Source organism: Phoenix dactylifera, chromosome 1 (genome assembly GCF_051530095.1).
Source record: "Phoenix dactylifera cultivar Ajwa chromosome 1, Ajwa_hap1_PhDact_Kaust_v1.1, whole genome shotgun sequence".
NCBI classification, from domain to species: domain Eukaryota; kingdom Viridiplantae; phylum Streptophyta; class Magnoliopsida; order Arecales; family Arecaceae; genus Phoenix; species Phoenix dactylifera.
Genome location: NC_143190.1, coordinates 8,399,668 through 8,471,756, shown reverse-complemented (window position 1 = coordinate 8,471,756; position 72,089 = coordinate 8,399,668). Strand labels below are relative to the sequence as shown.

Genomic DNA, 72,089 nt, shown 5'->3' with positions numbered 1-72,089 from the left:
AGGCCTATTGGCCGTTGAGGCCTCTAACTCTTCGGGGGCTATAAAAGCTTCGAACGTCCTTCCTCAGCGATAGGGTTTTCTGAACCCACGTTGATGCCGCCGAAGAGGGGCGTCGCAGTTCATCCCCGAAGCCAGGTAAGCCCCTGACCACCTTGTTTTCTTTCCTGCATTTCCTCCTCCCGATCCACATGGGAGGATAGATCAATTACAAAAAAAAAAAAGAAAGAAAAGAAAAGAAAAGAAGAAGAAGAAGAAGAAGAAGAGGAAGGGAACGGGAAGGGCTTTACCTGTGGTCTTCGACGGCGGATCCATCGCGGGAAGCGGTCGCAGGCTCAGCCACAGCCGTCCTGCGGGCGCTGCTGGCCGGTCGCGGGCGTCGTCGGCCTCGGCCGATCACCTCCCAAGCGATCCGGCATGGAGGTCTTCCCCTTTTGCTTCGCGGGAAAAGAGGGGAGATCTAATGAATCGTGAAAGGAAAAGAAGAGAAGAAGAAAAAGGGAAGAAGGAGAAGGCCAACCGTCGCGGCTTTTCTTCTTCTCCCGTGCGCATCTCCTCCGCGGGAAGAAGGAGAGGGCCGATCGCCATGGACGCCGCCGGCCATGGTTCAGCTCCTGCAGACCTCGCCCTCCTCCCTTCGTGGGAGAAGAATGGAGAAGAGAGGAAGGAGGAGTCGGGAGAAGAGAAGAGGAGGAGAAGAAAAAGAAAGAAGAAAGCAAGGGAGAAGCTTCGGGAAGAAACAGGAAGAGAAGAAAAGAAAAGGAAAGAAAAAGAAAAAGAAGGAAAAAGAAAAGAAAAAGAAAAGAAAAGAAAAGAAAATAGAAAAAAAAAGAGAAAGGAAAGAAAAAAAAGAAAAGAAAAGAAAAGAAAAGAAATAAAATAATAATAAATAAATATAATAAAATAAAATAAAATAAATAGTAAAGTTGAGAATAGCAAATAATTGATTTTATATGATATTAATAGGTACAGTGGAGTTGCCCAACTGTACTTAGGGATTCGTGAGCGAATCAATGTAAGTAACCTTGGCACTGATCTTAAAGTTTTTAAATTACTGTTTATTTACAATTATAAAAATGTATTGGTTATGATATATTTTTCTCAAAATTAGGATCAAGTATATGATTGCATGTAATTCATGAATTTGATTAAAGAGCATCCTTCATGAATATTTGATGGTGTATGAGTTATGAAATTATGATTATGTTAGACTGTATGAAAAATGATATTTGAGGCATGTTTATGTATTTTAAATTATATAATGTCATTTATCATTTTCAAACTTATTTATGAAGATTATGATTTATGAAAGAAAAAGAATATGATTTATGAACTCTCAGATAGCTATGTCACCTCTAGAAATAGAGGCCAGTCGATACCCTGGAGCTAGCATCCAAAGAATAACAGGCCATCTGCCAATGGGTTAAAGTTGGTAACGAATAACAGAATTAGTCGACTAAGATTAACAGGCCCTGTCACGGGATTATAGTGACCATAGCAGCACATCCGTCTGAGAGTATGTTTTATAAAGTATGGATAAATGGCAATATTTCTATATGACTTGCATTATCATGATTATGAACTTTTATGGATGGAACATGCATTGCTTTATGACCTGATTTGTGTATATCATCTATAAAATGTTTTATTTTACTACAACTGTTGGTTTTTTAATCACTGCATTGGCATAATTGTACTTGATCCAATAAGATAGTACCTGGTTACTTACTGAGCTGTGTAGCTCATATCTTTTCATCTATTTTTTTTCCTACAGATGAATAAGACTACTAGGAGCAGGGAGCTTGGTGTTATTCAGGGTTGGGGTAACTGAAAATGTTATATAATAATCAAATTTTAGAAGCTCTGTACTGTTCCAACTTCATGAATAATGTTATAACATTAGTAGATGAAACTATTTATTTTTGGTTATGAAATTTTAAGTGGCTTCGTGTTATTGTGTGTATAAGATTGCAATAGCACGGCCGTGTCATGATCCGGATTTGGGGCGTGACATTTAGTGGTATCAGAGCTTAGGTTTAAGATCATTGGGATTATGACAATTAAACTATCAGAAGCTAGGTTTAAGATCACTTAGGATTGCGATATGAATGATACAAGAACTTAAGGTTTAAGACTACTAAGGACTGTGGCACAAGTGGCTTTAAGTTGGAAGTTTAAGATCATTGAGGATTGTAACAAAATTGGAATCGGAACAAAGGTTTAAGAGCAATAGGGAATGTGACAGGAATATATGAGAGCTTAAAGTTTAAGATCACTAGTGATTGTGATAGAAATATAGCAATTTTTTAAATTATGATTAAATTAGATTTTGACTAATATTAAGTGGAGTACTAGCCATGGAATATTAAAGTACATTGTGATTGTTTGTGTATTTATATATAAGTGATTTTGGAAGATCAACTTGATATCGGGTACTGTGGATAATACTTCTAGTTTGTAGTTAATTATTTTGATGGCAAGATAGGGTTCATTCATAAGTTGTTTAAGGCTTGGACAAGAAAAGATTTTATATTCTTCGAGAATGAAATATGTATGACAATTATGCATGAAACTGTTATATAGAAAGAAAATATATTTGAGGATGAGACTTAAGAGTTTTTCCTTTGTTTACTTGGAATATGAAATATTAGATGTTTTCAAATTACAATGCGAATTGGTATTTTGATTGAAAGTCATTTAGTAAATTTTGAGAATAATTATCAATCTTGAAAAATATTTGAGGCTCAAATGTTCGACTATGGATAAAGTGTACTAGTTTATGATCCTGCAATAAATCAATTAAATGAATATTAGTTAATGTTTTGACAAAAAAAAATATATAAGTCAAGGCTATGAGTTGATTTTGGATTTTGTATCACCATTGATGAAATACTAATGTGATTTCGTGGGAGGCCTAAATAAGTTTAACCAAAAAAAAAAAGATTCGGGATGGTTGAATGTGCTTATGAGTAAGTTAATTTGAAATCTTTTAATTCATCGGAGTATAGAATTAATATTCTAAAAAAAAAAAGAAATCAATATCAAATTGTAGAATGGAATTATCAAGGAAATTTAGAGTTGGCTTAGCTCGAATTGGATTTAGAATATGATTACATGATAATTCAATGATGCAAATATGGCAATTATCTCGAGGATTAACCTTGATCTAGTATGCATCGGAAGCAACGATATAAAAAAAAATGCTTGGATATTAAAAAAAAATGATGATGATATGGGCTCAATTGGAAATGTAAGTGGAATCGGCAATAGAGTTTGATATGGGAACATGTTCAATAGCACATGATGTTTCATAAGTTGTATTTAGTGATCCCTGTTTCTAAGATTTGAAATAAATTGTTTCATCTCTAATAGATGGGCAATTATTAAATGCCTTTGTTTACCACTGAGAAGCAAGTTTAAATTGTTTCATGAGGAAGGTGAAAGTTATGCATAATAATTCCACATATCATCGTCTAGTGGAAGGAGCACAAGAGAAGAAGATTTTTTTTTTAAATAGAGATCTTACGATAAAAGTATGCATTTTTTTTTTTTTTTTTATGGATATGTGAAATCCAGAATCACCTAGCAATGCTAAAATAGGGTAGATTATTGTTCATGCAATTTAAGGATACCTAATATAACATATTAGGATATTGAGAAACAATTTCAGAAAGTTTACACCTTCCGAGCTTAAAATTTTCCAAGATGACTTGAAAGTTCATCTCTTACTAGGAAAGAAGGCTCATTTTCTACGGACGAAGTTGCTGAAGATGGAAAATTTGTTTAAAGCATTTGTCACTTATTTAAGGGAAAAAAAAAATTCTAGCTAAGTAAATTCGATCAAGATGGAGGAAAGATTTGAAGTGCAAATACACATGTGGTGGAAATATTTATGATGATTTTGTTAACAAACCACATAAATTATAGTTTGATGGGCTAAGCAATTTTTCTATGGAGTTACAGAGAGTGAAGAAGAGAATTGTGGTATTTTCATTACTAGCTTATATGAATTAAAGGAGAAAAGTCACAACTTTAGAACTGCCTGTGTAGCCCTCAACTCAATAAATATCCATCAACTGCTTCTCCAAACTGTATGAATGAACTTAGTAAGTATCAAAAAAAAAAAAAGGTGCTAGGATGCTCAATCCCTTAGCAGCTAAAAAAAAAAAAAAGGTTTCTGCTATTAACAAGGAAGGAATCAAAGAAGAGAAACAAGTTCATCAAAATGATATGCAAAAAGCAGAGAAATGAGGTATTTAATAGTTCTATTTGTAGACAAGTAGTATTTTGATCAAAAGTTATTAGTGAATCTAAAGGATTTTGATGTTTTGAATCAGAGTGCGCAGCGAAAACATAGTGATCTGAATTATTTATCTAAGTTGGTCAGAAGTATTATTTCTTTGATTCAGAAAGTTTTAATAATAAAAGATTTGATTTGTTTTCTTGTGTAGTAGAACTTTTCTTGATAAATGAAAGAAAAATGTTCTGATTTTTGGATGTCGTTGTGCTATCTTAGATTCTCCATTTTTATGTCGTGTTAAGAAATTCTTAGCATCTTCTGACTAGAATTAATGGATCATCAATTTTGATCTTGGATTTGGAATATATTGGTATAGACCTCCTCCCTCCTAAATCTAAAGCTTGAATTTCTTCAATTAAGATCAACCCTCTATCTGATTGAAAGAAATTGCAGTTGTCAATCAACTTTGATGAATATCTATCAATGGTGGATTAGAGTTGTTTATGATCTAATCTTGTGATAGATCGGTTAATTGAGAGAAGTTGATATTTTGACAAAGAAACTTAATGTTCTTATTCAGAATTAAAACGTTTTTTTTTTTTTTTGTTTATAAGAGAAAAGTTTGATTTAAATCGCTTACCAAAGGAATCAAATGTGGAAGTATCGGACCTTATTCTTTCGATAAAATCTAATGATGAAGTTGTATTGATAAGTAGAATTATTGGAAGATTTGAGTTAGTTTTCTAGTGGAGAAGAATGTTGTTGATTCTATGGATAATTTGGAGGTAGCTATATAATTTTCACCAATGGGTTCTGTTATAGTTGACTATTCTTGGGAGAATCTTGGGAATCTTAAATTTAGTGTTAACGGACTGACAGTTCCTTGGTTGGGCTTAGATCTGGAATGCTTTAATATTCATTCCCTACTCCTAGTTATGACATTGTCAATCTATCTAAATGAAAGGGTTTGAGGTTTTTCTAGGATAAAGGTTGATCATTAATTCATGGGTAAAGTTAAGAGAAGAAAAAGGATTATAGATTATGAAAAGTATTTGATGCTAATGCTTTAACCTATTTGCATTAAGCGATTATGATTTCTGTTTGGAATTAATCATGAACAATTAATTTCTTGGGCAAAGAATTATGGTATTTGAAATCCAAGGCTGAAAGATTAGTTTTCTTTTGGAAGAGATCAAAACAACTCCTATGTGTTACAGGTAGAAAGGGTCTAGTTTTGAGATGCCATGATTTTGCCAAAAATTTTGTGAGTAAGCACTCTCTGAGCGAGACTACTTTGGAGCTCGAGAATGATATTATGGTTACATACCTTCAAAGTTTGAAGGTTCAAGTAAGTTAATTTCGAGGACGAAATTTTTTTTAAGGGGGGAAGAATGTGAGAGCCCAGTTCATTAACCGGCCCGCATACAGCTAAACCAGTGGGCCAGGCCTATTGGCCGTTGCGGCCTCTAACTCTTCGGGGGCTATAAAAGCTTCGAACGTCCTTCCTCAGCGATAGAGTTTTCTGAACCCACGTTGATGCCGCCGGAGAGGGGCGTCGCAGTTCATCCCCGAAGCCAGGTAAGCCCCTGACCACCTTGTTTTCTTTCCTGCATTTCCTCCTCCCGATCCACATGGGAGGATAGATCAATTACAAAAAAAAAAAGAAAGAAAAGAAAAGAAAAGAAGAAGAAGAAGAAGAAGAAGAAGAGGAAGGGAAGGGGAAGGGCTTTACCTGTGGTCTTCGACGGCGGATCCATCGTGGGAAGCGGTCGCAGGCTCAGCCACAGCCGTCCTGTGGGCGCTGCTGGCCGGTCGCGGGCGTCGTCGGCCTCGGCCGATCACCTCCCAAGCGATCCGGCATGGAGGTCTTCCCCTTTTGCTTCGCGGGAAAAGAGGGGAGATCTAATGAATCGTGAAAGGAAAAGAAGAGAAGAAGAAAAAGGGAAGAAGGAGAAGGCCAACCGTCGCGGCTTTTCTTCTTCTCCCGTGCGCATCTCCTCCGCGGGAAGAAGGAGAGGGCCGATCGCCATGGACGCCGCCGGCCATGGTTCAGCTCCTGCAGACCTCGCCCTCCTCCCTTCATGGGAGAAGAATGGAGAAGAGAGGAAGGAGGAGTCGGGAGAAGAGAAGAGGAGGAGAAGAAAAAGAAAGAAGAAAGCAAGGGAGAAGCTTCGGGAAGAAACAGGAAGAGAAGAAAAGAAAAGGAAAGAAAAAGAAAAAGAAGGAAAAAGAAAAGAAAAAGAAAAGAAAAGAAAAGAAAATAGAAAAAAAAAGAGAAAGGAAAGAAAAAGAAAAGAAAAGAAAAGAAAAGAAATAAAATAATAATAAATAAATATAATAAAATAAAATAAAATAAATAGTAAAGTTGAGAATAGCAAATAATTGATTTTATATGATATTAATAGGTACAGTGGAGTTGCCCAACTGTACTTAGGGATTCGTGAGCGAATCAATGTAAGTAACCTTGGCACTGATCTTAAAGTTTTTAAATTACTGTTTATTTACAATTATAAAAATGTATTGGTTATGATATATTTTTCTTAAAATTAGGATCAAGTATATGATTGCATGTAATTCATGAATTTGATTAAAGAGCATCCTTCATGAATATTTGATGGTGTATGAGTTATGAAATTATGATTATGTTAGACTGTATGAAAAATGATATTTGAGGCATGTTTATGCATTTTAAATTATATAATGCCATTTATCATTTTCAAACTTATTTATGAAGATTATGATTTATGAAAGAAAAAGAATATGATTTATGAACTCTCAGATAGCTATGTCACCTCTAGAAATAGAGGCCAGTCGACACCCTGGAGCTAGCATCCAAAGAATAATAGGCCCTCTGCCAACGGGTTAAAGTTGGTAACGAATAACAGAATTAGTCGACTAAGATTAACAGGCCCTGTCACGGGATTATAGTGACCATAGCAGCACATCCATCTGAGAGTATGTTTTATAAAGTATGGATAAATGGCAATATTTCTATATGACTTGCATTATCATGATTATGAACTTTTATGGATGGAACATGCATTGCTTTATGACCTGATTTGTGTATATCATCTATAAAATGTTTTATTTTACTACAACTGTTGGTTTTTTTAATCACTGCATTGGCATAATTGTACTTGATCCAATAAGATAGTACCTGGTTACTTACTGAGCTGTGTAGCTCATATCTTTTCATCTATTTTTTTTCCTACAGATGAATAAGACTACTAGGAGCAGGGAGCTTGGTGTTATTCAGGGTTGGGGTAACTGAAAATGTTATATAATAATCAAATTTTAGAAGCTCTGTACTGTTCCAACTTCATGAATAATGTTATAACATTAGTAGATGAAACTATTTATTTTTGGTTATGAAATTTTAAGTGGCTTCGTGTTATTGTGTGTATAAGATTGCAATAGCACGGCCGTGTCATGATCCGGATTTGGGGCGTGACACTAATGCAGTGTTAGAGTGGCTCAATTTGAGTTGCCAACTTTAAAAGGCTTCTTTAGTTTGCTCGATGGGTCTGAACTCGTTAAGTCCTTTTTTTTAAGTGGGTTACCCACTTAAAATATAAGCATGCAAGATATTCTTTTTAAGGGAAAAAAATGTAAGAAATCTATACATACATACATATGTACACACACACACACACACACACACATATATATATATATATATATATATATATATATATATATATATATATATATATATATATATATATATATATATATTATCTTTTGAGCAAAATAAACCATTTATCAAACGCATTTAGGTTGCTTTTGTTTGAGAGGATCAGTTGGGGAACATCCCCTAAATGGGGTTGTTTCATCAAATACGCAAGATGGGTCATGGAAAGGTCTTGGTCCAAAAAGAGGTTACCAATCATGCCATTTTCCTCCTAAATGGGTACCAATCAAACTTAAATGGGTACCCTCTTTCCCATCCTACAGGGTGTCATGCCATTTTCCTTGCTAAATGGGTACCAATCAAACTTAAAAATATTTTTTGAAAAAAATTAAAAATAAGAATACAAGGTTGCCTGCTTTATCATTGTTCTATAATTTTCTCTGGTATTCTACAACTTAGATTTTTTCGGATAAGAGTATATGTTAGATTCTTTTTTAAGATAATAAAATTTAACTTCTTTTGTATTTTCCTTCTTGGCAATTCAATTCCTTATACAGGGACTTTCTTGATTTTAGATCACATTAAAATGATTTAATTAAAAACAAAATTTGCAAAAGAATCACTCAAATAATTTCTCATTTGCCTAATTCGAAATGTTATTTGTTCGTTACGCCTCTAATATATTAGTAGCTAAAAATTTAGATCTAATGATCATTAAAGAAAGTATTTAAATGTGAAAGCAAACTAATTTTTTGGCACAAATTATTCATTCATCTATCTCAGTATCAGAAAAATTGAAGTTCTAAGTTGCCATAGACAAAAACCGGTGTTGAGAGTATTGAGGGGAGAAGTTGAGAGATTAGTCCGCCATATCACTGCAATGTCTGCAGGTACATATGGACACAACTGATTGGTTGAGCTTCTGACTAACAGTTTCCATGTACCGCATCAATCCCTCGGTGACATTTCAATCCATTTTTGGGTTGTATCTTTCATGCAAAAGAATGATTGATCATCTTTCATCTGCTTGCATAGATCTCGAAGTAGCCATTGTGCGATGCAATAATTGATGTCACAAAAGAAGGTGAATCATTTTTTTCTGCATGAACCCCATACCCTTTCAATCCTCGAGTGCCATATTGATATGATAAACTAAGCGGAGATCCGGGGGGTGATCCATTACATGCTCTTGAAGCAACGTCTTGTGTCGAGATAGAGTTTGGACCAAAAACTCAAAGCCCGATCTGGTCCCAAATTTTTTGTGCCTCAAATATTGTCACGGTTGCCCAGTTGGGCCATGCCATTCTTTTAGGGCTGAAAACATGAGGCCAAGCTTCATTCTTTGGCAATAATGCTACTTGGGCCGGCATGGGTCATTGACACCCCCAATTTGAGCCTGTTTGTGCACACACTGCCGGTCATGGATTCATGTCCTCGTTACATCTCTCTCCCAAGTCCCATGGTATCGTTGAAGCAGGGCCACAAAAAAAGAAGATTCTTTTATAAACGTTACGCAATATTCACAAGTTTCTAAGAAAATACCTTGGTAATTATATTCAAGCTTTCCTATAACTCTACACCTAATCATCTTGGGTAAAATGAATAGAATGGCTTTAATTAGGGTCTGATTCTTCTAGTACATCTACGATCCAAAGCAACGAATGGTGATCATATTAATGCCTTCATGGTGAATGAACTCTCGATTTGCCAAGGCAAATAATGTAGATTTTTTACATATACTCCCACTTATAATTCATGATCACTGTTCTTAATTTACATTTTTTATTTGTTATAATTTTATTTCCAAAATATATTCTCTTGTACAATTGGATGTTGGAGGTCTCTTTCCTGCTTCTCGATATGGGCCAGGTCCATCAGTAGGCCTCAGGTCATGGGTTGTGTTGACACGCAATGATCTAACGTTGAACCTTTGCCGAATTTTTTGTGATCATGTCTTTATATTTTCTTCATCCTTAGCAAAGCATTCAATCAGCCTGATCCTATGCTATAAGCCAAATCACATACACCTCTATGTTTTCCATTTTTTTTATGTTCTTCTTATTTCTCCTCATCTTAAAAACTCCGAATATCTCCTATAATATTTTAATTAACCAAATACTGATATTGCTTTCTGCAAGGACCAACACGGGTTTGTATTTGGTCTCATATTGACCATGTTATTGGGAGATCTTGGGCACATGTATAAGATCAAAAAATCCAAATAAAATGTTAAAATCTATTTTTTTGGATGAAGTCCTAGGTGGTTATAAATAATATCAGAATGGACATAGTCCATAACCGTATAGACTAGAGAGCTCTACAGCATGGTCTATTAAGATTAATCACAGGGCTATTATGGTGTTTGTACTTGGATTTGATTAGATTTAGATCTTTAGCCTGGTGAGGATGCTAGAGTTTCAATGAAAAGAGTGTATGAGGATTTGTGCATATGTCTATTTAATCCCACATATGCTAGGAAGATCTTGGATATTTATATAGAATCAAAGAATTCAAGTATTACACCTTTATTGATAAGAATCGAGAAACTTGATAACCAGATAGCTATATATCACCAATCACTAGTGTTTTCTTAATTTACACCTTATGACATAATATCTGGAGAAATTCATCCTCTTCTCGACAAAAAAATATTTTCTTAATTTATGTATGTGACTAATACTCAATATACACTGTGATGCGACTTATGGAGATTTTTTTTTCTTTTTTTCTCAAAAATAATTAGCTCACGACATTCATCTTGTTCAAGCATTGAAGCATATTCGCTTGTATAAGCATCTTGCTTAGGTATCCAAACCTCTCCTTGAGGAAGCCATGTCCAGCATAATTAATTATTTTGTGTGTGTAGATATATGGTAAAGATTCTTTGCTAAAGGCCAAAAAAAAAAAAAAAGATCTAGAATAAGCTTGAAAGGGAGAGCCTTTATTATCACAATCCCGAAAAAAAAAGAAAATGCAGGCAATGGAAGTTTTGTGTGCCCATAGCTATGTACTGTATAAACCCAATTATTCACTTACAGGATACCTTCTTATCCCTTGCAAGTTGTCTCTCATGGATGGCTCCCTTGAGTTCATGATGAGATCAGGTGATCACCAAGCCCCTGGACCACATCGAGATCATGTGGTCCTAACGATTCTTCCATATTATATTATACCAATGATATATATGTGGACCACAAGCTATGATGTAAGTAGCCTCCTTGTCATCATGCACTTAGCACAGAAGCTTGCCAAAAGTACTACACAAAATAAAGATAACATCAAGGGGTGCTTAAAAGAAGGCTCATTTTTAAGTGGATGGCAGAGGGCAGTCTCCCATATTTCTAATTGAAGGGTACATTGACAGCCCAACCAAGGCAAGATGGTATGGCCTTTTGGCGAGCACTGAGCTCTGCGGCTATCTTTGGGTATCACAGGGCCTTCTCTTGTTCGCAAATGCCTCTTTCTCTACAGGGGTGGTGAGAGGCAAGTGTTCGACAGGACTCATCAAGTAGCAAGGTAGGGTGTCTCCCACCTACACAAAAATCAGAGTAATGAGTTGTTTTGGCTTGTAAAAGAATAGGTGGTCCTAACAAGATATCTTTTGTGATAAAATGGATAGCTCAGAGTGGTGGATGTGAGGGACATGATGATATAGTTGTCAACTTGTCATGGATCATGGCTTAGGACAGTCCTGTGGAAGGTAGGAGGGAAGTAGCCAAACAGCTTCATGTGGGACCAATAAAATCTCCAACATGGCCTACTCTTGATAGTCTAGGATCGTTTTCCTCCATATTTTGCTATCAAATTCAATCTTGTATTCCGAAGGTGAATGAGATAAAACTGGACCTTAATATTTATACAAGGGATTTTGTGGATTGCATGGTTTACATGCTATGTAACTGTTCTTACAACTGGAATTCCAGGATGCCACCTTCTACGGTCGAACTTGAACTTCTTTCTAGTAGGCGAATAGAGGGATACGGAGTGGGCTAACTGACCGGTCCACATCGAAGACAAAGGTCAAGGATTGTCCATATAAGCATATGTTTATGGTGCGGACACCAGTGCCAGGTCAGCCAGCGCTCGAGTCTACGATCGCCACAGGGTCCAGCTAGTTCAGAGGGTCCAGCCATCTTGACTTTACTTTGGATTGATTTTATGTTATTTCATTTTGTTTTATTTTAGGGGCTTGTTTGCATATTGTCATTTAAGAATTTTTATGAGATTGTTTTATTTGTTTGTAGGAGTCTTTTTGTTATTTTGTGACCCTATATATATGGATCCATACATTTGTTTAGGGTTATTGAATAGTTGAATGAAATTATGATTCCCTTTCTTCTTAGCTCTAAGCGGGGTTAGGTGCGAAGCCTAATTCTTCTTCCTCCTCTCCTCCCCTCCTCTTCTTCCTCCTTCTCCTTCTCTTCTCTGCGTTGTCCTGCATCAGTTTAGTCCCATATCGGCTATATACTGGATATATCTTGGATGCTTATTATACAAGTCAAAAAATACAAATAATATATTTTAGTTATCTTTTTTGGATAAGGTCTTGGATCGTTACGAACGGTCTAATTAGAGCGGACCTAGTTGAACTAAGAGACATCATAGTACGAGCCCATTTGGTGGACCACAGGTGGATTTCTGAATTAATGGAGGGAGTATGGAACGACTTAAGATGTGTATGATTTAGTCCTACATTAGCAATATACTGAGTAGATCTTGGGTGCATGTCATGTGCAGGTATGCGCCATCTGCCACTTCATTTGTCATACACCATAAATGCTTGATATACCATCTATAAACTGTTACAATTAGCATTATGATTTGGCGTATTTGAAACAAAGTCTATCTAGCCATACGACATGTAGAACAGTAACCTTCCAATGAATTTGGACTTCGAGAACGTCAATGCAAAAGCTAAAAGCGTTAAAAGACTCGGAATGGGGAGTGGACCCAAAGAAGACAAATGAGTTGATTGCATAGATTCCCAAAAAAAAAGTATAGGGTTCGTGTTGTAAGACCCTTCCAAAGTAAAGCTAGCGCAGGAGGACAACCCCTTCGGGGGTTGCTTGGAGAGACATCACGGTGGGCGTGACCCACCCTGGTCTCCTCCTAAGAGGGAGAGGGACGTAAGAAGGGAGACCCACCTCTTGGCCTTGCATTGAATCGTTGTCATTCCTTTCTTGCCTTACACGCTTTACTCTCTCTCCCTTTTCTTTTCATGAACTTTCTCTCCATTTCTTTAAGCCACAAGCCGAGTCCGCCTTAGCTCTTCAGATCCTTCTTATCTTAGGGAGAAAGTACCGAGCATGCGTGCAGCCCACGAGAAAACAGGTGCTCAATTAGTATCAACTTTGTTAGCTTCCAGCCAACCATCCTTAGCTCGGCCAGTTGCATCTCCCATGTTTCAGACATTGAAGGTGGCATCCTTTCCAAATTTTAATTCCAAAAAAGAAAAAAAAAATCTTTCGATTTGCCTGTCATTTCATGAACAGGATTTGTTGATGAAAATTTTATGTACTTAACTCTTATAATCATCTGCTGTTATGTCTATCTTTCTTAAAGACATTATCTAGACGTATACTAGGATCGAAAAGAAGACTTTATGCTATAAAGTTCATCAAAACTGTTGAAATGACTGAATTAGATTGGTGCTGATCGATGATTGGAGTTAAGAGAGCCAATAGCGCTATCTAAATACGAAAAATGGTGGCTGTTCATGTCGTGAAAGCATACGAGTGCTCCACCAAGTGCTCTTCTGGTAACTAGTTCATGCTTTGCTCAAGGGAGGCTTAAAAAGTCCAGCTCCAGCGGACGTAGTTGAATCCTCCAGTAAATTATATGATGGGCCAATGATCTTGTCAAAGTTAATATAGTTTTGTTATTTTCAGAAAAATGAAGTATTAATTCTTTCAAAAAAAAAAGAATAATGAATTATAAAACAGTAGGATATTTTTAACAGCTAATCTACAATTTTCACTCTAGAACCAACAAGATCTAGATGATTTAAATAGCAATTGGTTTTCTCAATTAAGTTTTTACTTTGTAGATCAATGATCAATGGAGTTGGATTTCATTGAGTGTCAATGTTTTGCGCAAAGGTATCAAAAGTTTATCATATTCATATTCCACTAACAGTTCTATTTAGTATGCATTGAGAGAGAAGGGGTGGGGGGTGGGGAAGAGGTGCTATTAATCATCAAAAGATGTTGCTATTTCTATACATCACTTAATCACAATAAGAGAAGGCAGACATTCACAACAGAGATCGATTACGGGTATTAAAAACTTTTTTTTGTGAAATTAGACGAATATGCACTTCTTTTCATTCCCTTTTTACATCATCTAACCCCATATGCTAATCCCTAAACAAAGCTAGGTAAGAGCGAAGAGAGAAAGGAAAGAATTACACAACAACATACAGTAAATCTTAATTAATTATCAATCCCAAGCCCTAGTTTAAAAAAGAAAAGGGTGTGGGCACCCTAAACAAAGCTAGGTAATTAGAGCGAAGAGAGAAAGGAGAGAATTACACAACATACAGTAAATCTTAATTGATTATCAGTCCCAAGCCCTAGTTTGAAAAAGAAAAGGGTGTGGGCGGTGCCTTTCTCTGTCAAGAGTCCCCCCTTAGCACGCTGCTGAATGGGTGAAGGAATTCATGAATAAGTGAGGCTTCGGCGCTGTCACAAAAGGGCCAGCTTTCGAGCCCTCGCTGGCTGCAGTTATCTTCTTGCATGATGGGCACATCGTGAGGGCCGCGGCCGGGAACTGCATGTACAGCGGAGATGCAGACTTCAGGGCTCTTAGCTCATGCAACTCCTTCTTCAGCCTCCGGTTCTCATCACTCAGCGTCTCACAGCACCTCTTCAGGACCTCGCAATCGAATTCGGTCTGCTTGAGCTTAGTCCTGCATCAGAGCGAGAATGAAGAGGATTGTAATTATATTAGTTATATTAGTGTCTTGCACTAGGAATGAAAAATAAAACGATATCATAAGACAACATATGGTGTAACTTGGATAATTAATTGCATGGTATAATGAAATTGAGACACCGACCTTGCTCTCCTATTTTGAAACCACACCTCCACTTGCCGGGGCCGCAGATTCAATTGCTTGGCCAAGGCTTGCTTTTGTTTCTGATAACAGAACGAGAAAGGACAAGAAAAAGAATAGATTGGAAAGTTAATTCAAAATAACATAGCGCACGCTGGCCAAACATCAAAATCTCAGGGGAGGATATGCTTTTTCTTTCCCCTTCTTGCTTAAGAAATGAGGATGAAGCTAATTAAAACAGTCACTAACCGGATTAAGGGTACTTTGCTCCTTAAACCTGTCCTCCAAGAGGGCAGACTGATCCTTGGTAAGCCTAAGCTTCTTCCTAGCGGAGCCTTCTTCTTCTTCATCACTTACCCGAAATGAAACCTTCTCGGCTTCCTCGCTCCTGATGCTGTTCTCCTTCTTTGTGCTTGAAGGATGGCCGTCGGAGAAGGACGAGACCGTGCTATGTGGAGATGATTGCCGGGCTACTCTCGCTTCCACCTTCGCTTTCTTCACGTCATCTGGGAGGCCAAGGGTGAGCGAGGGCTCGAGAGAAACCATATTTGATGGCGACAGTTCCAATTTTACGACTGCCTCTCGATGGCCATGGCGATCGCTCGACAGGCCGCTAGCATTATAGTTCAACCCGAGAGCTAGGCCTGTGTCGCATGCATCTTCTTGACCCATGTCCATGCTTCCTTAGATTCCACCACACGAAGCTCCCTTCTGTTCTAACTGTTAGAGAGAAAGATAGATGGGGAGGGAGGGAGGGGGAGAGAGAGAGAGATAGCTGCTTATGATTGTTGGCTAAGGAAAGAATGAGTAGGGGAGAATGAATAAGAGGGAGTTATTGAGAATTGGGAGGTGTGACGCATACACTTACATAGGTCGACAAATGGGAATGCAACGCCTGAGACAAGAAAAAGAAAAAACGGGGCAGTTAAGTCTCCAAAAGCGAGGCGGTCTAAAAACAGAAACATGAGGGTAGAGATGACTACGTGAATTCACATATAAATTCATATATCCACCTCCTCTTTTTTATCAACTTTTTCTTGCTATCCTCCATTGTCTCTTTCTTTCTATTGGTATTTTGTTCTCATATTCTGCTAGAATATCTTATAAAGCGATATTCTAGCAGGTGTATACTATATTAATAATTAGCAGACAACTAGTGCAAGTTCCTCCTTGAAAATCTGGTTATGAGGCAATCTAGTTTCTTCAGCACTCCAATAAGGGTGGTCAAGGTTGCTATGGAACTTATCGGTTATCAATGCTTGATCATCATCTGAACATTGATCCACTGGACGATGTTTGTCGTGTAACGAACGAGTCCAACCACCACAATCCAATTAATACAGATTAGAGCAAGTCATGAGACCAATCTTTTCATCTGGACCACCAGTTTTTTGGTGACGGTTGGCATATAGCACCATTTAAGATCTTGTGACATTGGTGCCTAATGATGCTGGTCGCTTTCTGAGATCTACAAAGAGAATAATCAATTACACCATATCATGGACTTCTTAGGATTTTTTTTTTTTTTTGATGTCTTAATTATCGCAAAGCCATCATCGGGCAGCATCGATCATGATAAGATGCTAGATGCAATGATTGGAGCACCATGTGTCATGGGTCCAACCCAATGCATGTGGACTATGGATTCAAGTCTCCTTGCTTCATTGCGAAGATGGTGATTGAAAGGACAATCACACAACTAGGAAATTAAGGCTTAATGCACCTTGGCCTGCATGTTTTGTTTGGAATTGAAAATAGGGAGCAGGAGTGGGCTCAGGCTAAGATCTGGAACATAAATGGGGGGCTCCGGAATTGTGAAAAGATTCACATAAACCTGTTTGCTTCTCATAAATGGAAATTTGGTGCGATATACATATTATGTGTTCACGAGAGTGGATGAAGCTGTGCATTCTGACTTCTGCTCCATTTTGGTCTCTAATAACCACTCCCTATAATAAAGTTAATTAACTTGTTATAGTATTGCATTAATTTGGCAATTGCATTCAGCCTTGGCATGTCATTTTATGATCATCAGTGTTTAGGCTTTTTTCTTCTTTCTTTTCTTTTTTTTTTATTTGTCGAGGATTCAAAAGCATGGCAAGAATTCTCTGTTTTTGTAACAACCTGCATCACTTATGATATTTTTTTTATTAACGTGATCCTATATCAACTTATATTATTTTTTTTTGTTGACATAATTTTATTAGAGTGATTTTAGAAATCACATAACAACTTGTATCACCTATAATATTTTTTTTTGTTAGTATGATTATATATCAACTTATATTATTTTTTTATATGAAGTCCGTACATGAATATATATATATATATATATATATATATATATATATATATATATATATATATATATATATATATATAACTTTTAAGATGTACCGAATGTGATGTAACAGAGAAATAAAATTATTTTTTTCTTTTTTTCTCTTATTTTTTACTTCTTCTTCAAAGTTCAAATCCAAAATCTCTTCTACGACGCTTGCACCAACGTAATCCTCAGTTCCTTAATTAGGGTTTGCATGCTGGAACACGTCATGGAACCTTTGCAACTAGCTAAAGTGCCCTTCAAGTCACAAATCTTAAAATAACCATTTCTTGGCATGTCATTGTTACCATATCTTTGATTAGGTCTCTACGTGGAGATATGCTTTCACTTCCACAAACTACAGCAGATGGACACCCAATGACATGCATGATTAGAGAACAACTGCTTAACCTACAAGACATAGCAACAAAGACTTCTCTTAGTCCAATTATTCAAATGATATTTTACTAATTAATTGCCAGTGGAAGCTCATCTACCGTCACCACTTCATTTAGAACAACTTACAAGTGGATATAGCTAGACGGCCAACATGACACGCGTCAATCGCTGCTTGTGACACATGAGCTTGTGACGTGAGGCGGCGCCAAGGGGGTCTGTCGGCAGGTGGCGCCCACCAATGATTTGCTTAGTATGGGCGTTCAATCCCGTAACCTTTTTTTTTCTCTTGTTTTTCTTTGAGAGGATAGTTCTTAAGTTTCCTTATTATTTTAATAGTTGAATAGTTCCTTTAAAATTTAATATTATATACAAGATCCAAATTGCTAACATTCCACCATATCATATTCCATCACAATTAGTCTTAATTAATACAATTTTCCATAACTTTTGAAAATAAATTTTGGAGTGATCGATACATAAATGGTTAATCTTGGGATTGCAATGTGACTACAGTAATAATTTGATAACTATATATAGACTAGCTTATAGCCTAGATTAATTACTCGTAAACAACTAATATCATGTGCATAGATTCTCCTCCCATATAAAGGTACAGTTAATGCAAATACTGGTTTATAGCCTATTAATCTCTATAGTAGGGCTCTTGAGATTCTAAGGTGATACAATATGGTTTTACGCAAAAATGATCATATATCATGCATGATTTTGAAGTACAAGTGTACCGCATGACCTTTCTTCTTCTAATGGGTAGCAGCTTTGTTTCCATTAGGTAATGATTGACTTAAAATATGCCTGCCAATCTTACTAGAAGTTTTTAAATCACCATCAAAACTTGCTTGAACATTAAGGGATGGCCATCCTATTTTCATGCTCTTTGGACCTCTTGGAGAAGGAAAAAGATTAATTCTTTAATGAGGAAAACTTGGGATCAGTTGTTGATATCATTCTTGTGGCATATTTGGAAAAAAAATGAACAAGAGAGTTTCACATTCTAGACAATACATATTTTTGGAGATGTCTCAAAAAATTCTGCATTCCTACTAGTTGTAAGGGCACCTATGCTCGAAAAGGGATATTGAAAGTCACCGTAAAATCTCGAGCTGCTTTTCCTCCTTGATTTCTTTCTTCATTGGTTATGTGCTATTCGATCTCTTTATAAGTAGAGATATATTTTCTTCTTCTTATTTCTTTTTTCTCCTTTACTTTGTGCATAATTTTTTGCTAATCTAATAGACTGGGTGGAAGTGTTTTACTTCCTCCTTTTCTCCTTAAAAAAAGGCTTAAGATATGCATGTGCGGATAAGTGCGGTCTCTCGGGGGTCGAGGGACACATCCGCTTTTGGTTTTATATATATTTGGAGTAAAGCCTATCTTATACCATGTGAGAACTCGTACATGCATATGTTTAGTCACACTGGTTAGATCTTGAATGGTTATACAGGATCAAAAAATGTAAATAATATTTTTCGACTAGTTTTTATGAACGAGATCTTAAGTTGTTACATATTGCCTACCATTACATAAGCTATTTTGTTTGTTTTTTTTTTCTTTAGTCTCTCATGCTAATTAACCATTCATGTCTGAGGAAGCCTCTTTGTCACCAGACCACTATTGCTATCTTTCTTAGCCGTGTCATAAGAAACTGATTTATAAATCAATCTTAAGTTGATAAAGTAGCACTAGGAATGGATGGAGGCATTTATATATATACTTGGTTGCATCATTAAGCCACCGGCTTTTTCCAAAAGTAGGAGCAGAAAGGGCCCCACTCTATTATGGGCAACCCCTCAAGGATTGGGTCAGTTTTGGATGAGGCATCAAGCTAACCCTAGGCACCAGTGCATCAACATGTCAGCGCCACTGCTGTACGTTGACTAGGTTGACCGATTCTCTGGTCATATTTGTTTAGCTTAAAAGTTCAAATAGAATATGGACTTTGGCCTTTCATTTGGGATCTTAATCAAATTTTATTGAGACGGATGCATCTCTACCACACACATCGTTACTATTCATTAGCAGCAATCGTATTCTCTCGTTTGACCATTTGTATTTTTTAATATTAAAATATTGATGGCTACAATTATCAATCAAATATATTAAAATATAAGTTTTCTCAAGCCATTCAAATTTGTTAATTATCACAAGCTTCAGCACATATATTTTGTATTATTTTTCTTCCCAGCCATCACCTGCGTCACCTTTGAATGTTATCTTCAAATGTGGGCCTATCAATTTAAAACCTTTGTCCCGATTGAAACCCCTCCAAGTTATTTAACCTTTTTTCATTCTTTATACCTTGCCGATATAATCTTGCACTTCACCTCTTGTTATCCATCACTTAATTATTATTATTTTTAACTTATCCATTTATGCCGTTTCTTTGATGCTTTATTTATCTGAATACCTTTGTCATCTTATTGTTGGTCCTTGAAATAATTAAGTGTCTACATAATTTTGATTTTTAAACCTTACCATGAATATTAGGAATTACGTGTGTTTGGTTTTAGAGTCGAAAAACAACTAGTACTGTGAACAAAATGAGAAAATACTCTTCCTTCTACTTTTTGGCACATCTTTACTGATTTACTCAATGTCAAAGATGCAAAGCCAATGGCGACGTCAAATAGAGAGACCAAGCAACCGAAGTTCCTTCATGCTTGTCTCCATGTCTACTATTTTATTTCAGTACTTTCTAATCAATATCCAATCTGCTCTCCTTTTAAAGTTTTAAAGAATGACGAGAAAATGTCAATTCCTACCACTGAGTACAAATCTTCCCTCGGGTAGGTAACATTCACGTCAACTTTTCCAACTTCTCTCCTCCCCCAAACATCTAGATGCGAATAGGGTTCACATTCCATTCCTACTCCACGTGCGATCCGCATCACTTCCCATTCACCAAATCCTCCATATCTTTTGATGGGTCCATTTGTCTGCCTCATGTTCCCTTTTGCTTAACACCACCCAAGTTAGAAGTCTAAAACCATGCATGATCCATAACTTCTTATCCTAAGAAACTAGATGCTCTCCATAGGTTGGCAAAGTGGGTCTAGTATATTAATCATGGATTTAGAAGAATAAGTATGGGAATAGGTTTTCTTTATTCTATCTTAGCCGCCATTCGATGGTGCGCCTATGCCATTGAGAGGATCATCCATACCATCCATCCAAGCAGCCCGTCAGATCGGTTTGGCGACTTAGGTGCAGAACAACTTTATTAGAGTGGGGCGGTTATGCGATTAAATGCCGACCTTCACTACTATTGAAATATTCTCCTTGGCCACCATGATCTAGCACATTTAACCTACAATTCAAAAGCAACCACGGATTCATAATAATGATTCCAAGAAGGAATAATTGTTGATTACTTCTTCATACATTTGTAGCCGACAATATGGCTGCGTGATGACGATCAGACAAGAATTAGAAATGATCGAGGATCGCATCTTTCTTCGCATTCTTGCTTTACGTGATGTCATGGATTTGAATCAATTATCTGAGGAAACCACCAACCAAAGGATGGTGGGTGGGTGTGGCCCTATCAGTGGAGCTGGAAAGGCAAAAGAGGGAGGTGGACGTGAGGTGGCTTAGCAGGAGGATCCAAAACCTTGTAAAGCAACAACAGTTCCATGAGCTGGAAGTCTCCAAAACTTTTCCCACTTTTTTCCAGGTTAAGGAACCTTCTCTTTTCCTTTCCAATAGCCCTCACCATGTGGGATCGAAATTGATGTGACGTGGTGCAACTTATAGAGTAAGGTAATCTTGTATTAACCACACTCTAAAGTATTACAGGAACAGGTATATATAGACCCGATCAGGTACAGGAGGTTGTTATAACAATACAACCGTGATAACAAGAATAACCAAGTTGTTAGAACAGACTGAGGGAAGAACTCAAGACAGGCCATTGGATGAAGAGATAAGCAACGCCGATCTTGGATCTTAAATCCTGAAATCGTCTCTGAGCAAGAGCCTTTGTAAGAAGATCAGCTAGTTGATGCTGTGTAGAAATATGGGAAACTGTCAACAGTCCTCGGGAGACATAATCACAAACGAAGTGCAAATCAATGGCTATATGCTTCATTCTGGAGTGCAGAATCGGATGAAGACTTAGATGAGTTGCACCAATGTTATCACAGAAGAGATCTGGCGGCTTAGAAAGTCTGACACCAAGCTCCCAAAGCAAGGATACTAACCAAGCAAGCTCAGAGGTAGCCGAAGCTTGAACACGATACTCTGCTTCTGTGGAAGATCTGGCAACTGCCCTCTGTTTACGGATACTCCATGAGACTGGCGAGAGACCAAGGAAAATAACATAGGCCGAAGTGGAGGTCCGGTCATCAACATTGCCTGCCCAATCTGCATCAGAGTAACCTTGAAGATGAATGAACGAGGAGGTGGAAGATCGTAAAAATATTCCATAGAATATAGTTTGTTTAAGGTAACGAAGCAAGCGCTTTAATGCAATCCAATGAGTTTCAGTGGGACGATGCATAAACTGAGCCAGTTTAGTCACTGAAAAACTAATGTCAGGACGGGTGAGAGCAAGATATTGAAGAGTGCCAACAACACTCCTGTAAGCAGTACTGTCCGTTGAAGGAGAACCACATCAAGCTGCAGCGAAGGCTTTGTTGCCAAGGGAGTGTGTACTGACTTTGAACCGTCCATGTGAGCACGCTCAAGAAGATCCCGAATATATTTATGCTAGGTGAGAAACAACCCCTGTGGTGTAGGAATAACCTCAACACTAAGGAAGAAATGTAAGGGACCAAGATCTTTCAGGGAAAACTGCTTGCCAAGATGATCAATCACCTGAGAGACAAACACCGGCTGATTCCCTGTAAGAATGAGATCATCTACATAGACCAAAAAATAACAGAGTACACCAGCATTGTTGTAGATGAAAAGTGAGGAATCAGACTCGGAATTGAGAAAACCCAAACCCAAGATAAAACGTTTTTAATTCCTGATACCAAGCACGCGGTGCCTGCTTCAAACCATAAATGGACTTCTTTAGACGGCAGACATGATGAGGAAACTGCTGATCAACAAACCCAGCAGGCTGAGCCATGTACACTTCATCTACCAGAGTGCCATGCAAGAAGGCGTTGTTAACATCAAGTTGCCGTAGGGACCAACCAAGTTGAACAGCCAAGGAAAGAACAGTCCGAACAGTCACTGGTTTGATAACTAGACTGAAGGTCTCATAGTCAAGACCAGAGCGTTGAAGAAAGCCTTTGGCAACGAGGCGTGCTTTGAATTTCTCAACAGTACCATTAGGCAACCTCTTGATCTGAAACACCCACCGAGATCCCAGCAGGTTCTGCAAGGGAGAAGAGGGTACTAGCTCCCAAGTACCATGACGAAGAAGAGCATTGAACTCAAGAGACATGGCCTCCCTCCATTTCGGATCTTTCAAGGCTTGAGAAACACACGTAGGTTCCATGATGAAAGGAATAGGATGTTTAGTGACAGAGAAAACCTTCTTTGGTTTGAAAATATTATTCATAGATCTAGTGACAATAGTACGCCGAGGAGGCGAGGAATGCTGAGGTGCAGAAGAGGAATCAGGACAAGGAACAAATGGTTGAGAAGGGCTGGAGATTGAAGGCACACAGGATGTAGAAACAGAGTCGGAAGAAGACTATCTAACTGGAGGAACATCTGGGATAGACCCATCCGAAATAGCTTGCGAAGATGAGAAGGAAACAGAACCCGAGCCACTAGAAGAAAAATTTAAAGGAACAGCTGCAAACGGCATAGACTCTTCGGCAAAGACAACATGCCGAGATAGATAGAGTCTTTTGTGAGTAAAATCCCAGCATTTATAAGCACTTTGATTAGTGGAATAACCAAGAAGAATACACGGACAAGATTTGGGCTGTAATTTGTGAGAGTTATATGGCTTGAGCCATGGAAAACACAGACAGCCAAAAGTTTTGAGATAAAGATAGTTAGGAGGACGACCAAACAAGACATGAAAGGGGCTCTTGAACTGTAAAAGAGAAGTAGGCATACGATTGATAAGAAAAACAGCTGTTTGAAAAGCATATGACCAAAATTGGAGTGGCAAGGATGCTTGATGAAGAAGAGTCAACCCAGTTTCAACAATATTTCGATGCCTACGTTCAGTGGTACCATTTTGTTGTAGTGTATGAGGAGCAGTAGTAAACCAACCAATGCCATGAGAAGCAAGGTAAGATTTGAGTTTGACAAACTCTCCTCCATTGTCAGTATATAGATTTTTTATCGGAAGATCAAATTGTTTTTCTAAGAGAAGTCTAAGCTGAATGAAAAGCTTTTCAACTTCGGATTTGTGAATCATAGGAAAAAGCCAGGAATACTTGGTATAATGATCAATGAAGACAACATAATATCTATAGCCATCTATTGACGGTTGAGAAGATGGACGCCAAACATCAGAGTAAAGAAATTCAAGAGGCTTTGAACTGACAAGTGAAGAAGAATAAAAAGGAAGCTGGTGAACTTTATTACAGTGACATGAACTACAAACATCGAAGGATGTAGAAGTATTCAAAACAGGAAGTGAATGTTGACGAATAATCTTGGAGACAATCTGGGAGCTTGGATGACCAAGACGCCGGTGCCAGCCATTCAAAGAGGTTTTCTCACCAACGCAAGCTAGTACACGAGATGGAGAAGATTAAGATAGAGACTTCAGTGGATAGACACCATTCTCACAGACACCCTGAAGCAGAGGAGCGCCCGTTCTCATGTCCTTTATCAGATAATGCCAAGGAAAAAATTCAAGAGACACATGATTAGTTTTAGTAAACTCATGAACTGAAATGAGGTTTTTCTTAATATCAGGAACACATAAGGTGTTATGAAGATTGAAGATGTGAGAGGAAGAAGGAAGAACCACAGAACCTATGTGAGTAATTGACAAACCTGATCCATCACCAATTACTACCTCATCTGTACCATCATACTCTAAATGAATGGTAAGATTAGCAAGATCAAAGGTGACATTGTGAGAAGCCGCTGAGTCCACAAGCCATTTCTTCGAACCATGAGCAACAGCAGAAGTAGCAGTGCAATTGATATTTGCATCTCCTCCTTTAGCTTTTATCATTTGACGACATGTGCGAGCTGAATGACCAATCTTATCACACCATTGACAAATGACAGGAGGTCTGTTCTTTGAGAAGAAGGATCTTTGATTTGCTGCAGAGTTTCGATTTGGCTGGCGAGTGAATGATTTGATTTCCTATCAGTAGCATTTGCAGTAACAAGCAGAGTGTTAACAGTGCTGTCAAGACGACGCACATAAGCTTCATGGGATATCAAAAGATCATGAAGCTCTTTAAAGGAGAATGGCTTCTCCCTGGCATGGATCGGTGCCACAATATCACGAAATTCAGAGCCTAAGCCATTGAGAATATAAAGTGTTAAATCATCAGAAGACAATGGAGTATCAATGGCAGCAAGTTCATCAGCAAACCCTTTAATGGTTTGTAGGAATTCAGTCACAAAAGAGGATCCTCGTTGAGCCAATGAAAGAGACTCTTTAAGTTGCATCACACGGGATCGTGGCTTGCTTGCATATAGGCGAGTAAGAGTCATCCATACCTCATGAGATGTTTCACACGTTGCAACCAGTGGAATTACTGTCTCAGAGATAGAGAAAAATATTGCATGAAGAATGAGCTTATCTTATCGGAGCCAATGTGAATAGTTGGCTGCAGTAGTATCTCCTTGAGAGACAGAAGCTGTAGATGGACGCTTGATAGTTCCATCAATGTAGCCCATTAGATCATAGCCAATGAGCAGTGAAACAAATTGAGCACGCCAAGATGAGAAGTTCAATGGCGTGAGTTTAAGTGGGAGCTGGAAGGATGCATTCACAGCTACCAAAGCCATGGTGGTATTGGCAGAGATGGGTGTGTGCACAACTGGAATGGTAGATGAGCTTGAATCTGCCATGAGTGGAAATAGAGTAATCCTCTATCGTTCGTGGGATCTGATACCATAGAGAGTAAGGTAATCTTGTATTAACCACACTCTAAAGTATTACAGGAACATGTATATATAGACCCGATCAGGTACAGGAGGTTGTTATAACAATACAACCGTGATAACAAGAATAACCAAGTTGTTAGAACAGACTGAGGGAAGAACTCAAGACAGGCCATCGGATGAAGAGATATCCGTTATACAACTTGCCCATGGCCATGGGCAAGCAGGTCAGATACTACGTATGTTTCGAAGTACTTGCTTGCCACAGCATTGCATATGGGCCAAAATTAGCTCCTAACTCGAGGCGAGGAACGAAGACGCGCATGCAACGAGAGAGAATCCTCCAATGATAAGAAACTAAACTATTGGAGCCACTAGATGACAATTTTCCAATTAATCAACATTACCATGCATGATTGATCATCTACTTATATACATGGACTCACGGTATAGCCCCTAGTTCAACACAGTCAGCTGTCAACGTGGCAGTGCACAAGCTCGACACGTGTGACATAAAAAATAATATCTACTCTCTCTCTCTCTCTCTCTCTCTCTCTCTCTCTCTCTCTCTCTCTATATATATATATATATATATATATATATATATATATATATAATCTGTTAATGAAAGACATTAGCTTCATGATTAAGAGAATGCTAAGTTTTAAATGATTAAACCAGTTATCAAAATGGATGATACATAAGCTAATGCTTATCTGCATAGTTGATTCCAACGACTAATATAATCTTTGACCAGATGATTCCCAATCATGACCTAAGAATGTTGGTTATTCTTTATTTTGGATGTGACAGCAAGCTAATCATGACATAATATGGGAATAGAGGACTGAGTATCGAACCATGAAAACAATGGTCATACATAGTGGTCCATTGTTCCTGTGTAACATCGATCGATTCATTGAAGCTTGTGCTAGGATAACATCAGTGGAAGCTTTTGTTAGAAGCAAAGGGTACATATGACTTCATGGATGATGATAGCCTCAACTGAAGGATTAAATGGTCGTAGAAAGATCATTACTGATTAACTAGAACTTGTAGGAAGGGTTTGACGGTGGTTACAAATGATTAAATCTATTCATCCCTGGTTATCTATTCAGCATCCAGGTTCAGTCCTAGAATTTTCTATGAATGAATCAAAATCACCTCTCATCCTTTCAATGGAAGGATGTTGCAACCGTTGAATGTATGACCCAGTTTGCAAAACGTTAGGTTTCTAGATCGCCTTTTATGATTATGGGAGTGGGAAACAAGTTTAACTTATGTTAGAAAACTAAAGGCCTCGTATTGCTTAAATTGTAAGTCATAATATAATATATAGTGTTGAATTAATATCGATCATATCTCGTACTGCTTGTTCAAATAAACTAGTAGCTGAAATGTATACCTTGTGGTAGTAGGTCTCATGCCGAAATATTTTTTGTTCCCACTTGCTAAAATTTAGATCTTTCACTCAATCAATTTAGACTAGGTTTGTAGGGACGTGTGACCATAATTCTAATCAAGGAAGCCCTATCCAAACATCTGGGTCGGCTATCCGATTCTTATATATCAATATGTAGCATCTCACAACATAACATTATCAAAAAACAAGGGTGCGTGTCAGCCTCCATGCATGCTACAAACTTGTCAAGTTAGAATAAACAAGGTGGGGGACATTCTTGTCTAAGAAATTTCATGTTCTGAGTATGGAAGGCCATGACTCGTAGCAAGTGTAAGAATTGTTACAACCTCTCTCTCTACCTACCATGGTCCAAGTTGTATATCCTCTCAAGCCTAGAAAAATACAATTTTTCAAACTATTTTCACGCTAAGAAAAGTCCCATTGACTGAGGTTTTAGCCCATAATTATGGATGATCCGCCAAGGATTTGATTGACCTGGCTCTCAGTAGACAGGAAAAGGACTTCCTGGTGATCTTTCTTTGCATTTTTTTCGTCAAAAACAATGACCATTAGCAGCTGATGTAGTTATGTATTCTAGATCAAATTTGTTGAAACAATGCTGGTCTTAATAAAACAAATGTTAACTTTTCTTTTTTGATTTTTCTTTCAAGGGAAGTAAGAAAACTTTGATGTCATTTTTTTTTTGGTAGGAAAAAGAAGGGTTGAAGTATCTAATCTTTGGTTAGATAATCAAATTTTTGGTGTTTAGAACAAGGTACTTGCGAGGTGGCTTCCTCTCTCTCCTGCGAGTGATGACAACTACAAGCCAGGGGTCCACATCCCAAGGTTTGACTTTTCTTTCTAGTCATTGTTTAAGCGCGGCCACGTCTCAGATACTGAGCACCGTCGTTTGGAGCCCGACTTTGGCCCAGGTCACATGGATCTTGGTAATTGGACTTTAAAACTTTGGAGAAGGAAGGCCCATTTATTATTATTATTTTGCTGGGATGGACGATTCACATAATTACAGTATGAATACAACCAAATTAAAAAGCAACATATCTTGAAAATGCCTCAGAGTAAACATCAAGTCGGTCCAAAGCACAACACCCAAATGAGCTATAAAGGAGGCCACCCAATCTATAACCCCGTTCACCTCCCGGTAGATGCATCTCGCAACAAAGAGATGCCTCCTCTCATTAGGCTCCAAATGTCTGGTAGCAGGGTATGTTCCCACCCTCCATTTATTCCCTTCTTATTCAAGAAATCGGTGGAACATCAATAAAATGCATTAGATGTAGAGGTATTTAAAACCCACACGATCATTTATTGGAATCTCAAAGCACCAGATTAATGGGGTAGAGATTCGAGCGGCCATCTCGAAGCACTGTGGTCGGTTGGTAATAGAAGTAGAGAGGATGAGAGGAAGTTTGGGCCAGGGGGGTGTCGGTTGACCCGAGGGAGAAAAGGTGAGGGGATCGCTTCTTGGGGACTAATGGAGGCTTCGTAAATGTTTCTTACGATTGCGTCGAGATTCCCACATTGTGTGTATGAAGGGCTCTCTATACTAAGCATCTAGGAGAGCCATATTTAATGGTTAAGAAGCAAATTTATAGATCACACGTATAATTTTTCTTTTACGGTGGGCTGAGGATGGAGCTGGGTTGGGTGAGCCTGAGTTCGGTTAATCAAACGAGATCAATTTGTATGTATAATTAATGATTGAGTAAAAGTTTCTTCTTTTTTTTGTTGGATTAAATGTTAAATTTGTCGGGATGTTATTTGGATGCATTTAGGGCATTCTATTATGGATGAGGATTTTGTATAAAAAGTCCACCGAATTATTAATTTTTTTAAGATAATAGGATAACTTTTGTCCAGGAGAGTGATGCTCAAATGGTTGAGTCGGGGGTAGGCCGTAGTATTCTAAACAAACATATATTAAATAGTAAAAATATATATCAGGCATTCAGTAAATTTGTATCAGATATTTAATAAATAAGCTTAAATATATATGATCTTGCAAGAAAAAATTTAATCTTATCTTTTTTTTTGCAAATTCAATATTTTTGTTGGACTTTTTGTAAATAATTCACCGACTTACTAAATAGGACTATAGAAATAGATGAAGAAGAAGAATACATATTTTATGTGAAATAGAAATATATAGTTATTTATTTATCGGGGTGCGCTGAGTTTAAGCTTAATTCCTTGGTCCAATCTAAATTGGCAAGGTATGGAATTTTTAGCTCAAGCTCAATACAAGGGGACTGGGTTGGCTGGGCTTATAGTCCATGAAACTGCAATCCATCCCAATCCAAATAAGGGGACTGGGTTGGCTGGGCTTATAGTCCAACATGTATTGTACACCTAATTAGACTCTCATGATATATATTGAAATTGGATTCTCAATAAACCTAAAATCTTTTCCCAAGTACAATATAATATTGATAATTTTTCAATTATGGACCACGCTAATTGAGCTCGACCAGAAATAATTTTGGGCTTTATTATTTCAATTAAAGACTACCCGGGGGTCTTAGTGTTTAAGTGCAAAAAAGGGTTTCAAGTTTTATCAGCAAATCGAGAAGCTCAGCGCAGCTAAATATTTGTCTTATATTTATCTTCCTGGCATCAGCTTAGAAGAGGAGTTAGGGGAATGCTATATTGGGAGATGAGGAGGAAAGCAAATCCTTTACAACATCTCAACCAGAAAAACTAGACAAATAAATAGTGAATAATGAATAATAAACAATAAATAATAAATAATCCTTTAGATCCTGAGCTTTAAGAACCCTAGTCTTAGGAAATTACAGCCATTATTATTGCTATATATCCACGTTATAGGAATTCATATGACTTTAGTTGTACATGATTCCTAATTTTAGCCTTGCTTCTTTTTAGGTCCTCCTGTTCCAAAAAAAAAAAAGAGGAATCACCGGGGATTATCATAATTGGAGCTCCGAAACATCTATCTTATCTCTCTCCCCAGAGATTATTCATTGATAAAAGACAAGAGGAGGGATGGTGTTCTGCATCTCACCTTTTATCCCCTTCATTGGAACCAAGCCACCATGGCCTATATTTTTTTTTTTTAAGTACAACGGCGACTTATACACAACAGATGTAGGTGCAGCCCGTAAGATCAAAAAGGATAGACACCATGGCCATTGCTGGAGCTTCTCCTAACATCTTTCTCTCTCTCGCTCTGCATGCATGCGTGCGTGCGTGCGTGCGGGCGTGTGTGTTATTTTTTTCAGAAAACATCTGTTTGGCTTTGATAGAATGGTTATATATGGAGAATAAACTAATGAAGCTTTAAGGCCTCCATGGAGACTGACGATAGTCATGTTAAGATTAGCATTTCAAATGTAAACTTAAGCCTGAAGAAGGAATAAAACAAAAACGTGCTCAATACTAGTGAAAAGTACCTCACCTGCTTATCGATGTTCATTCAGAAATACTTAATAATATGCAACTATTCTACCAACTTTTTATGATCCAAACAAACTTTAACTCAGTACTTGACTCACCTATCCTCTAGTTCATGTCTCATCTTCTAGCAGAAGTCAAAATCGTCACACAAATCAAGCCATATCTAATATTACGCAAAATTCAGTGGTCCTCTGTCAATTGACATTTTACTAATCCATAAATTTTACAGGATATCATTCTTTAATGAACATTTGGGCCCAATCATGATGCATTCTACACGAAGGAGAACTTTGATTTCTAAATTTGGAATCTGTTATTAAACTTGAAAATTTGGATGGGCGAAATGCTGCAGTTTCCATGGAATAGTCTTCAAGTATTCAAATCCTCTTTGGAAAAAGGTAATGAAGAAAAAAAAGAGTGGAAGCCTGCATCACAAAAATGCTCAAAAGGTACAACAGAGAGAATAGATATTGCCATATACTTTCTGGTGATGCAGAAATTTTATGGATGGCTTTGCAAAAACGCAAGGTCACCAGCACAATTTAATTCACTTTGTTCTCTATAGAATTGTGTCTTTTCACTAGTTTTGTTTACATTTACATGTGTTCTTGTAAATTCTGGGAGGACATAATGTTTTTGATTGGTAATTTACACAATTTATGCAGCTAAAACCTTTGTCTTGGAGTTGAGCAATGTATTTTGAGATATCTTCAGAAAATAACCACACAGAGAAAAATTTCTCTGCGTAGCTTTTGGACAATGCTGAAGATGTTGATGGTCAAATTGCAGATTTCAGAGGTGAATGCTTATAAAATAAGGATGAACAGAATAGGTATATAAAATATTTGAAAAAACTTGCATCTAAGTAAAAAAAAAAAAAAAAAAACAAAGAGGATACTCAAGGTATTTGGAATTAGCTTTGAGAGGAAGATCCATAAGCAAATTCGAGTTTAGTGCAGGCCACTTTTTGACATTTGCAATGAACCCGAAATCCCGGTTCCGCATGAACCAACCACTCACGACATTCTCAAGGCTCTGTTAGCCCAAAAGGAAAGCGTCGAACCGCGCCATCAATAAGTCAGCTCCTTCTAGAAGTGCGAGAGGGTTTGTTTTCTATATCTATTGTGAAATGTACAGTGCAGCGGACTGGATTATTTTGTTTGTGGCACAATATTTTGAACCAATTTTTTAAATATTGTTCCGACCGTGCTGGATATTTTGTTTGATATATTCATTTGAGGCATATGTATATTTTATCAAAAAAAATCAAATATGCTGACTTAATCCAGAAAAATAAATATCCTACTCTCATGACCAGATTTTGGGTTAAAACTCCAACCTTGAGTACTTGGAAATTCTGAGTTAGTAAGTTCAACCTAAACCCAACCCGAGCTAAAAATGATGGGGTGATGGCATCCGGAATCACCCCCAAAAGAACTGATCTCCGTTAGAGAGAAAGAGCGATCGAGGCCGAGATGAGACCGCCCACCGTCTCCATCGCTCTCCTCCTCCTAATTCCCCTTCTCTCAATTCTCCCCGTATCGGTGCCGGTTTCGGCGGCGAGGAGGAGCCCCCGGTTCTTGGGGGACTTTGCCTTCTCGCTCCCCGATCCCTCCCGGCACCGGAAGGCGGCGTACCAGTACGAGACGCGCTACTTCCGGCAGCGGCTGGACCATTTCAGCTTCGCGGAGCTGCCGTCCTTCCAGCAGCGCTACCTGGTTGGCCCCTCCGACCACTGGGCCCGCCCCGCCGGTCCCATCTTCTTCTACTGCGGCAACGAGGGCGACATCGAGTGGTTCGCCTCCAACACCGGCTTCGTCTGGGAGATCGCCCCTCTCTTCTCCGCCCTCGTCGTCTTCGCCGAAGTATATATATATATACATATATATTATAACATCTAACTTCTCATCTTTCACAGGAATCATTTTCCAAAAATGTCCGCTTTATTTCTAAAATTGAAATGATATGGAGGGTTATCTGCAAGCCGCCTCATCTTGTTAATGTGATTTGCTGCTGTTGGCAGCATCGTTACTATGGAGAGTCCATGCCGTATGGCAGCAGAGACAGAGCATACGAAAATGCGGAGTCCTTGTCATACCTCACCACCGAGCAAGCTCTTGCCGACTTCGCGGTGCTGCTCACCGACCTGAAGCGGAACTTGTCGGCGGAGGACAGTCCTGTCGTGCTATTCGGCGGATCGTATGGTGGAAGTAAGGCCATTCTGCCATACTGATGATTATATTTTATCTCTTTTGATACGTTGAAAGATTTTTTTTTTTGCTGCTCTTTTAAACAACTGATGGAGCAGTGCTGGCTGCTTGGATGAGGCTGAAGTACCCGCACATTGCCATTGGCGCACTTGCTTCCTCGGCACCGATTCTTCAATTCGAAGATATCGTCCCGCCGGAGACGTTCTACGACATGGTTTCCAGTGATTTTAGAGTCAGTGCACTTGTTACCTTTCTATGTGGGTATATGCATATATAGTTCGATGTAATCGATGAACTTGGTTTTATGATCTCAGTATGTCACTGGTTTCAGCGTGAAAGTTTGAGCTGCTTTAAAGCCATCAAGGAGTCTTGGGATGCATTGGAAGATCAAGGGCAGGGGCACGATAATCTAGTTAATCTGAGTAGGAAATTCCGCTTGTGCCGGTGAGACGAGTCCTCTCTTGCCAATATGTACATCATAGGCAGGAGAAATTTGTTATGCTAGTGTCATCTTATGGTTTCCATTTCTTTATTTTAGCGTATATCCTTGTTTTTTATGTGATACAAGTGTGGACTGATGAGTGGCAGGGAGCTGAATAATACAGCAGAACTTTCGAACTGGTTAAGCTCAGCCTACAGCTATCTGGCCATGGTGGACTATCCATATCCGTCTGATTTTCTGATGCCTTTGCCTGCAAACCCTATAAAAGAGGTCCGTTGGTACTTCATGATCTGTTATATTTCTTATTGTGAGGATAGCATTTTGTTTTATAATGTGACATTCAGTTTTGCTGAAATAAAGGGGTGTGTTGGGAACAGAGGAAAAGAAAAAGAAAAAGAAAAAAAGAGAGAAAAAACCATTTCAATTCCTAGCATTATGTGCGCTGGCTGCCACTTGATTGGTACTATTTATAACTAAACAGGAGTTGGTATCTACCAAAATAGTAGGATTCCATTGGTTTAGCAGTGCACTATCCTTTTAGATATAAAAGGCCTAGATTATTGTTATGATGTTGCATTAACGTGCTAAATTTTCCATCCAGTTAGTAGTTATGTTCAATAGTTATAGGCATCTGTCCAAATACTCTATGCTTTACTTCCATCTTTCTGTTTGTCATTTATGAAGCCAAGATATGGTGCTCTGAGAAATGCTATTGTTTTTGCACCTGAACTTCTTAGACTGATCTAGGACAACCATAAAGGCTGAAGGTCTTTGATGGTAATGAGCTTTAGTGGAATATTGAATGTTATGTCTTGTTTAAAAAACTAACATACAGTTTTTTCCAATGTTTTAGGAAATAAATGGATAATAAGAGGTATTATATATTTGCTTTGTTCAAAAACATCGCATCAATATCTTGGCCAAGTATTTACTGGTTTTGTATAAGTCTAATGACCAAATCACATCACATCTATTGGCTAGTGGAGTTAAATGAATTGACATAACTTTTTCTTCTTTTTTGTGAGAAACAATACTGAAGAGAATGAAAACTTTAACTTCTAATAAACTAGGCTTGCTATATGCAGGTTTTTAAAGAACAACTTTTATATGATCTGAGCTATTGAGTTAAATAATTTAAATCATAACCCGCTAACTTATTTATGGCTGAACTTGTAAGAACAAGACATTCGAGTTGAAGTAGATCATCTTTATGAGTTTAAGACCAAACATAAATGTGTTTTTTTGAGTTAATCTGAAATTATTAGTATGTAATGGAAAAGCAAACCGACAAACTTGATTAACAACCATTGAAATTTAGGTTCTTGTTAAGTCCTAAATTTTATACTATTAATAACAGACTTGCAAACCTTGCTTAAAACTATCCTATGCATGACTTAGCTACCGATAAATACTGACTTCTTATACAAGTCAGTTATTTAGAGAGAACCCAGTATAAGCTCTTTCAGATCGAGACTTAATATTCATACACTTAACTTTGAATGCACTTTGGATTGAGTCACCTGTCCTTTTTATTGAGCTTTTGAACTGTAACCTAAATACCTTTTCATGTTTCTTTTGCCCTGATAATGCAGTCATCCCGGATGTTTTTTTTGTTGGATTCGTTGTATTGTCATCATTGCTCTTTAATTGGGGTTTATTAATAATTTCATTGTTATCTTTAAAATTTCCAAGACAACATGAATTGAATTTTATTTTATTTTTTCTCTTTCACCGATTTATTATTATATAAAACCAAAAATCCTTAATCGAGGCATTTATAATTAAGGTTGCTATCAGATCCCAATCGATAATTGTGACCACATATTTAACTAAAGAATATTGAAATCCAACTAAAACTTCCTCCAAAAATTTTGATAAACCTTAGCTATAAAATATTACCAAAATCTCCTGATAAAAGGAATAGTTATATATCAAGAACTCTATTTAAGTTCCATACCCTATTAAGAGTCAAAGTTAATGCTCTTAATATTTGATGCACTTTGAACTGAATCAGGTTGCTGAGCATCTGTCATAGAACTGGGCATCTACATTGTGAGCTGCATTTTCTTTTTCCGGTACTTTTGTCATGAGATGTGCCTTGTTGGATTTTCGTGGTTATATTTTTCATCGTTCTTCTCTCTAACTTTGGCTTCAACTTGTTACATTTCTGAGGAAAGTTAAAAATTGAGTAAACAGTTGTTTGGCATTTTCTCTGAACAAAATATCAATGGTGCTAAACAGAAATTAATGATACATGAAAAATGTTATCTGTTCTTTGATGCATTATTTGGCAGTAATGTATTCAAGATTCCTGCTTGATACAGGGCTATAAATGAACTACCTTTCCCTAACAAAAAAAGAAGAAGATATTGTTGTTCTCCCCCAAGGGCAGGGCCAGATAATGATGAATGCCCGCTTATGACATAGTGCAGAAAAATCTGCATAATGTACTTTTAGAGGATGTTGATGGATCCAAGGAGTTTCATTTGGAGTAGGAGTTCATCTGGTTTCAGTACCTTGAAGGCTTGTAAGTAAATCCTCTTCACCCATTAGCTTTAGAGGTACTTTGAGGAGACCGATAACTAATGAAATGAGTTCATTGTAGATGCCAGGAGAAGTTGGCATTCTCTTGGAGAATTTGGGGCAATTTTTGCATGCTAACATGATACTTAAATATTTCTCATGTTTTGAGAATTTACTTTTCTACAGTGGGGGACATGTTGCAATTTTCTTGAATTCTCTTAAGGAATCCTACAACATGAAAAGTGGAAGAACATGTAAAACTTTTGACCCTTACTAATGAGTTCATAATTATTATTTTACTTGGAGCATAGGATTTTCTTCTCGAAAAATGGATAACTTTTCTATGTGAAGAAATCACTTGTTGGATCATTGAAGCATTTGCTCCTTGGATGTAGGGGTGCAATTGAGCTGGGCTTGGTTGAGCTTGGTTTTGATCAAGTTTGGTTTAAAATTAATTTTGAGCTTGAATTCCAAGATCAAGCATGATTTGTCCATTATTTCTATCTCAATTCGAGCTTAATTTAGAATCAAGCTAAGCGGGAGCCTACTTAATCAGCTTGATAATCCAAATCAAACTGAAATCAACTCGAGATTAAATCAAGCTTGGTTCAAGATTAAATGAAACCATGATTCTTGTTTTCAAGTTTTGGTCAAAGTTTGTAGGAGGTCTAAGTTAACATTTTATCGATCCATATAATAAAAAAAACACCAATTAGACTTTAATCAATGATTTATTATATATGAAATATGTAATATATATAATTTAGATATATTTGACCCTTATCCAATGGAGCTTGATTGAGCTAGGTTTATGACGCAGACGGGGATGAGATGGTTGCTAAAATTTGGAGATGATGGCGGCTGATTTTCTCTCTCTTTTTTTTCAATGGCGGCTAGGGTATGCTAGGGTTTTCCTTGCAGATGGTGGAAGAAGATGATGGGATGAAGGCTAATTGGGGTTCACTTGGGTTCAATTGGGTGTAGATTGACTCAACTGTATGCAAAAATTGTTGATGGATTGTGGACGCAATAGGAAGTGGGCTTGGACTCGTTGTAGGATTGGGTTAGGCTGTGAAGGACTTATGGTTGGCTAGGGATTAGAAGTCCTGATAAAATTGGGACTCTAGGGTTGGCATAAGAAAGCAATATGGTGTGAGAGAAAATACTAAGATGGTATGAGAAAAAGGAGTTCTTCTCTTACTAGGACTCTTAATTAAGGTAACGTGAGATTGAAAGTTGGCAGGATAAGAAAAGGATAACTAAAGAGGATGGGTGGAAGAGTTTCACCTCCACTCAAACTCTTCAAAGGTTGGCGTGAAGAAGGAGGAGTTTCAACTTCACCAACTTCTTCCAAAGCTTGGCGTCTCACCAAGAAAAGAGGATGGAGCGTCGCACTCCAAGAAAAAAGAGAATCACCCGCAATTTTTTCTTCTAAACTCAAATCAATCTATCTCTAAATTTTATTCTTCAACCTTCTCTTTATATAGAGTAAGAGGTTACAAAAATAAGGACTCTTAAAACTAGAATTTTAGGACTCCAACTAAACATGGACTCTTTTAAATCAAATCAATCATTTAAAGAAATCAACTGACGAAATCAATTAAACCAACTAAGACTTCCAGATAACTAGGACTCTTTAAAGACATATGGACTAAGAGTCCAAATCAGCCAAGACTCTTCAAACAGCACGTGGAATCATCACACAAGACTCCAAATAATTTGGGACTCCTTAGCTTGCGCACGCCCATGAAAGGAAGCTTCATGCAGCCTTGCACACGCCCCATAAAGGAATTCACGCACGCCTTAGATCCCTTCCTAAATTCAGACTTTGTTGGAACAAGTCAACAACCAAACCACTAAGCAAAACAATTGAGGACTCTTTCTAACTTTAGACTGAAAATTCTGAACTCAATGTAACATTAGACACGACAAATGTTGGACCCAAACTCCTAAACTTAAAACTCCTAATCAATTAGGACTCTCTAATGCCATTAGGACTCAATTAAATTAGGCGTTGGAACACTAGAACCCAATGTAATTAGGTGCAGAAAATCTTGGACCCAATGTGTTTTGGTGCTGGAACTCTTGGACCCAATGTATTTTGGAGCACACCCAAAGGACTCAAATCTACGCACGCCCAAGAAAATTTGGGCTCGATGCTCCTGCATCAATTCTCCCATACTGAGAAGAATTCGGCTCCGATGAGTTGCGTGTCTGGTACAGTTCATACAAATCAGGCGGTCGGGGAGGACCCACAAGCTGTCAGTACTTGGCTTTAGGGTCAATGTTGGGTACTAATGGCTTCATAGTATGCTCCTCATAATGGCCTCCATGTGCTTGCAAATCTTCAATATTGACAATTGGGCTCATCTGCTGATGTAGCTCTGCATGCTCCTTCGGATTTAATCTATATACTGGCAAATTTGGTAGTGTAGAGCCAGGATTAAGATCTCACATACTGGATATTCTGCATCGGAGGTAACTCTCTGGGCAGCTCCTCAGGTGCTACATCTGAAAAATCACTTAGAATAGACAGGAATTCTAGTGGTGTGCTATTGGTAGGCCATGTTGTCTCCTTCATCACCAACGCATAAACGACCTCTTTGTCACTTTGAATCACTTCAGCAAGCCACATGGGCTGTTGCCTTGGCGCCCTTGGAGAGCTCCAAGTAACGTGCATTTGATCTGTCAGTAGGGTGGAACTAGGCTGATGCGTGGCGCACTTGATAAATCCCAAGTGGCTGATTGCTGGTCGCTTGAAGAGTCCTCGTTGGACTGAAACTCTGCTGATGCGTGGGCACTTTGGAGACTCCCATGTGGCGCCCCTCTTGGTTGCTGCATGGGAGAGTCTAAGTTGGAGTGGAACTTGGCGAGGTCGGGGGTGGGCACGTGTGGCTAGACTGCTTGTCACGGGATGTGGGTCACGGTTGGTTGGGATGTGTGACTCGGATGGACCGGGACGCGTGTCCCGTGCGCGCTGATCCACTGCGCACGCTGACGTGGCTGCATGCGCTCGGCTGGTGCTTGCGAGGTTGATGCGTACGGACTAATGCGAGTTGCACGCAAGGCTGGTGCGTGGTGAAGTCTGGTCCGTGTTCGAGGTTGGCGCGCGGGCATGGCGTGCTGCGATGAAGGTTGGGTAGACTAGATCCCGGGATGAGATCTATTGCATGTTGAATGTCACGCATCGGTAGAAGTTCCTCGGGTAGATCTTCAAGTGTTACATTAGAATAATCCTCCAAAATAGGTTTGAAATCAGATAGGATCACCACTGAAATTTTAGAACCAACCTCGCCTTGCTTGCAACCTGAAAGGAGTCTGCGAACAACACAATCGGGTAGATCGGATCCTTCGAGCTCTACCGCGGAGGCTTTTTTCTTGTTGCCTTTCTTCGCTTCTACGATCTTAGCAGATTTAGGATGAACTTCAGATGCCTCCGCAATCTCGTCTTCTTCGCAAGCCAACGTAAATTGCTAGTCTTTTGTGGGGCAAACAACAACAAGGTGTCCCATGCCGCTACACTTGGAGCACACAGCTTGGCCTCCTCTTTGCGGCATAGGACCCTTTTCCTTTTCGCTGGCCCTCGCTGCTCCTCGCTCCAGATATGTACTCGTATTTGCAGAAATTTCAGATCTCATGTAAGGAAGATTACCTCGAGAAAAAGGAACGCCTTGTTGCAGTGTTTTGGAAGTCCTCGCCCAACTTGAGGGCGACGCTGAAGTTGGGTCTCCACTACGTCCATCTTTTGTGCCATAACAGCAAGTTTATTTACGATTTTGGCCAACATCTTCTTTTCTTGTCGATCATCGTAAGGACGGCTACTTCTCGTACTCATGATGGTAGAGTACCCAAGTTGACATTAATCGGCATTGTAGGGATGACTGTTTCTCGTACTCATAAGGGTAGAGTATCCAAGTTTATGATCGACGTTGTAGGGACGACCGTTTCTCATACTCATGGTGATAGAGTATCCAAGTTGATGTCGATGGCATTGTAGGGATGGCCGCTTCTCGTACTCATGGTGATCAAGGAACTTCGCTCTAATACAAATTGACGTTGTCGGGGATGGGATGGTTGTTGAAATTTGGGGATGATGGCGGTTGATTTTCTTTCTTTTTTTTTAAAATGACGGTTAGGGTATGCTAGGATTTTTCTTGCGGATGGTGGAAGAAGATGATGGGATGGAGGCTAATTGGGGTTCACTTGGGTTCAACCGGGTTGTGGATTGACTCAATTGTGTGCAGAAATTGCTGATAGATTGTAGGCACAATAGTAAGTGGGCTTGGACTCGTTGTAGGATTGGGTTAGGACGTGAAGGACTTATAGTTGGCTAGGGATTAGGAGTTCTAATTTCATTAGGACTCTAGGGCTGGCATGAGAAAGCAATATGGCGTGAGAGAAAATACTAAGATGGCGTGAGAAAAGGGAGGAGTCCTTCTCTTACTAGAACTCTTAATTAAGGTAACGTGAGAATGAAAGATTGGCGTGATAAGAAAAGAATAACTAAAGAGGATGGGTGGATGAGTCTCATTTCCGCTCAAACTCTTCAAGAGTTGGCATGAAGAAGGAGGAGTCTCACCTTCACCAACTTCACCAAGAAAAGAGGATGGAGCGTCGCACTCCAAGGAAAAAGAGAATCACTCTCAATTTTTTTTTCTAAACTTAAATCAATCTATCTCTGAATTGTATTTTTCAACCTTTTCTTTATATAGACTAAGAGGTTGGAAAAATTAGGACTCTTACAACCAGAATTTTAGGACTCCAACTAAACATTGACTCTATTAAATCAAATCAATTATTTGACGAAATCAAGAGATGAAATCAACTAAACCAATTAAGACTTCCAAATAACTAGGACTCTTTAAAGACACATGGACTAAGAATCCAAATTAGCTAGGACTCTTCCCAAACGACACATGGAATCATCACAAAAAACTCCAAATAATTTGGAACTCCTTAGCTTGCGCACGCCCCATGAAAGGAAGCTTCACGCAACCTTGCACACGCCTTATAAAGGAATTCACGCATGCCTTAGATCCCTTCCTAAATTTTGACTTTGTTGGAACAAGTCAACAACCAAACCACTAAGCAAAACAATCAAGGATTCTTTCTAACTTTAGACTGAAAACTCTGAACTCAATGTAACATTGGATACGACCAATGTTGGACCCAAACTCCTAAACTCAAGACTCCTAATCAATTAGGGCTCTTCAATGCCACTAGGACTCAATTGAATCAGGCGTTGGAACACTAGAACCCAATGTAACTAGGTGCTGAAAATCTTGGACCCCATGTGTTCTAGTGCTGGAACTTTTGGACCCAATATGTTTTGGAGCACACCCAAGGGAGGACTCAATCCACGCACGCCCAAGATGATTTGGGCTCAGTGCTCTTGCAGTAGTTTATTTTTTGGATTGGCTTGAAATTAATTTCGAGCCTGTTTTGCTGGTTCAAGCTTGGTTTATTTAGCTTCAAACTGGCTTGATTGAACTTTTCTTGAGCCTGAGCCAAGCTTGAGCTGCTCAATCATACACCCTTCTTTGCTTCTCGAGAAGGAATTGCTGGGAGGAGGAATATGTTTATAAAGTAAACATTCTGCTAAAGAGGGTTTTAGGGGGAGTAAATTGCATCTAGGATATCTTCTGTTCTGATTTCTCTTACCTGTATCAGAAATTGATAGTGCTTTATAAGTGTTCAATAGACTGCCCTCTAAAGCTTCTATAGGAAATGTGTGAGAGCCCTAGAAAAAAAATGTGTCTTTTCTCATTAATTTCAAATTAAGATCTTTTTGGAAAGGCTGTCTTATTATAGGCAAACAGGTGCAACCCCCTTGCATTAAGGTGCCAAAATTGACTGGTGCAACCTTCTAGATGTAGTAAATAGGCTGTCTTATTATGGTTTCTGTTGGATACCATTTTTCAATCACCTTTATATATTGTAGATGTGATTGGCTGAAAGTACATCCATTGGATTAAAGGTCAATTTGCTCCAAGAATCTTACTTGAAGACTTGTAACATGATAGTGTCTTATCATATATACAACCAAATCTCATTTGACATATTAAAAAAAATGACTTTGTTTGCGATATCATGCTTTTATCATACTTTATGTCTGACCGTAAGCCACCTCTTGTACAACTGATCTGTTGAGGATGAGAAACTGAAGAGCCATTTCTGATTTGTTGAATGTTTTTTTTTACATTATCACTTGGACTTTCATGCTTCCATGAATTTGCATGCTTCTGTGAATTTGCACACACCAGAGTTGTGTGGGAGCCTGATGGTATGTGGTCCTCATTGATGAGGGCCAAGTATGGCGGTCTAGTGTCGGGGGCGCGTACTGGGCGTCGCCGTTCACCGATGTGGAGGGAGATTTGTGCTAGAGCTGGGTTGGTGATTCCTGCTATTAGATGGGCTATTGGTGATGGTCGGTCCATTGATGTGTTGGAGGATCGCTGGGTGACGGAGCAGTCGATGAGTAGACTTCCGGTTACAGTGGATACATCGAGGTTAGTCGGTCTCAGGGTCAGTGACTTGATGGAGCCTGGGGGGGATCGATGGAGGGTGGAACTGATTAGGGAGGCATTTGGGGAGCAGCTGGCGGAGATGATCTTGGCCCTACCTGTTGTTGCCCGGGAGGGGGCGGATAGATTAGTCTGGAGGCCGACAGGGCGAACGCAGGTGTGAGCCAGGGACATTTACATGTTGTTGAGCCGGGAGCCAGCACGGCAGATAGAGGAAGATTGGATTTGGAAGATGCGGATTCACCCGCGTGTGGCGCTCTTCATCTGAAAGGTGGCGTGGGGTTGCCTACCGACTAGGAGCTTGCTAGCACGGCGAGGGGTGAGGATCACTCAGTGTTATGAGGAGTGTACGGAGACCGAGGAGACGATTGATCATGTTCTTCTGCAGTGTCCCAGAGCTATGGGTATTTGGAGTCGATCGCCCACATTGTTGCTCCTTTCAGTCGAGTCGATACAGGATTTGATTCACTGGTTGAGAGTGTCCATGCGGCGGCCTAGCACTATTGAGGCCGGAATTCAGTGGGCATATTTGGCTCATTCTATTTGGCTGGACAGGAATGCGGGTATTTTTGAGGGTAGGCGGTTACCCCAGCGGGTGGTGGTGGACAGAGCCATGCATCTTGCCAGAGAGGTTTCTACTACTACCATTAGGTTCTCTTCTGAGATGGCCAGGGACACCTGGGGTACTCTTTCTGCTATCACAGCGCCCAGGTTTGCCCTAGTTACTTGGGTACCTCCACCCCTTGATCATCTCAAAGTGAATTTCGATGGTAGTATGTCGGCGGATGGGGTGTCAGGAGGAGTTGACTTTGTTATCAGAGACCATCTTGGTAGTTTGTTAGCAGCCGGTGGTCGCCGGGCGCTGGGACTTACTGCGGTCGGTGCGGAGCTGCGAGCAGCCTGGGAGGGGATATCCTATGCGAGGCGGGTACTCCGGGCTGAGCACATATGCCTCGAGGGAGACTCCTCTGTGGTGATAGAGTGGATACGGGGAGTGGACAGATATGGGGATGGTCATCCTCTCATCCGTGAGATTCGAAGATTGGCTCAGGAGCCGAGCGTTTTCCAGGTTTCACATGTTTTTCGGGAGGCAAACAGGGCAGCAGACTGGGTTGCCTCTTTTGCTGCCCGGCATTCCGGGGAGGTCATTTGGTCATCTGTAGGAGATATTCCTCCCACCTTGTACTCTTTTTACTTTATTTTGATATGGCTGGATGTACTCAATTTAGAGCTATATGAATTGCCGTTTTTACCTAAAAAAAAAAAAAAACTCAACAGTCGTGGGCTATGGTGGTGCTCATTTACCGAATTTTTAGCTCTTTTTATTTGTTTCTGAGCATGGGATTATATCATTACTGAATGTGCATTACACTTGTTATATTCTCCATTTTTCCAAGAACTTTGAGGCTATTTGACTGCTTATAGAAGACAGTTATCTCCTGATGATATGGTCAGAAATTAGCTGTTTGACTTTCTACGGCTTTGATGAATGTTACCATCTGAATTATTTGGATCGTCGAGTCATACTCATCTCCTGTTCATTTTCATCATAATTTTCTAGGTATGCAGAAAAATTGACAGTTATCCTGATGGGACTGATCTTCTGGATCGTATTTTTGCTGGAGTAAGCATCTATTACAATTACACCGGAACTGTCGATTGCTTTGATTTAGAGGATGATCCTCATGGCATGAGTGGCTGGGGTTGGCAGGTTTATAAGCAATTTCTATAATTTTTATATTAGTGTCCTGGTATGAAAACATATCCTTATATCTACTATGATGTTTTTTTCTTATTATGCAGGCCTGCACTGAGATGGTTATGCCAATGTCTAGCAGCCAAGAGAATAGCATGTTTCCTACATACAATTTTAGTTATGCTGCTTATCAAGATGAGTGTGTTCATAACTATGGTGTCAGGCCAAGACCTCGATGGGTTACCACTGAGTTTGGTGGCCATGTAAGTGATGATGTATAATTTGTTCTTAAAATCCTTACTGCTTAATGTAGTCAAGCATGTTTCACTTCCTTTTCTTAATTTAATTAGTTTCATTCATGGGAGTTTGTTTACTTTTAATCTGGATTCAAAAAAAATACTGAGATCTCCTTTCATGGAGTAGCATGAGTCGCCAGAAATTCAGAGGCTTGATCATACCGATAATTGTTTTACAATGCCATCTAGAACATAAGGAGTGCTCCTTGAATATGCTTGAAGTGTTTTCCCCCTCCTTTGAGGGTTGAATTATATTAATAATCCATGCTTTTTTCTTTGTTTTTTTTGTACACCATCTTGCATGACTTGGTAGCTGTAAGAAAGTGAACATTGAAGACAAAAAGATGCATTGAGAGTCTTGATGAACCATTTGGTTAAAGATATTCATATCAAACAAAGACAGAAATATCATTATGAGAAGTTGTGGATACAGAGTGCTATTGCATCTATAGACTATATGGAGAAAGCATGGTTATCTATTTTTTTTCTAAACCAATTAGAATCTATGTTGTGAAACTGTAGAAAACTAGTGGAGTACATTTAAATTTTTTACTGTATTTTTAAGGAAGCAACCAAATGTATTAGACATTCTGGTGAGCCAATTTTATAGCTTTTTTGAGTAAATGTATCAATGGGGAGCAATTCTGAATGTTGTTTATAGATAACAGTATCACTCTGAGTTGAAAACAGGGTTACATGTCAGATTGGAATTTTGCTGAAAAAGTTCAGAGGATAAGGGGTCAAAGGGTCAGTAGAGTTAACCATTGTCCATGGAATGCATGTCCCCCGTCTAGTGCCTCCTATCAGAAATTTTGTCTAGGAGTCACAGTAGTATGCTTAAATATTGGATATATGAGAGTATCTAAATAAATATAGAAATGGGGTACTAATTGAAGTGTGAGAATTGTATCGATGGAGCAAAAGATGGTGGGGAACTGGCTAAGATGGTATGGTCATGTGTAATGAAGAAATCAGGACCCAACAGGAAAAGTTTCTCAACTTTATGTTGGAAGTGGAAGAAAGAAATATGAAGGCCTAAACAATCTGAATACAATTATAAAAATGGATTAAAAAAAAAACTGATGCTAACAATAGGTGTACATATGGGTGTCACGTACCTAAATAAAAGTGGCAATACAGCAGAAAACCAAAATCTATATTTCCAGGTTATGGTTGAAGCTTAAACCTTGACCCAATTCTCCTAAGAGATTGTGTTTTCATGTGATGAAATGGGACCCGACTGTAATAAACATAGCTTGACAAGATTTGAGCCATACTGGATAAAAAGACAGGTTGGAATTGGGTGTAACCTGAGACCAGAAACTAATGCTTGTCTGGACTTTTTCATTACCTGTCCAGATATGATTCAACCTTTGTGCAGTCTTAGTTGTTAGCGGATATATCACTGGTTGCGGAGAGATTAGTTAGCTTTAATGAATTGGCTGCAGTTTTTCTGGTCAAAGTCAATTTGTTACGGGTCATGTTTGAATTTGTCATGCATGCGATATTTTAGAGATATTTGATGGACCATACGGGATTAAAACATCAAAGTTATGTACAATAGTAAGTCTACTATTAATAAGTTTTTCATGATCTTTTCCTTTATGTCTGTTCATCTATTAGTTATGATGTACAATAAATTATTACGCTTTACAAGGCAGGAAAGATAACCCATTGAAGCTAGATTATTGTAGTGTTGCATGACAAGCTGCCTTTTTCTTAGGATGATTGCTCTCTGTATATGTGGTTTGCTGTACGGGTAAGGGAAACCTGCATTTATACCCTGTAACCAAATATAGTAATATTGTACTCCTATCTGCTCAATGTTGGTCATGTATCATCGAGGATTCTGATAGTAAGATAGTAAGAGCTTTTACTGTCTGATGTCTCGATCAGCAAAATGTTAGTCAAGTTATTGGGTTTTTTTATAGGATCCTCTGAACATACCAAATGTTGACCTGGTCAACTAAGTTTAAAACCTTCATTCAGTTCGTTGGAGGCAACGAGTACCAGCTTAGTGGTTAATTTCCGGAATTAAAATTTTCAGGGTTTCTCAGTGGTACAGAAATTTGCTCATAGTCCTGTGCCCTGGTTTGGTTCTTGAATACAAGACCTGGAATTTTACCGTAGACAAGGTTGCCTGATGATAGATGTTGTTTGTGTCTTGATAATCATCATTCAATACAAGGTAGATAAGCATAATAGATTCAGTTGAAATGGTGAAGGCTTGAGATGATCATAATCCACACCATGGGGGCACTAGAAGAATATTTGTATCTTATGCTAGGCAGGACTCTTCTCGATTTCCTTGCTCCTGCCGGCCTATTGATTTTCCCATGGCCAATTGTGCATTTCAAACGACATTTTTTCAGTTTTTGCAGATAGGAAGAGGCATCATTACTCCAAACCAGCTTATATGAAGAACCTATACTTGATGTGCCTGTCATATATAGGCCCTAAATTGAGGTGGATTGCAATTCAATGCTTGACCTATTACCTACGACAATTAAGAGGACCTACTCCTGTGTTGAGCCTGAAATTGTCAGTACAATATTGGCTTAAAATAGAAGCTTAGCAATGCGTAGAGGCCATATTTGTTTAATTATGTCAAGAGGAGCCATTGCCATCTGCCTGAATGAAAGTCATTTTCCAAAGGGACCACAAAAATAGTTTCTTTTCATGTTCTTTTTGAATAAAAGCTGGATGAGCTGTAACCCATTCTTCTCTCTCCCTCTCTCTCACACACACACACAAAACAAAAAAAAAAGAAGGGAGTCTTGGAGTATACTGCACAGCAATTTTGTTCCTGTGCTTTATCTGGTTGTCGTGATTCTTGGACCATTTATTAGAATCTTTTTTTTTTTTTTTGACTTCAGTCAGATTATTGTACATTTGATATGTCATGATAATTGTGGCAAATAGTAATGTTGCTGACAAAGTATCAATCTTGCTTTAGGTTGATTTCTTAATACTTTCATGTACTGGTATGTGTAAAGTCAAGATTATGGTATGCTAGAAGGCCAGGGTTGCATTGTATTGGATAAACCTTAGGGTGGTGTTTCATAGGAGCATTAAGCTTAAGAACAGGGTCTTATGCCAGCTAAACATTATTTACAAAATGGTCATAGACTTGGAATAGGCTATGCTCGATCATAGCATCCTATGCTCATATTTTGGGAATAGGCTATTCCTATTTACCTTGGAATAGTCTTATGCCCACACTTAGGCCTGTTTTAGATTGTGCCCTTTAACTTTATATCTTCAATTGTATTATATAAATAATATAATATAATATTTTGATATCATAATTATATTATAATTTATTATATAATATTACTAATGGATTAGAAATATCTTAATATATTATAAGTATCTAATAATAAAAAAATAATTTTTATAATATCTATACTTATAATTTGTCTTATACATACAAATATTAATATAATATGAAATGTTTCTTGTTGTAATGTGATAATAAAATATTATAACGTAATAAAATTATTAGAATAATATCGATAAGAATATCATATCAAATATAATATCTATACAGTATAATATCACTACACAAATATAAATATTATGTTATCATATTATCTTTATATAATATTTATAATATAGTATAATATAAGAATTTATAATATCATATCAAAACATTATTATTTATTATATTTAAATATTAGTTTTATAATATTGTATTGTAATATTATATTTATATTATTATTATAATGTTACAATGTACAATATATAAGGATATTACCTCATATTAATACTATATTTAAAATATTAACGTTATGATATAAAACATACTATATCAGGCTAAGAATGGTTTTGCCATTTAAGAAAATAAATGGGCGGTTTATTCTGATTTTTCACCTTATTCCAGGAAACCAAGTAAGCAGTATTTTAAGCTATCCATTTGGATCAGGATTCTGGCAACTAAACAGGATTTGGCAGAAACACCTGGCATAGCTTTCCTTGTTCCCATATTTCTTAAGCTCCCACCAAACAGCACCTAGATGCGTAGCATGCTTTCTGAAATGAACCAATTCTACAGTAATTGCTCTATAGATTATTTGGTACCTTAAATTGTTTTTCAGACGGTAATGTTTTCTTCGTAAATTACAGTAAACAATGTACCCAGCATAGTCTCCGTTTTATGTAGGAATGCCGTTTTCCTACGAGAAACATTTGTCTAGAGTTCTGTTTCCTGTATTAGTTCAGTAGTCTTTGGTAATGATACTGCTGGGCTGATCCATGGGATTGCAGGAGGAAACAACTTTGGTGATAGTGCGACAACCCTCACCTCGTTCTAGGTTAATTATCGTTTTGTCAAAGACAACAAAGAATCCGTGCTCCTATTTGTGTTTTGTTGTGTTATATATATAGTATATCGACAATAAATTTTAACTAACTCGCTTTATGACGTTGAAATATCATGATCGTATTTGTTTTTAAAGGATATCAAGACAGCCTTGAAGGAGTTTGGCAGTAACATTATTTTCTCAAATGGACTCTTGGATCCTTGGAGTGGTGGGAGGTAATGTACTACATCATTTACACTTCTTTGGAAGCTAATTTAGTTGCTCATTTTTTTTGTCTTAAACGAGTTCAATGGTATCTTTGTTACATGTTACAGTGTGCTGCAGAACATATCTGAGAGTATAATTGCACTTGTTACTGAACTAGGTACTGCATTCAAATTTTGCTGCTGTTTAGTTCTCTAGGCAGAATCGTGTTGTAATATAGACTTAATTCTGTTCCTCAGGAGCACATCACATAGATTTGCGTCCTTCAACAAATGAGGATCCTGATTGGTTAATAGAACAGAGGAAATCAGAAATCAGTCTTATAAGAGGTTGGATATATGATTATTACCAGGAGAAGGTGGCCTCTTTCAGCATGTAGTTCCGGTGGTTTGTGTCACCACCATGGAGGTAGTAGTTTGATTTCAACAATAACCGCTTTTCTCAAACTTTGAAGAAACAGGATGCTAATATTATAAATACAGTCTGCATGAGTACTTTTTGATGTTTGTGCAATTTGTCTTTCTGTCAGAAATCTTAATTTTTTATTATTTTCTTATAACTTGACTGATAATATAACTACCATGCTATGCTGACTGATGTTATGCCAAATTAAATGGTAAAATGATCATCATGTAGCATTGGTTGACGGAAGAAACAAAAAAAATTAAAGCCATCTTGGAGCAACAGTTTCAAAATAGGACCTGGATTTGCTTTATATTTACAGGGGTCGTTAGTGTAGATATGAGCATGTACAAACCTGTATACTCTTGTAAGCATGTCCTTACATATATGCCCACTGTCATGGTTGTCTAACAGTGTAAAATTCTTGCACAATTACGAGACATAATTCTATCTATATGAGTTGCACTTGTGGATTGTCTATATCAATTACACAAAATGCCTATATTCCAAAATGAAGCATTCTGAAGCCAAGTCTAAATCTTCTCAAATTAACTCTTCCATGCATATCTGCATGACCATTTTGGATCCATCATTCATGTGGGCATTGATGCGGGCATTGGAACGATCATTCATGTGGGCATTGATGCGAGTACAGAATTTCAAGTGACTTAGGTAGAGAATGAACCATTAATCAAGTTACAATAGAATCATCATCTGTATGTAGGCACGAGCCTTTAATATGGCACATTACTAATAAGCAATGAAGTATGTACAAGCTAAAGTTCTTTAAGCACAATTACAGCAGCAAGATTACATTGTTCACTTTAATGTGTCTTCGTGATTTTTAATGTTCTTCGTATTCATGCTCTCTAGTATAGCTACTAGAAATGAGGCTCCGTTGGGGGAAGCTATTGGCAGCAGAGCTTTGTAAGTAGAGCTTTTGAAAGTAGAGTTTTCTGAAGTAGTGCTTTTATAAAAAGCTGTTTACTGTTTGGTAACTATATTTCTAAAGTGTTGTGTCACTTTAACATATGTTTGGTAAACAAACTAAGAAAGTACTTTTGGTATGACAAAATGATCATAAAGAACATTGCATAGTATTATACGATATAGAATAACAAAATATAATATATATTAATACATAAATATATGATATAGTATAATATTACTGTAATGTAATATAATATTATTATAATATAGTAATATAATATTGTATACTATAGCATAATAATTTAATATAATATTAAATTATTTAATATAACATATTAATGTATTATGATATAATGTAATATAATATTACATTTATAGTATAATGCAATAATAAAGATATAAAATATTATAATTATTAGCGAAAAGTAATTTCCTATAATATAACAAATTTTCTAGCTAGGTGATAAAATTGGTTAAACAATTATTGGAGGGACATTTTGGATAATTGTTATATTTTATTATGGATATTTTGGTCAAAAAAATAGTTTTTTGACTGGGCCTAAAAGCGTTTTCCGAAAAGCTCCAAAATGGAGTTTCTCCGAAAAAGTTATTTTTAGCTTTCTAAAAAAGCTAAAACAGTTTCTCAAAATTTTTATCAAATATTCTTATTTTATCTAAAAGTACGTTTGGAGGGCTAGAAAGTGCTTTTTGGCTCTCCAAAAGCTCTTCCAAATGGAGCCTGAGAGAGCTAAGTTAAACTTTACATGTAATGGTGTCATTCTATTGTAATCAAGAATGAGCCAAGGGTCTTCTAAGATTTTTGTAAGATCAAAGATCAGAGTGCATTTAAACTTTGCCTCTTTTTTTCAAATTATAATATTAAACTACTTTGTGAACTTGGTTCATGTTGTTAATGCTGGAATTGCCACTGGTTAACCAAAACTGGGTACCATTTGAAAGCTTTTCCTCCTTTTTATATTCAAGAAATTAATGCTTGAACTCTGTGCATCTCAATCTTCTTCTTTTTAACTTTTTAAGTAACTAGAATGGTGTTCATGTTGTTAATGTTGGAATTGCCAAAGCTGGCTAACCAAAACTGAGTACCATTTGAAAACTTATCTTCCTTTTTACATTCAAGTAATTAATGCTTGCACTTTGTGCATCTTCATCTTCTTCTTTTTTTACTTTTTAAGTAACTAGAAGGGTGCACATGCCATGGACATGGAGATTGTATTTAACCATCCTTATATTATTGGATTAGAAATTAAATTATAATTTGAAAATATTAATTTTTTGATTTATTGATAAAATGCTTTGCCAAATTTGATTTGCATTCAACATTATCCAACGATAGGCTTCTTATGCTAACATGCAATCATCTAGGAGTATTGGTTCCTTTTATTTTGAAAAGGAGAGTGTTATAGGTAAACTTTTGAGCCATTAAATATCCTTTTCTTTTTTGAAGAGAAAGAGTTATTATGTATTTATATACCTTGCATCCACTAAAAAAATTCCAATAAAAAAAGCTTAGTACACCTCAGTATTGTGATATATGGAAACAGGCCTACTAGAAAGGTAGCCATCAACCTTGTAACTTACCATTACTTTGGGCTTGTTTGGTTCGTAGGAAAGGAAGGGGAAAAAGTGTGGTCAATGAGAAAGTAATGAAATGCCTCTTGTTTGGTTGGAGTTTTCAAAGGAGGAAAATAAAAAAGTTATGGAAAAGTAAAATATAGATTTGGCATCTTCATGGCACTTTAATTGGCATTACACATGGTAAGAAACTAACATGTTGGATTCTATGTTATTGACCAAGGAGAGAGGAAAAAAGAAAAAACAATCTTCTTTTCTTCCCCATCGCTTCTTTCAATCCTTCAATTCTTTCAGCGATAGCACTTTCCTTACATTCTCACTATCCAATCAATATATGGATTCAAAGAAATCGAACAAACCTTCCTACTAGTTGCTTTTAGGAGTACTATAGATTAATATATGAATTTTGTGCGCTAGCAACTTGGTTAGGCTATGGTCCTGGCAAAAATTTCCAAGTTTCCCGGCGTTTGCCGAGGATCAATTTGGAAGTTTAACAAATTTATTCCCCTGACGAATGATCTTCTATCCCTGTAATTGCCAAAATGCTACATACATCAAAAAATGAAGAATTATGTTATCTCCTAAAATGTTGTACTTTAACTAGGCAATTCTAGTAAATAATTTGCTAGGTAATTTTATATAAAATGCAAGAGTTAAGGAATTAAAATGATTTCTTTTTTCTTAGAAAAAGGAACTATTCTTTTTTTTTCCCAATCGAAAGTTTAATTTTTATCCATCTCGTGCCCTTTGCATGTCTTTATGACGTTTTAACTTTTTACAGACCTGTCTCAAAAAACTAAGAGTAGATGGCACCGATTGCCATCGTTGGCACTTTGTTTCTCACGCCTATAGATGCCTTGTTGCCGAGGGAAGTTGAAAAGTCCGAAGCAATAATTAAGTCATCCTGTTTTGGTCTTGACAGCCATGGTCCAAGCATTAATTTTTTTTTTCTAGACCCAATACTTGCAACGAATACTTCTAAGAATAGGTAACGCCGGGTCCAAGTCAAGCCAGGCTATTTCAAATTAGATTGCATAAGTGGTTGGAAATAAATCAGTGTGCGGCCCCTTCGGTCGTTAGCAGTTTAAATGCAATATTATGTGGACGAAGACAAGTTTTCCAATTCTGCATTCAAAGCTCCTCTAAACATTTGTACGTACAATAGCCAAAATTAATTGCAGCTTTTGACTATGACCGCTATAGCAAGGCTACGTGATGTTACAACAGTAACAGGTACTCGATCATCTCTTTGTTAATCTAAAATTAAATTCAGTGAACAGAGAAATCGCAGAACAATATTGTAATTTCTGTGTTACCACCTATTATGTCTCATTGATATAGCTAATGATGAAATAAATTTGGGCCGTTGCCATTCGATAGGTATCATGAGTCAACATAATCAAACAGTTCTCTCATGGACTTGGTCATATATTTTAGAATCTTGGGAATTAGAGGTCCGCAGGTGCAGGTTATATAGAAAGTTCTTGCAGAATACTGGAACATCTAGCGGGCATAAAGGGCAGCCAAGATGCTTTGGTTGCCGGGTTTTAAAGCTGATAGCCATCGTCGCCGACGAAGCTTAAGGGAGAAAGATGTGCTACGAGGTTAAGTGCGGCACGTGTGGGAAGAGCACGTGGGGAGGGTGCGGCCGGCACGTTGCATCGGTCTACCGGCGGATAGGAGAGGGGCAGCACTGCCTCTGCCGTGATTGGCCCGGCGTCTCATCGACGGCGACCGCCGCCGGGCCGGCCGCCAATACCCAGTCTGGCTGTGTCATCCTCTAATTTAGGAGACTATTAGATCTACTGCTCATTATAGTTCATGGGGAAGCCTTCAGGTCCATGAATTGCTGGGTTCTTGATGGACGGCGTAGTTATATATCTCGAATTTTGATTAAGTTGTTATTATATATCGGACAGGTCGTTGCTTGTTTGAAGAAGTCGCAGCTTATTGTATGTTGATGATATCTATGAATTTTGATTAAGTTTCTCTCTGTCTTGTATTTCTCGTGAGCTCTCTTAGTCTTCTTTCTTTTTGTTATCTTGTATTGTTGGAGGTTAAAATTGATGGTCTCAATTTAGAGAGACACAGAGATATATCAATAGATTGATGTTTGGGCAATCCTTGGGACAATTTTTTTTGGTTTAAACTAATTAGGAAGAGGACAAATTTGATTGCCCTGACACATGGAACATAGTAATGACCACAATCTCTTCCCTGCTATAAACCTTTCCCCCACCCTTCTCTTACCTCCGACGAACTTCTCCTTCATCATCCTTGTTCAATCCTCTGCCACCATCTCTCCCCGACCCGAAACATCTATTGCAAAGTCAGCTTTGGCTTAGGATCGAACAAAATCGAGAGCGAGAGAGAGAGAGACAATGAACCATACGCTGGGGAGAGTTTGTGAAGGATCTAAAGAATTTGCTAGAGTTCTTTATATATAATAAATTTTTTATTTTTAGTTACCATTCCATGGATGATGAGTAATCCAGATTTTTCTCAGAGACAATCCTTTCCGATTGGTAGAAAGTACATGAAGATTTTCGAATGGTGAAAAAAAGTTGAAAGAAACTCAAAACAGAGAGCAAAGATATTTGAGCAAGAAGCTCTTTTTCTTCTTTACACCATTGATGTATTCGATCTGTATTTATATACATAGCTTTAACTAAAAGAACTAACTGTTAACTGAATAACAGAAGGGATAACTACTTTAACCAATTCTGGGATAAGCTAACTAACCAAGCTCACTAAAGTAACCAAGCTAAATGAACCAATTATGAGATTAAACGTAACATCTGAATATCTGAACGTCAATACTCCCCCTCAAGATGGAGTGTGCAAATTGTGAACACCCTTCTTGCGAAGCAAAGTATGGAATCTAGCAACTCCAAGACTCTTAGTTAGCAAGTCAGCAAGCTGCATAGTGCCCGAAACATGCAAAGTCCGAATCATTCCTAACTGAAGCTTGTCTTGTACAATGTGGCAGTCTATTTTAATATGCTTGGTCCTTTCTTGAAACACCAGAGTAGCAGCAATGTGTAGTGCTGCCTTATTATCACAAAATAACAAAGCTATTATTGTGTGTGAAACATTGAGATTATTAAGGAGGCTTATCAACCAAATGAGTTCACAGCAGGTGGATGCTATGGACCGATATTCTGCTTCTGTTGAGGACCTTGATACAGTGTGTTACTTCTTTGATTTTCATGATATAAGTGAATTCCCAAGAAATATACAAAAACCTGGAATGGAGTGTCGAGTATCAGAACATACTCTCCAGTCCGCATCACAAAATGCTTTCAAATACAGCTCAGAATTAGAAGGAAAAAACAACCCCATCCCAGTGTAGACTTTAGATATCTTAAGACATGATAAGCAGCATCAAGATGAGGTTATTTTGGAGAGTCTAAGAACTAACTTAAAACTTGTACACAGCATGTCATATCAGGTCTTGTTATAGTGAGATAAAGCAATCTTCCTACAAGCCTTCTGTAGATCGTAGGATCGACAATGGGATCCCCTTCGTACCTGCTGAGTTTCAAATTTTATGCCATGGGACATTTTGCAGGTCTTGCACCAAAATACCCAGCATCATCTAATACTTCTAGAGCATATTTCCATTGAGGAATAGAAGTTCTTTTTGAGCTTCTAGCTATTTCAAGACCAAGGAAGTATTTTAGAACCCCTAAATCCTTAAGTTTAAGTAATGATTATGTCATCAACATAAACCAATATAGCCGTATATGAACAATCATTTTTTCTTGTGACTAGAGAGTAGTCAGCCTTGGATTGAGTGAAAACATGAGAAATAATGAAAAAGGACAACTTTTCAAACCACTGTCTTGAAGTCTGCTTCAATCCATATATGGATTTATTTAAATGGCAGACCAGCCTCTTCCCTTTCTCCCCCTGCAGCTCATAACATCAAGTCACCATGCAAAAATGCATTATTAACATCAAGTTGATATAAGAACCAGTTGTTAATGGCTGCAACTGCCAAAAGAGTTTTGATTGTTACCAACTTGGCAACCGGGCAGCTTGTTGTGTATATCCCTTAGCAACAAGTCTTACTTTCTTTCTCTCTTCAGTTCCATCTAACTTGAATTTTTGTTTGTAAACCCACTTGCAATCCAATGCTTGTTTTCCTTCAGGCAATGTAGTGACAGTCCAAGTATTATTATCAATAAGGGCCTTACGTTCAGCATCTATGGCAGCACACCATTCAGGTGATTTAGATGCTTCAGCATAGGTCTTTGGATCAGTAGTAGATGAGATGGATAATGCAAAGGTACGGTGAGAAGGATAAGGCTTTTCATAGCTTAGAAAAGTTGAAATATCATGGGGCTTGCCTTGCTCTGCACAGAATTTTGATTGTTAAATGACTGATTGAGAGTGTGAAACATTTGAAGCTAGGTTGCAATGATACTCTTGGAGATAAGTAGGAGGATGTCTGATTCTAGAAGATCTTCTGAGTGGCTAGGTGAGAGTGGAGGGATTTGTTGGAATAATTTCAGGAGGAGGTGCTGAATGTGTAGTGCAATGTGATGTATCAGCAGAATTAATAGGTGCAGCAGTAGGACTAAGTGTATCAAAGGAATTATGTGTAGGAATGGGTGTTTCAACACTGAAATTTCTTAAATTGGGAGCATTGGAAGTAGTTTGAGAGGAAAAAAAATCATTTGAAGCAGTGGAAGATGGAAGGAAGAGAGTATCATGATACTAAAATGCAGAAGAGTTAGTATCATGATACGAGGCTGAATGAGTGGTTGAAGCATGTTGAAAGCGAAAATTGGACTCATAGAAAATAACATCTCTTGAAATGAAAATGGTTTTAGACTGAATGTCATACAGCTTGTAGGCTTTCATGCCATGAGGACATCCAAGAAAGATGCATTGCCTAGCTCTTGCATCAAATTTTGACCTATGTCCTTTTAGAGTAGAGGCATAGCATAAGCAACTAAAGACTCTTAAGTGAGAATAAGATGGTTTTGAAGAGAATAGAACTTCATAAGGGGATTTATTAGAGAGTTTGGGAGTGGGTATCCTATTAATAAGGTACACATCAATGAAACCTTCCTTGTTTTTAACACTCAAAGCCATGTCATTGATCGGCTTCAGGTAGAATAATTCTCTTCATTCAAGATTAATGAGATAAGTGGCAAATCTGTGTTATCACCATGGTGCAAGAAATAGGGACTCGTTGGATCCTCAATCACATTCTGAACTGGTGAGGAGATGGAATCAGCAGTGGCATTAGCAGAGGACACCATGGTGGGAAGCGCTCAAAGTTCTAATACCATGAAGATTTTCGAATGGTGAAAGAAATTTGAAAGAAACTCAGAACAGAGAGCAAAGATATTTGAGCAAGAAGCTCTTTTTTCTTCTTGACACCATTGATGTATTCGGTTAAATTTAACTGAAAGAACTAACTGTTAACTGAATAACAGAAGGGATAACTACTTTAGCCAATTCTGGGCTAAGCTAACTAAACTAACCAAGCTAAATGAACCTACTATGAGATTAAATGTAACATTTGAATATCTGATCGTCAACAGAACATGAATAGATGGCAATACTGTAATTTGGACGAACTTTGATAATTTTTTTTTAATAAGATGGATGAATCATATATTTTTGGTAAGAATGCATTCAACAAAATCAGAAAATAAGGTATCACGAAGCATGCTTAGGATTAGGGGTGCAAATGGATCGGATTGACCCATGACTCGAATCGAGTTGACCCAATTAAATCCGATCCGACCTATTTTAAAGGATTTGTGAGGTGGGGTTGGGTGCTAAAATTAGACCCATTCTATTTTTGGGGCTGGATTTGGATTTTCTGAATTCTGGCCTAATTAAATCTGACCCGATTTATTTAAAAGTTAAGTAATTTTGGATTTCCAACCTTACAACCCACCCCACCTCGTTCTCAGTTGGGCCCATGGGCAGCAGAGGTGCAAGCCAAGTCTTAAAGCCCGGCCCAGTCTGTGACTCACTGACGGTTAACTTAACAGTTTTACTCTTAACTTAAGGCCTGGCCCAGCCTGTGACTCACCGACTTAATGAGTCCTTGGTCTCCACTCAACAATTGACCATTTCGATTTTCCACGGCTTCGAGCCTTCGCCCTTCGTCTGATCGTCTCTTCCCCTCTTCCATCCGGCCATCCCGAGTCCCGACCCACATTTCTGGCAGCTCTCTATCTTTGTTTGGATGCTCACAGTATCCCATAATTTTTTTTTTTTATAAGAAAGTACGTTTGATTTGTTCTTCAGTGCTGTTCCTTTGAACAAAAAGTATTTTTAACACTTTTATAATTTTATTATGCTTTTAGATTAGTTTCTGCTTTGCTGAAGGAATGATACTTAAAGCGTTTTTCTGTGGTAACATGGGAATTGATACAATCTTGTATTTCTGCTAAAGCTTTTGATGGTTTTGAGTCTGTTATTTCGTGTTTCAACTCTTCTCTTCTTTCTGTCTTTACCGATCATAGTTCTCTCTTTTCTTTTTTTTTCTTGGGGCATGGTGCTGAAACAATTTGTCATTTCTTCAGTGCTTTGATGTTGTTCCTTTTTGTGTTTTTTCTGTTTGTCTGTGATGATCTGAGTCTGGTTTGAACTCTATCCATCTTTTGTTCTCATGGTCCAATCTCCATAGTAGGGGTTTATAATTTATGGATTTTGTGATTTTTCTTTTATTTTATTTATGAAATCCACGGTTCAATCATCTTATTGTCTGCTTTGTTTTCAGTGATATTTCGGTGTTATGTTAGCTATGGAATGTTCCGTTATAATTTTTGGCTTGAGTTTCATGGTTTGCTCATGCCTTCTCTGCCCCATTAGTTTCCTTCTCTTAGCTTGGAGTTCATGCATCGATGGCAAAATTTTCACATTAACGATACAATCATAAACATACTGGCTTTTAGTAAATTTAAAAGGAATTCTGACCATCATCGTATATGTAATATATAACAGGGCACAGGTGGTAGGTTGGCCACCAATCCGTAGTTATCAGAAGAACACGATGGCTACTAACCCATCGAAGAACAAAGAAGATGTTGAAGGGAAAAAAGGATTTGGGTGTTTGCATGTCAAGGTTAGCATGGATGGAGCCCTCTACCTCTGGAAAGTTGATATGAAAATGTGAGGACCCGTGCGGCGTGTATTTAGTCTCACATCGGTTATTTGCTCGGTAGATCTTGGGTACTTATATAGCATCAAGGAATCCAAATAATACCTTCCGACTAGCTATTTTGGGTGAGATCCTGGGTGTTACAAATGACATCAGAGCGGACCCGGCCCATAATCTATATAAACTAGGGGACACTGCAGCACAGATCCATTGGGACTTACCACGGGCCGATCGTGGTGTTTGTGATTAGATTTGAATGGATTTGAACTCTTAGCCTGATAAGGACGTCAGAGCTTAAACGGAAGGAGTATATGAGGACCCATGCGGGCGTGTATTTAGTCTCACATCGGTTATTTGCTAGGTAGATCTTGGGTACTTATACAGGATCAAGAAATCCAAATAATACCTTCCGACTAGCCATTTTGGGTGAGGCTCTGGATTATTATTGAAAACCTACAACAACTATAAGGAGCTGTCATCATCACTTGGAAAAATGTTCAGCTGCCTTTATTGATAACCTCTGAACTTTTCGCATTTTCATTTGGATTTTTTTTTCTTTTTTTCATCTTTGAGACCTGGATGAATTTGACCTGAATGCTATGCCTTCATTTTCTTCATCGAATTATATCTATGATTTTGATTTATGCTCCATGCTTGACAAATTTCTTCAGAAATGTAATCTGTTTTTTCCTCTTACAGCAAGCTATACTGGGCTGAATGATAGACGCATGGTGGATGCAAAAAATGTTGCAAACAGATTTATTGCACTGGATGCGTTTTTTATTACTTTAATATGCCTCGAAGAAACTTATAGATAACCTTTGACAATGCTGTAGCTTCAGTATTATATTTGTCCTTTATTTTGAAAATTTTGCTGGTTTTCTCTGAAGTAGTGGAATTGCACTGCTTTCTGTAGTCTTATTAGGATAGTCTAACTTACGGACTTACCTTTCTCCCAGAAAGTATCTACATGAGTTTAGAAACGCATATTCTTCTTTCCACAAGTTTTGAATACCGCAAAAGCAATATTTAGGTAGAGTCCACCTATTCTCTTATTTCAGAAACAGAGAGAAAAATTATTCTTCAAATCAGACAAACTCTGAAACTTTTTATGTTCTCATATTATTAAAAATATCTGAAAATATTTTTTTTTAAAATTATATGAGGACCAAACGACCCAGATCCGAACTGGACCCGAATTTTTTTTGGGTTAGGACTGGTTTATATATGGATCTGACCCGATCCGAATGATCCGTTGGGTCAAAAATTGTAGCTGTGGACACGAACTGACCCGACCTAATTTTCTATTGGGTAGAGTTTGGGTCCAAAATTGATGAATATCTAGCAACTTGGGCCCCTCTTTTATAGATGGGTATTCCTTGTCCCACTGGGCCTGGACTTTCCAAAGTGCTAAAGCAAGTAGAAAGCTACCTATTGGGTTTTCTTATTTTGATTAGCCTAGAAATATGAGTCCAACTAAAACTAGTTCTTACTGTGCCATGCGCCAAATTATGATTGGTAGGCCTTGATTTTGGCCACATAATTTTTTTTCTTGTTTTGTTTGTTGTGAAAAAATTACTTGATGGTAAGGATAGAGTAACAGAAATACCGAGAGTTCAAACAAGAGATTAGCAAACATAACGCTCGGCAGTCGGATGGCAACAAATGATCTAGATATGGTAAAGCTCATGTAGAGAAGGATTGCCGCTAGAACATTGGTACGTGCTTTAGTTGTGGTCAGAAGAGCCACAAAATAACTAAATGTCCACAAAGGAAAGAGAATCAACTTGCCCAAACAACTGAACAAAATAAGGATAGAAGTCAGAAGCTCTGGACCCAAGGAAGGGTTTATGCTCTCACATAGCAAGATGCACAAGCTTCTGATGTGTTAGTGATAGGTATTAATCTAGTTTCAGTATTTATTTTTATTTATTATTTAATTCAAATATTAGTCAAACCTACTGCTTTTGTTAGATAAAGCCGAGAGTCTTCCTCCTTCCTGATCGCGATGAAGATCGAAAGTTCATCGTGATCTAGAGTCTGGCCAGATAAGGCCGAGATCAACTATTTAAGGAACCCTTCCTTCTCCATCGAGTTCATCCGAGTTTGAGCCACTAATTCTAAGCTCCTCCAATCTTCTCCCTTGATTCGCCGCTGGAAGGAGCCACTTGACCACCTCATCGAACTAAGGCTCTGAGAAGAATTTTCAGAATTAACTTGACCTATTAGTTTGATTGCATTTGTAAGGTAACTAATATAACCCTTTTTATAGATTTATCTGTAAATTATAAATATTTTATGGCTCGAATTATTTCTGATTTATGAATTTGATGCATGATGATTTATTATTATATATACGTTTTTCTTTAATATTGTATGATTCTTGGCCAATTGCACATTTCGAACAACATTTTTTCATTTTTGCAAATAGGAAGAGGCATCATCACTCCAAACCAGCTTATATGAAGAACCAATACTTGATGTGCCTGTCATATGTAGGCCCTAAATTGAGGTGGATTGCAATTCAATGCTTGACCTATTACCTACAACAATTAAGAGGACCTACTCCAGTGTTGAGCCTGAAATTGTCAGTACAATATTGGCTTAAATAGAAGCTTAGCAACACGTAGAGGCCATATTTGTTTAGTTACGTCAAGAGGCGCCATTGCCATCTGCCCGAATGAAAGTCATTTTCCAAAGGGACCACAAAATAGCTTATTTTCATGTTCTTTTTAAATTCTCTCTCTCTCTCTCTCTCTCTCTCTCTCTCTCTCTCTCTCTCACACACACACACACACACACACACACACACATAAAACCAAAAAAAAAACAAGAAGGGAGTCTTGGAGTATACTGCACAGTAATTTTGTTCTTGTGCTTTTTTGTTCTTGTGCTTTATTTCGATACCCTGTCAATGGAGGTTGTATATTGACATTCGATACCCTACCAGTGGGGATTGTACGTTGCTACTTTAATACCCTACTAATGGGGGTTATACGTTGGCACGTTGATACCCTGCCAGTGGTGGTTATACGTTGGTATTTCAATACCTTACCATTAGGAGTTATGCGGTGGTACTTTGATGTGATCATAGTTTTGGGCCTTCGATTTGATTTTAATGATTTGAAAGAAATTGATTTATGAATGACATTTAAATTTTGAGAAAAATTAAAAATTTGGTATGTGTAATATTTGATAATGTTGCATATCTAGATTTGGCTTTAAATTGATGAAATTCATATGCTTATTATCTATAATTTATTTAAGTTATTGTCTGATTTATTTTGCTAAAGCATTTATTACTTACTAGGCTGTATAGCTCATCATACAATTTCTTACTAGTTTTTATAGATCTGAAGAATTAGCTTGACTTGAAGATTTATCATGGGAGAGTGAATAGTGACAAAATTTTGACATCTTTATTTATAGTAGATTTTATTTTAGAGTTGATGTAAGATTTTGAAATATGATTGATTTTGTAAAACTTTTAATTTTGTCATTTAAATAGAATTTGAATATTATTATTTAAATTATTTTTGTTGCTTGATTATGATATCATGATGAGATGCTTTATATGCTCGTGGAGAGAGTTCCTTATGAGTGTGTAGCGGATGCCGCGACCCCCAGCTTGCGATCTCGGGTCAGAGGCATGACACTATCAAAATACATGATTTTCAGTTCTTTGTAATTTTAGGTATATAAATTATGATTAATAGTGCGGATATTTAGTTCGAATGCCTCATTGTTGATTTTAGACTTAAGTAGGTCTACCATCTTTGATTGAAGAATCCTTTTCTATTTCTCAATATACATAAATACATACATAGATATACATATATGTACATGGGCATACTTACATATATACGCATGTACATGCATACATACATATGATGTACCTACATACATACATACATATATATATACACACACACACACATTTGTACAGACAAACATATAAAGAGAGAGAGATCTACAACGATTCACTCAGGTTTAGATTTAATGATGGAAGTTTCATATCGATGATGTGAGCAATTGAATATAATCTACTTCTTATACACTGTTTACATACCAAAAATATGTAATTTATAGATTCTGAGCCTATGTATCAAGCAGTCGAAAATAATATATATTGTTACATATTGTAAACTGTTAAATTTTTTGACCACTTGATGCATAGACTAGAAGTCTCCAACTCATATGATTTTTGGTATATAATTAGTTTAGGCATAGTGGATTACATCTAACAACATTGTCATCAATATGGGATCCCTACTATCTGATTTAGATCTAACCAGATTTAAATGAAGATATGCTCTACTCATAGACATTTACGTTTCTAATAATAAATAATCGTCTTAGCTATCTTATATTTTTTTGCATCATGTAAGATGGTGCATGATGAGATCTAGTTTCTGAAATTGTTTGGACAATAACATGTCGGTACTTTATGCATACTTACTAATTTTATTTATATTTCTTCTAATAATTCTATTGCTGACTCAATGTTTTAAAAAAGAAAACTGCTCTTGTTGCCTATGTATATTTTGCATTGTAGGACCATGGAGGATAAGATCAACCAATGAGTTAGTATTGAATATAAACAAGTCAGAACTTCCCATTTGGTTATTAAGTTTTGCTTGCATATTTTAAACAATTGAATTGGTAGCATCATCAATTTAAAAGGCAATTGTTTGTTTTGGCAGCCCACGTTTTTCAACATGTAGCGTTATGGAGGTAAAAATAAGTATTGAAAACGGCAAGTTGGTGCTTTCTACTAACTTAAGAGATCTTTCTTGATATATATATTTTTAGACATTATCTAAATTCTCATTATGCATACTATATTTTTGAATTATTATCTTTGAAGTGCATTGATCTCTAGACGGCCTAGGCCATCGAAGACTTGTCCACCCAATTTACTAACTATAGTATTTTAGAAGTTTAATATCATTTAGGTTCATGAAGAGGAGGATTGTGAAGCATTTTCAAATTAGTTCTAAGAAGATATAAGAGATATAATATTAGGAAAGATCATGCGATATTACATCTGAAATAATAGCTGGAAGCGGTTTAGTTTCACTACCATATGGAAATGTAATCTCTAGTTCTCTTCTAGAGAATTAGAGATTAAATTGAGACTTGTGATTAAGATTGTGATTTCCACACATTGAGTTCTCATAATGGTGCTCCTTCGGAATTTCGAAATGTGACAGTGGAAAAAAAAGGGGGGGGGGGGGGGGGGGGGGGGGGGGGGGACGAAAAATGAAGCCACAGCGAGAACTTTCTACGGCATAGCTGTCCTACATGAACTTACAATAGGATTTGTGCAATCCGAGACACACATGGAACTGTTGATAGCTTGTCTGAAGTGGTGACGCTACAAAAGTAAAAATTATGAGAAAATATCTGGGGGATGCTCTCGGTAATAATTCACCCAATGATACACTATTCAAGTCTGATCGGACATTATGGGTGACAACCCAGGACCTTTTCCAAAAAAGCTCGTTGGAATGTGTTAATTTCATTCATTGGCATTACACAAGTACCTAAGATCTCATATGAGTACCATGCGGGCGTATGGTTAGCCCATATTGGCTATACATTATCTAGTTCTTGGATACTTATATAGAGCCAAAAAACTTGAATACTACCTTCCAACTAGCTTTTTTGGTTAAAATTCGGAGTTGTTACAAATAATATTAGAGCAAGTCCGACCCATGTGTCAGATAGACTAGGAGATACTATAGCACGAGTCTATTTGGGTTGACCATGAGTTGGTTGCAGTGTTTGGCATTAGATCTATGGTAATTGTGCTTAAATTTGAATGCTTGTAAACCGTTAACATGGTAAGGATGTTAGGATTTAAATAGAGGAGTGTATATGGATCCGTATGATCATATGTTTAGTCCACATCAGCTATGCACTGGATACATCTTGATAATGTATATAGGGTTAAGAAATCAGAATAACATGCCTTCTAGTTAGCATTTTATATATGTAGATTATATGTCCCAACATTTTGGTACTATTTAATGAAATATATAAGTATTTTTAGTGACACCAAAATCCTTAGCTGATAACACATACAAATCACTATAGGAAAAGCACAAATTTTCGACACCCAACTGCCGATGCTAGGGAGAAATATCAGCAATTTGGCTGGCGCGCCAAAATTTACCGACGCTTCTAAATAGCCTCGGAAGATACCGACACTTTCTCTAAAACATCGGCGGAAGCCCGACTTAGACGATGCTAAAAAGCGTCGTCGGAAACTAAAGACAATAAAGTCGGAAGATACCGACGCTTTCTCTAAAGCGTCAGCGGGAGCCTAACTTAGACGACGCTTAAAAGCGTCGGCCTATCTTCGGTTTCCGCCGACACTTAGCATCGCCGGGCTCCAAAATAAGCTGTCGCTTATAAGCATTGGTAAAGCTTTAGTTTTTACCGATGCTTTTTTAAAGCGTCGGCGAAAAAAGTTTCCATTCCCAGCTACCCGACGATTTTGCAATGCTTTTGAAAGCGTCGACACCAAAATTACCGACGCTTATAAACATCGGTACATGCTCTAAAAAGCCTCCAAAACGACTTTTTTTTGTAGTGAATAATAAATCACAGAAAAGTTACAGAGCCACTTACGTGGAGTTTTGGGTGTCTGACATCATGCATTTTTTTAAAAATAAAAATTATGTATTCTCCGGCTGCAACAGGATAAGTTATTTTATTTTTTAATTTTTTATAGTTGTTTAAGATATAAAACAAGTCTGAAACTTTTCGGATGAATCGGGATCTGTATGTTAAGCCCGGCAAGTTGATTAGGGGATGACCAGTGGATGATTATGGTGGGAACATGGAGTGGGTCGCTTTGCAAGTTGGGAGGCACGCCTACCGCCCCAATGGGTCAAGGTACTTCGGGGCAACAAATCTTTTGAAGTTTTTTTTTTAATATTTTTTAAATTAAAAAGAAAAATTTATGAAGCGTAAGGGCTGGCTCGAAATCCGAAGCTCAAATAAGCAGTGGTGTCAGGCTTGAAAATTAGGCCGAAGGCTTAGACCAAAACACACCAAGCTCGAGCCTGATTATATCAAGTTATAACGTAGGCTGAGCCCTGCCTAAAACCGATCTGGCACGGTCGCGAACAGATCTAACTGAGAGCAAAGCTAGGACATGAAAACCTTGTTACAAATTCAGAATTATTTCCAACTTTCCACACTGGAATAAACACAAGGGAGCTGAAAAGAAAGGTCACCACAAACTGGTACTGAGTACATACTGCGACATGAAATACAAACACAGTGCATCTCCCTCTGCAATAATTTTTATTCTTCCACTTCGTTATTCCTGCAGCAACTTCAGGTCACCTTCACAGCAGGCCTTATTCTATAGAATCATATACTACTACTGGTGGCACTCTGAAGAGAGCCCTCTTTCAGTACGGACGCTTCCTTTCGACGTTGCCAGGTGGGGAATAGTTGCAAGTGATGAAGGTGCCGCTGCTGTCGCACTGTATCCGGGCGCACCCGATGCCAGTGGAGTCTCTCCACACCACCTGAGTGTAGTGCCCGCACGATTGGCCTGGCGGTGCTGAGCACGAGTTGCTATCGTAGTCATAGTACTGTTTCTCTCCCACCCACAGGTCCACGGCATTCTTGGCCGTGAAGTCCGGCCCACCCCCGATGAAGAGGTTCTCCCCGTAGCCGTAGGAGATGGAATCCGAGTGAATTAGCTGACAGTCACCCTTCCGTTGGTTGGCATAGTCCTCGGCGTAGGACGCCACTGTGGTGTTCCATGACACCGGGCCAACGCCAACAGCCTCCCGGGCGGCGTTGTGGGCATTTACAAAGTCGTCGGGGGAGTTTTGGGCAAGGGTGGCGTGTGCCATTACTAGAACCGTGGCGCAGAAGAAAGAGATTAGGCTTGATGATCCCATGGCTTTCACCTCGCAGTCTTGGGCTCTAAAATCTTTCGTAATGCTTTGCTTCGTATGTGGGAGATCGGGGTATTTATAGTTGAGGGATGCTTAGAAGTCCGCGCTTGCTTAGAATAAGCAGCAGCCACTAGAAGTGTATTTATAAAAGGAGAAAGGATTTGTCTATGAACAACTGGAGAGCCTTGCGTACTGGGATATATGTCTATAGGTTGGTGGATATAAGGGAACTAATAATCCGGACCTGGTGAAAGCGCAGCCAGCAACCATATATGCACGGGAAAATATCGAGGATCCGTGCCTGGATAGGCGGCCACCCCTATGATCTACGTGCCTTTAAAAAGTGGTGCATCGGTTGAAGAGGCGTGGAAGAAAGTAGTAAGAAAGGATGCATGAGAGAGGCTTTGGGTCCTGGGATCTCCAGCTTTTAAAAGAAATATCTGTTTTATATTGTAATGAAAATAAAACTATATGTCATAAAAACTGAGGTTCAATTTCCTTTTTTTTTCAATCATCGTTAAAGAGCTAGGATTGAAACCAGATGGGTTACAGATCGAATACTAATGATCCATATCTATATTTATTTTCTTTGACGAATACAAATATAGATTATGGATACAGATAATATTTAAATGCAAAAATATATATTTATATTTATTTTAAATGGATATGGATACAAATCATATACTGAAAATATCTAATTAAATTTTATGATCATAGAATCCAAGATATTAATTAATAAATGAATGGTAAATCAAATTAATAGTATATCAATATGGTCATATTTTTTTTAGAAGTTCAAGAGTGTTATATAAAATTAAATAAGATTATAAATAAAACAGGATACTTGGATACAGATCCGTAGTTGTCTGTTATATCTATATCCCTTTTTTTCACAGATATGGATATCAATATAGATACATATATTATCTGGATGCTCGAATTTTTATTCATATCTAGATAGACTTGGACACGAAAATAATTTATATCTAATCCACTTTCACTTCTATTGAAAACATACTTATTTATTTTATTTAGGTCAACTTTGCTGGATTAGGTTGGAAAAGTGGAGTTAGTTGGCCTCACCAAATATTTCAACTAGATTAGGTGAGCCGGGGGTGGCTAGATTAATTGACCTTCAGGTCAAGGCACTAAACAAATATCGAAATATTAAATAATAGCTTACAAAAAAGCATGTGGACACAATGTGCCATTACGTAGAACTAAAATTTAGAACGATAATTAGAGCTTCAAGCCACCATCATCACACTACGATTTTAGCCCAAGATATTGTGAAAACTACTGGTAACATTATGTAATGAACATGACAACTACTGGTAACATTATATAATGAACATGACAACTGTATTTCAAACTGCCCATGCTTGTAAAATTTAATCCTCTGTATTAATTATTACATTCACAATTATGTCTTTATATATTTGTACAAGAAGTATAAAACATTATAAAAATATTATATATCGGTATATATAGAAATAAAGTCATTTATATAGCACTACCTTCTGTTCTTGCTCACTATTTACAACTATAGATAATAAAGAACTACAATAATGACTATTATTTTTGTTTGGCTATGATATTTAGTTTGTACCCGCTGGAATATTTAGGTTTTCGATATTTGCCCATTCAGAAGGAGCATGGCTGAAAATTAACCTTTTCCAATATGTAAAAAATATGTGGAATAGTAATTCTTATTTCATTGGGCTCGCATTTCTTATTTCTAGCTAGATATTTAGGTTTCTAGCTGCTGCGGAGCTGTCGTGGGGCTGTCGCGGATCCCACCCTTGTTACTCCAAGAAAAGCAGAGCAGAAGATTGCAATCGTGATCCTCTATTTTGCTTCTTTTATTTGAATTGAACTGAGGTCAATTGGCTCTGCCTGCCGACTTAGAAAAATTTCGTCATCGAAATTTGAAGAATCCAGATCTTCCAAATTTAGAGATACTCAACCCATTGAGTAACATAAATCTAAGATCTCATTCTCCTCGATCAAAATTGGTGTGATAGGTAACTTCGGATCAATATCAAAAATTTTATATAAATTAGCAGGATTAGCACTAGTTAAGTGATTAACTAAAATCTAAGATTGAAATCATTTTCTTTATGCAAGTTCGCTCCAGATTGGATTGGGATCATTTCACAATAAGATGAATAAAATTAATTGTATTTGATATAGAACTTGAGATGAAATAGATTTCATATATTTGTTATGGTAGAGTGCTGATCCCATAAAAAATAATGGCCAACCTTAGAGTCAAACCATTATGTGGCTAGGAATGTGATTCCCAAAATGAACATATAATGATTTGCATTAGACAATAATAGTCTATCTCAAAAATGATTGGCATCAAATCATAAGAGCAAGTCCGAGAAGGCAAAGTATTGATACTGTGATTCGATATGTATCAAGGTTTTAAATTTAGCTTAAATTTATAAATCATAAAGAGAGAATAATTAACACATGACTTATTTGGATACTTAAAAATTTAGATCATATTTAATCAATGATCAACTCACCCTAGTCATTCAAATTTTTTTTAGCATACCAATAATAGAAGAATCTATCAGAGAGATAATATAGTCATATCATGATTAACCTAAGAATCAACAATATTCACCTTCTCTTATTAACAAAAATATTCTTAATACTTGTTCTTTTCTATCAACCACATGTACAGGTTGCTCATCATATGTCAAGTCTTCTCTGAGCTACAAAGGAGTCATTTCTACCATATGGCCTACATCTGTAACATACATAACATGAAAATATGGAATACATTATGAATCCAAATCGTGCAGATGAAAGTGCCAATCTATATGCAGCAGCTCCAACTCTTTTCAGAATCACAAAGGGTCTCACATAACGTGGACTGAGTTTTTCATGAATTTCAAATTGTATTACCCCTTTAGTAGGAGACACTTTTAAAAATACATGATCTCCCATCTGAATTCCAATTCTTGCCTTCTATTATCTGCATAATTTTTTTGTTTACTCTAAGCTATCTGGACGAGTTCTTTGATTAGCTGGATTTTCTCTCCTATTTGTTGAATAATCTCGGGACCCATAAGTTTTTTTTCGCCTATATCATTCCAACATATAGGAGATCTGCACTTTCTTCCATAAAAAGCCTCATAAGGGGCCATTTGAATACTTTCTAGCAGCTATTGTTATATGCAAACTCAACCAAAGAAAAGTGGTAGTCCCAAGATCTCTCATATCAGTCGCACAAGCTCTCAGCATATTCTCCAAAATTTGAATTGTTCTTTTTGACTAGCCATCTGTTTAAGAGTGAAAAGTTGTACTGAAATTGAGTGGTCCCCAAAGCTTTATGCAGACTATCTCAAAAATGAGATACAAACCATGAGTGCCTATTAGAAACAATGGATACAGGTACCCCATGCAACCTCATTATCTACTCAATATAGAGTTCTGCAAACTTTTCAAATATCATTCTTGCTTTAAACTCTTCTGACTCTACAATCACCTATATAGCATCATGACCCTTAGGAGTACGAGGCAACTCAGAGATGATATCTATTGTAATATGTTTTCACTTTCATTCAAGAATCAGAAGAGGATGCAACAATCCAGCCGGTCTTTGATGTTCTACCTTAATCTGATGACAAGTCAGACATCATGACACAAACTGTGCAATTTCTCTCTTTATATTATTCCACCAAAATATATTCTTCAAATTCTTATGCATCTTAGTACTCCTAGGATGCACTATATATTCGGTGCTATGAACATCTTTCATAATTTCTATTTATAACTTAGAATCATTTAGAATTCAAATTCTGTTCCTAAATCTCAATGATCCATCCTCATGCACTCTAAACTCTGTCTGAGAACCTGCTTCAACATCATTTCTAATTTTTTGCAACTGGGGGGTCATCTATTAAGGTAGGTTGGACACACAAGTTAGCCAAATGTATATCAAGATCATGCCAACATACTTAAATTTTTGTTGTCCCCAGATCTTCCAAAATGCTCCTCTGAGAGGTGAGTAAAACAACAACATTATCCATAAATTTTTCACTCAGTGCATCAACCACGACATTAGCTTTTTTTGGATGGTAATGTATAGATAAATCATAATCTTTAAGCAACTCCAACCATCTTTTCTGTCTTATATTGAGTTCGTTCTAAGTAAAAAGATATTTTAAACTTTTGTGATCAATGTACACCTTACAACATTCACCATATAAGTAATGTCTCCAAACAGGGTGAACTAGGCCCAAAATGGGTATGGTCTGAAATGGACGAACACGACCCAAAATTGGATGAACTAGGCCCAACACAACCCAAAATGAATGCACTAGGCCCACATTGGATGAACAAGGGCCAATCATGTTCCAAAATGGTGTTCTTCATCCCTTTGAACAGGGAGAAGAGAAGGAAGAGAGGGAGGAGAAGTTGGACCTGGGTGGCCGGAGAACGTTGTCCGGTCGACAGCCAGCCGACAGTAGTGGCGGCCAGTGGCAGCTGCAATGGCTGGTGAGAAGGAGGAAATTCGAGATTGTTCTTAGTTTGGCCCAAAACAGGGAAAAAGAAAAACTTCTCCATTAGCTTCAACTAGAGGAACAGGGCAAGAGGCTTATCGGTGCATCGATGGAGAAAAAGGGCCTTGGCCACAGCTGCTCAATTGGTGGTGACTGGTGGAGGTGGCGCTCGAAACAGAAAGAATCAAATGGAGCAGAGCAATAAGAGAGGACTTAGAAAGGTGCTCGGCTGGGGTGGCATGTTGGCCACAGGAGAAGGAGAAGAAAAAGGGAGGAGAGGAAGGAAAGGGAGGAGAGAGCTCGGCAATAGGTCAATGGCAGAGGGATGACGGATTTTTATTGAGCTTCCTAAGAAAATCATGGGCCATTCACCGCCGCGATTCTCACGGCGGTTAGACGTGATCGGCGGCCGTGGGGCTACTGCGGAGCTGTCGTAGGGTTGCCGCGGATCCCTCCCCCATTATCCCTAGGAAGGCAGAGTAGAGGATCACGATCGCAATCCTCTGGTCTATTTCTTCTATGCAAATTGGATTGAAGTCAGTTTGCCCTGCCGACTTTAGTCCAATATGGCCCATTTTGTGCTTGGTCTCACAATGTGGCCAGCTCTGAAGACCACAGTCATATACTTTTTTGATAGCACAAAACCATATGCTTTGGTTATGCTAGGTCTTTCAGGATTAAAGTGTAACAATGCTTTATTCTTTTTTTCCCCTTTAATAATCACATCCTCTTGGTTAAATGCATGAAGCATAAGTTCTCTTGGACATATTATATATAAGTGCAAATGATTAGTTATATTGGTCATGTTTGGTCTCAAGTATCTTTAATATCCAAATATGTATTTGAATAATTTATTCAAAAAAATTAATTTGATTCCTTCCTCCT

General features: G+C 37.7%; 3 protein-coding genes, 1 long non-coding RNA gene and 1 pseudogene across 4 annotated transcripts; 3 read left to right on the top strand and 2 right to left on the bottom strand.

The window, feature by feature from the left end:
* The first annotated feature begins 5,588 nt into the window (after positions 1-5,588).
* Positions 5,589-7,532, top strand: LOC120106251 (uncharacterized). The gene is made up of 3 exons (XR_005508453.3): positions 5,589-5,815; positions 6,643-6,691; positions 7,452-7,532. It is a non-coding gene; the product is annotated as an uncharacterized LOC120106251 (long non-coding RNA).
* A 6,752-nt stretch (positions 7,533-14,284) lies between these two features.
* LOC103713661 (homeobox-leucine zipper protein HAT22-like) lies at positions 14,285-15,824 on the bottom strand. Its single transcript, XM_008800665.5, has 3 exons — positions 15,172-15,824; positions 14,926-15,005; positions 14,285-14,775 (listed from the first exon to the last, which is right to left on the bottom strand). Exons 1-3 carry the CDS (start codon positions 15,598-15,600, stop codon positions 14,496-14,498), a joined length of 789 nt encoding a protein of 262 aa, XP_008798887.2. The 5' UTR covers positions 15,601-15,824; the 3' UTR covers positions 14,285-14,495.
* Positions 15,825-31,805: 15,981 nt separating this feature from the next.
* Positions 31,806-49,212, top strand: LOC103713662 (uncharacterized). The gene is made up of 10 exons (XM_008800666.5): positions 31,806-32,347; positions 32,506-32,692; positions 32,791-32,924; positions 33,024-33,136; positions 33,281-33,404; positions 43,743-43,892; positions 43,985-44,140; positions 48,631-48,710; positions 48,810-48,859; positions 48,939-49,212. Exons 1-10 carry the CDS (start codon positions 31,958-31,960, stop codon positions 49,076-49,078), a joined length of 1,524 nt encoding a protein of 507 aa, XP_008798888.2. The 5' UTR covers positions 31,806-31,957; the 3' UTR covers positions 49,079-49,212.
* Positions 49,213-53,111: 3,899 nt separating this feature from the next.
* LOC148715023 (uncharacterized) lies at positions 53,112-53,626 on the top strand. Its single transcript, XM_088719866.2, has one exon. The coding sequence runs from the start codon at positions 53,217-53,219 to the stop codon at positions 53,406-53,408; it is 192 nt and encodes a 63-aa protein (XP_088575992.1). The 5' UTR covers positions 53,112-53,216; the 3' UTR covers positions 53,409-53,626.
* A 12,304-nt stretch (positions 53,627-65,930) lies between these two features.
* Positions 65,931-67,023, bottom strand: LOC103713663 (pathogenesis-related protein PR-1 type pseudogene; annotated as a pseudogene).
* Positions 67,024-72,089: the final 5,066 nt, after the last annotated feature.

Coding starts and splice junctions, on each gene's coding strand:
- LOC103713661 (XM_008800665.5), bottom strand. CDS start 15,600: ATGGACATGGGTCAAGAAGATGCATGCGACACAGGCCTAGCTCTCGGG. Junction 15,006..15,171: donor AGCAAAGTACCCTTAATCCG/GTTAGTGACTGT, acceptor TTCTGTTATCAG/AAACAAAAGCAAGCCTTGGC. Junction 14,776..14,925: donor TTTCAAAATAGGAGAGCAAG/GTCGGTGTCTCA, acceptor GCTCTGATGCAG/GACTAAGCTCAAGCAGACCG.
- LOC103713662 (XM_008800666.5), top strand. CDS start 31,958: ATGAGACCGCCCACCGTCTCCATCGCTCTCCTCCTCCTAATTCCCCTT. Junction 32,925..33,023: donor TGGTTTCCAGTGATTTTAGA/GTCAGTGCACTT, acceptor CACTGGTTTCAG/CGTGAAAGTTTGAGCTGCTT. Junction 43,893..43,984: donor TGAGTGGCTGGGGTTGGCAG/GTTTATAAGCAA, acceptor CTTATTATGCAG/GCCTGCACTGAGATGGTTAT.
- LOC148715023 (XM_088719866.2), top strand. CDS start 53,217: ATGTGCTACGAGGTTAAGTGCGGCACGTGTGGGAAGAGCACGTGGGGA.